General features: G+C 37.0%; 1 protein-coding gene and 1 non-coding gene across 2 annotated transcripts; both read left to right on the top strand.

The window, feature by feature from the left end:
- The first annotated feature begins 7,103 nt into the window (after window positions 1-7,103).
- On the top strand, window positions 7,104-7,208 carry LOC122028352. The gene has a single exon (XR_006124749.1). It is a non-coding gene; the product is annotated as a small nucleolar RNA R71 (small nucleolar RNA).
- A 25,132-nt stretch (window positions 7,209-32,340) lies between these two features.
- Window positions 32,341-66,822, top strand: LOC122026709 (phosphatidyl-N-methylethanolamine N-methyltransferase-like). Its single transcript, XM_042585436.1, has 3 exons — window positions 32,341-32,662; window positions 59,433-59,718; window positions 66,406-66,822. The coding sequence occupies exons 1-3, from the start codon at window positions 32,341-32,343 to the stop codon at window positions 66,653-66,655; spliced, it is 858 nt and encodes a 285-aa protein (XP_042441370.1). The 3' UTR covers window positions 66,656-66,822.
- The last annotated feature ends 5,267 nt before the right edge of the window (window positions 66,823-72,089 follow it).

The following is a 72,089-nucleotide window of genomic DNA, read 5'->3' as shown; positions in this document are numbered from 1 at the left end:
GATTTTTAATAAGATTTTTAAAGTTTTTTAAAAGAGTTTTTAAAATAGTTTTTAAAGTTTTTTAAAAGAGTTTTTAATTTTTTTTTGAAGTTTTTTTCTTTTAAATAATTTTTAAAAGAATTTTTAAAGTTTTTTTAAAGACTTTTTTTAAAAAGATTTTTTTAAATTTAATTTAATTTAATTTAATTTTACTTTAATTTTAATTTATTTTACTTTACTTTAATTTAATTTAATTTAACTTATACTTATAATTTTAATTGAGTCCTTAGTCATCTTACCCGATCTACGTTTTCAATCAAGGAATCCTATAATTTTGTGAGATGAATTAGATTCAATTTTAGGGTTTTGTTTAACTTTGTGTTAGATTTAGGTTTAGTTTTGGGCTCAACAAATAGATATTTTTTGGATAAACTTCTGGGCTATGGTGAGTCACTTGGACATCATTAAAGTAACCATGCCTTCGAGGTTTTCCAAATAGTCCTATCCACTGAACTTAATACAAAACCTTGGTCTAACTGGTTAAGATCCATAGAGGGTAGTTTCGGTCAATTCCACTTAGCCAAATGCACCAGGTCGAAGTCATATCTTCCTAGACATACATAGACTAAGCTTCCCTAACGTACTATCATCCAAAACTTCACCAGTACCATAGGTCAAGTTAAACTTGAACCCTTTCTAATTAGTCCTAATTACCCTGCTGGGTAGATTAATTTGGGTTACCCTGCCGGGTATGTTAGTTTTGGAGGTGCCAGCTATTCTGGAGCCTCCCCTTGATTTATTGGTCTTTAATATTTGGTTCTTGGTTTATGTTTGTTCTTTTTGTAGTTATAATTTACTTGATGATATTCTAAGTCTTGGTGGGTTTTAAAATGTTTAGTTTTTGAATTTGTTGATTTAGATTTGTATTTAGGTATTTGATTTGAATTGTCTTATTTTATATAGTATATTTTTTCTTTAGGTATGTAGTATTGGTTAAGTCCTACTTGCGTGGTTAAACACGCTTTCGAAACCCAAGCTTTATTTATTGGTTTATGTTGGGTTATTAATGATTTAAATATTTTATTTGAACTTGACTTATAGCCAAGTCCGGTTTTGTTGTAAATTATTTTTTGATTTGTAACGACCCGCCTCCTACTAACTAGGCTGCGAGGCCGGACCGTCACATTATGTTGTACTAAACTATAAGGTGCGAAAATCTGAGCTGAATAAAATTTTACTCTACTAGTGACTATTATAGCCTGTAAGATTAGGTTCAAAGACCTTTCCATTGACATACATACACTAGGGAAGGAACCCATACTTTCTATTTGCTCAAAAGACTGAATTGAGACCCTTCTAGTTGAAATCAGACACTCCAATCGATCAGCTGATCGATTGGAGTCATCTGATCGATCCACTGATCGATTCAGCGTGCTACTGTGCATGGACAAGATTCTGGATCGATCGACTGATCGATCCATCCTGACTAATCGATCCATTGATCGATTCAGCGCGCTACTGTGCGCGGGGTAATATTCTGGATCGATCGACTGATCGATCCAGACTTGCCAATCGATCCAGTGATCGATTCAGAGCTCTCTGTTTGCGAGGCTAATTCCCCGGTCGATCCAACGATCGATTCCAGAGCTTACTGTTTGCAGAAATCAGCTCTCAATCGATCAACTAATCGATTGAGGTCCCTCCAATCGATCGGTCGATCGATTGGAGTTTCTGATTTCGCTGCAAAACTCTGATTTCAGAGCTCTATCATACACAACTCAGTATAATAAACCTAAAATGCCTAGAGAACATTGTAATTAGTCTTCACTAACATTGTGCATGATTTACTACTCATCAACAAGCTAGCTAGTGTCCTAGGCATGGTTTCACAGTTCAAAATTCTTAAACATTCTAAAAGCGCATAAACATTGAAAAGGACAAAAGGTTCCAATTCTTTAAGTTTGCTAGTTCCCAAGGGTCTTCATTCGAAGTTCCTGCTCACACACATCTTTGTAGCATTGTCCTGAAGCCTCCGCTAGTCCATCTTTCCTTTACCTTTATCTGCAGTATAAGGAAAAGAAGTATCTGTAAGCTTACGCTTAGTAAGAAACCATCTACCTCACAAAACATGCATACGATGCAATTTATGCTTTTAAAACATGCTATTTGAAATATATGCTGAACATTGCTAAACATGGATTCTAAAACATGGCATAATCACATACAATACATGACATTCAAAACTAAGCAGAGAACTATCATGTGAATCCATAAGAAAACTAAACTGAAATGAAAGCTGAGCTGAACTGATATCAAACTAATGCTAAAGCTGCACTGCATTCACATAACTAATTCGTGAAGTTTGAAAACTATTTATCATAAATAGATGAAAATACATAATCATGCTGCTGATGGGCCCGACAACTGTATTTGTTGTGCGCGCATCCCTAACTAAACCTGGGGTTGCAAATTTCGAATCTAGTAGGGTTTACTAGGTTATCTAAACCTAGGGACGACTATGGGAGCCCAACCCAAATGGACATCTAGTCCAGTACAGTGCCACTGCTGAAAATAAAATACTGGTTATAGCTGAATTTTTCTTATCTTGCTATTTCTAGGTTATCTGAACCTAGAGCTAGGTTGTCTGAACCTAGAGGCGACTGTGGGAGCCCACCCATTGGACCGTAGTCCCATATAAGCTGTAATAAAACTACATATACTGAATAAATGCTTCTATTGCATTTAGCTAAGCTATTAAAATGCCTACTGTAGCATTTTACTGAGCTAAACATTATATCAAGCACTTGATGTGCACTAGAACACACCCTACGTACTGAAAATCTGCATACTACTAAACTAATGCATAAAACACACGAATAGCTACTTATACTGCAGGTGAGGGGTTTCTTATCTCCTACGCTAGTTTTTCTTACAATCCAATAGCTAGGTTTTCCGGAGAAAGGATCTCTTCGACGATCTTCTCGCGTCTATGCGTTCTTCTCGCGGAGAGGAGAATCCTCGTACCTTTGATGTTGCCGGAAGATACTCCTATGGCCCTAGGGATGGAACCCTAGGTTCTTCCTTTGGCTTGGTGCGTCGAGAGAAGAAGAGAAGGGAGAGGGGTCGACGGGTGAGGGTTTGAGGAAGAGAAGAGTAGCGTTAAAACAACTCCCCACTTAATAATTTCCTATTTATACTAAGTGGGTAATTCCGCCCAACTCTAACATAAATACTATTGGTTCCCTCTTCTTTCAGCACGGCCCTGCTGGGTTCACTTGGTTACTAGGGTTATCTATAAGACTTAGAGTCCTATAGGTCTCGGGTTAAATTTCCGCTTAGGCTATTTTTCGTTTCTATTTATTTTTGCTATTTCCGCTATTCCAAAAATTCTATAAAAATACTCTAAAATTCCATAAAAATTATAGAATATTTCTAAAATTGATTTGAGAATTTTCGGGCGTTACATGATTATTTAAGATTAAATCTAAATTTTTAGATCTTGTTGTAAATTTTTCTAACATTTCTTTTAATTTATTAATTTCTATTTTTAGTGATAAATTCTCCTCCTCAAGTGTTAGATCTCGAGTTGGATTATTTTTTGTAATTTGTTCCTTGAGGTTTTGGTTTTCCTCAAGGAGTAATTTGTTTTCATCTTCTACTTTAACTAATTTCCTATTTAAACAAGAAATAATTTTAAAGAACTTTCGATTTAAATTTTGGTATACCTCTTCGGAACCTTCGGAAACGAGTACGGACTCGTGGCTCGATTCGGGTTCAGACCCATCTTCCGATTCGTCCTCTGACTTTGCTTCGCGGGCCATCAGCGCGAGGTGACTCTGGTGCTTATGATCTTCGGCCTCCGATTCGTCCGAGGAAGAGTCGTCCCACGTCGCTTTGAAAGCCTTCTTTTTGGTCGTCTTCTGTTTGTCGTTCTTCAATCTTAGGCACTTGTTCTTGTAGTGGCCCTTCTTGTTGCACCCGAAGCACGTCACATTCCTTGGTTCGATTGGAGAGTTGATCTTCTGCAGGTCCTTCTTATTGAAGCTCTTCTTCCTCCTGGTGAACATTTTCCTTACCAGGTTTATCAGGTACTCTTCGTCTTCAGAATCCTGGTCAGAATCTTCATCGGGTTCAGACTTGTTCTTTGTTCTTTCCTTGGAGGAACATGCAAACAGGGCAATACCTTTCTCGATTTTGGTGTTAGTTTGTTCGTGTAATTCTAACTCGTAAAACAGTTCGTCTAATTTTAATTTAGATAGTTTTTTTTGAAATTTTGTAGGCATCCACGATAGATGCCCACAAATTATTTCATGGAAATGCATTTATCGCATACCTTATCAGATCTCTATTTTCCATCTGGTGGCCTATCACGTGGAGCCTGTTGAGGATGTCCTTGATCCTCGCGTGAAGTTGACTCGCCATTTCTCCTTCCTGCATTTTTATATTAAATATTCTATTTAATAACAAATCAGGTTTCGTTACATTAGCGCCGCCGGTTCCTTCGTACAGCTCGATCAACTTGTCCCAAAGTTATTCGCGTTCTGGTGCGGTCCTACCCGATTTAGCTCTTCCCTTGTCAGTCTGTATTATAGCGTGTTGATTGCCTTGTTCTCCGTCGATGCTTTCTTCTTTATGTCCGAAGTCCACTGTTCCAGATCAAGTAGATTTCCGGAGTTGTCAACTGGTGCTCTATAGGTTTTTGTGATGCTGAGCCATTGGTCGAAGTCCATTTTCAGGTAGACTTCCATCCTTTTCTTTCAGTACGAAAAATCATCCCCGTTGAATAGGGGAGGACGTACCGTGCAGAAGCCTTTAATCTGAGACATGCTGACCCTGCACACAATAAAGCAACGACAAACAAAGTCCCAAGACTTGGTCTTGGATTAGTAGTGCGGGAAGAATTAAGAATAATAAAAAGAGCTAAATTGGTGTTGCACAAATTTAGATTTAATTGCAACGGAAAAATTTCTAAAAAGGTAATAATACCAGTTTGTAATTATGCGAAAAATTGAAAGCCGAAAACGAATAAAAGGAAATTTTCACCCCTTGTCTGATTGGTGGTTGCACCAAATCAGAGTGGTACCTGCTCTGATACCACTTGTTGGATCGTGAGTTTTGCTAGGGGAGGTGAATAGCGATTTAAAAAAATTGAGAGTACGCAGTGAAAAAGATGAAATCAAAATAATGCTAACACAAGAACCTTTTACTTGGTTCGGAGCCTTTGGCGACTCCTACTCCAGGCCCGCACACAAGGATGCTTTCGATAGGCAATTCACTAGCAATTCGGAAGTTATTACAAACTCAGTACAGGAATGCTAATGAAAAAATAAAACAATACCGACAAAGGAAGAAAACTAAAAGAGCAGCGCGTTGTTGGAGCTTCCCAGCATCGCAGGAGCACAGGAGAGCAGATTCTGAGTTGTTGTCCTGACTCCAGCCTTAACCCTCCTTATATATGTGGTTCAGGGGCCTAGAACCTTCAGGGCGCCCTGGTTGTGACGTAGCCGAGCCAATCAATGAACTCCACTCGGTGAAATGATGTTGGGGACATACTTTTGCCTCAGGGGCCCGGGTACCTTCCGAGCGCTCGGACCTTGATTTCCAGCAGCTTCCTTCCTGTAAGAAAACGTTAGTCCAATACACTTATATCTCCTGCAAAATAGATTATTAGCACAGTTCATAGTTTAACAGAAAGAGTATTAATTAGATTCTGTCTCTTCGAGACCGGAATCTAGTCAAGATCTCGACTTAGAGTTTCAAAATGGTTCTAAGTCGGATCAGCGCCTAAGTTCCCTTCCCGGGAACGTGTCCTCACAGTCACTCCCCTCCAGTGATTTACCTTTACTTACCTGCCAGACGTTAGGTCAGCCCTTCGACCCGTTTGGACTTCGTGCCAGCTATCCGGTCAGCCCGTCGACCTAGCTGGACTTCGTGCCAAATGTCCGGTCAGCTCGTCGACCCGTTTGGACTTCATGCCAGCTATCCGGTCGGCCCCTCGACCTAGTTGGGCTTCGTTCCATACATCAGGTCAGCCCGTCAACCTGTCTGGACTTCTTCTGCACACTCGGTCAGAGTGTTAGATAACAACGAAACTAACTTAACCTATTTTGTCATTCATCAAAACCTGGGTTAGACTGTTAGTCCTAACCGCACCAACACCTACACTTCCTTTCATAACATCATCATCAACACAAGCATCAAAAAATAAACCAACATCAATATCCTCAATTGGAGAATCATCTATAGGAGGATCACTAACTTCATTTGTAGTTTTAAGTTGATCTACCACATCACATTCATCATCTGAAAATTCAATTTCATCATAACATCCTGTAAACCCAGAAGGTAAATCTAAAAACTTGTTATCCACTGCATTATCATCACAATCCTCATCTGAAGAGTTCTCATCTTTATATACATTCAGAAATCTACACTCAACCATATTAGTGTCACAGAATTTGCCAAAGTCTTCGTCTTCATTGACCCTCACTAGCCTTTGTGGAAAAGGAACCTTTAGTGAAGGTCTTGGGAAAGGTACTTCCTTTTTCCCATATTCCCTTTGAGCTTGCGGAGGAGGTCCAACTTGCTTATCTAGTGTAGGTGTGATCAATCGTTGAGGGAAATGTACTTGTGGCATTTGGGAACTTCCTGGAGTAATGAAACTGAGTTCTTGATGTCTTCTATTGTTCTTCTCCTCAATTCTAAACAAATCCTTCTTCAGTAGTTCTTCATGATTCTTGCCACTTCTCAACTTAAAATAATTACACTGTTCACTAGACATTGTTTGTGTAGGAGGGGGATCTTGTTTGAACCATTTTGAAATAATGCTATCAATCTTTGCCCCCAAATGTTTGAACTCCTCATCTTGTGACTTGTGGATTTCAAAACTCTTAGATGGTTGAATTGTATTTTGTTTGACAGACTCTCTTGTATATCGGGCTTGTACTTCTTGAATTTTTAAGGGAGATTCCATCCAACTTTTGCTTGACCATTCATGGAGGTTCAATGCTACTTGATCAATCAATGTATATGCTTCATCTACACTCTTGTCCATAAAAGAACCTCTAGCTGATGAATCTAACAAGATTATCTTATAGAATATGTGCAGAGTCAGCCATTTTTCCAAACCATGATGAGGCACTGTCTTTGTAGACTCTTGAATCTGTCTCACACTTCAAATAATGATTCTCCATATGTCTGAGCAAAATTTGTGATGTAATTCCTCATATAAGTTGTTCTACTTGGAGGAAAAAAATGATTCATAAATTGCTTCTCCAATTGTTCCCAACTTATGATGCTTTGAGGATGGAGAGAATATAATCAAGTCCTTCTTTATCCTTGATGCTAAAAGAAAATGCCATCAATCGAATTGCGTCTGCTGACACTCCTTCACAATTCACCATATCACAAAGTTCTAGAAATGTCTCAAGATGTAGATAAGGACTTTCTGATACTCCTCCAAATTTGTGACCTTGTATCATGAAAATCAACTATAGGTCTAGTTGAAAATTTTTTGCTTCAATATGAGACTGCACAATAGGAGACATAAACCTTGCAGAAATAGGTGCCGAGAAATCTCTTACGGTCCTGCTTGACATGTTAGTGCTCAAGAAAAAGAAAATTGAGTAAAAACAAAAATAAAGAATTAAAGATAAGAAATAAAATGCTATATGAAAAAAAAACAAGAAACAAAATGCAGAATTTAAATTGCTAGAAAAAATAAATGTAGAATTTAAAGACAAGAAAGAATATGCAGACACAAGTCTAGATTAACTAAATTGCTAATCTACCAATGTTAATGTGAACAGTCTCTGGCAATGACACTAAAAACTTGTTACGATTCCGCAAGTGCATGGATTCGTCGTCAGTAATATATAAGATTATCGAACCACAGGGACTGTTGATTAAGCACTAGAGATGTTGCAAAGTAAGTTATTTAGACGGTCGAAAGTTGGCTTTGGCGCTTGCAAACTAACGAGAGTGATTGAAGAGAGAAAGAGAAGGATGAGAGAATCAATCTTGGAGGAAATTGAGCTTTGGGAAATGGATTTTAGGATTTCGGTTTCGTTGTGATGGAACCTGATGCATCATGTTCTATCTTTCACGCATTGTCAATCAACATACCTTCACCGGAAGTTAAAGCTACTATCCTTAAGTACTAATCAGAGAAGACCCCTGTGAAATCCTATTACGGTTAACCCATGTCACTAGGGCGCCTCGGTAGATCACAAGAATACAAATCTAATTGGTATAATTGGGGATAGAGATAGGGGTTTGGTTTGTTCTCTTACTTCCTTGTGGAGAAATTGCCTCTCCTTTCAAGGGAATATCCTAGACATCCGTGAATGGGTTACCCTTGTCACTAGAGCCCCTCGGGTATACGATCTAGGATCCTCTCTTTACGAAATTAGCAATTCCTACACAATTAATTAACATGACAAGGCAAAAAGTCTCATGCATATCAAATAGAAACGAAGCAAGAGAAATCATCCAACGAGTAAAGGCACAAACATGAGTCTTACATCAAACCCTATCCAAAACTACTCCCTACATCCATAGAAAAGGAGATCTACTCCATTGTGAGGGAAGAACAACCCCAAAACATAAAGTAAAGCATATTTACAACCCTTGATGTGAGAAGAAGGGGAAGAAGAGATGCTTTCCGAGGTTTCTGATGTCTTGGGGATGCCTCCTTGCTCTGGAGATGGATGGAATGTCAAAGGATGGCGGTGGATGAAGCTCTAGGGTTTCCCCCGAAGGGGAGAACCCTTTTCCGATGAGAGGGACGAAGTCCCGAACCAAAGATCCCCAAGAATAGGGTTCTTGACCCTTTTATAAGCTAGGGCATGGGCGTCGCACGACCCATGCCACGGCCGTGCGAGATCCGCACGACCCACTGCATCCTCCCTTCGGGTTGAGTGGCACGGTCATGCGGGATCGCATGGCCATGTCTTCCTTTTATTCTGGCCACGCTGTACGGTCGTGCCAATTGACACGGCCGTGTGGATCTGGGGCTCTGCCTCTGGGGCATGACCGTGTAGGATTGCACAACCGTGCACTGCTTGGTTGCGGTCGTGGGGGCATGGCTGTGCAGGTTTGCACGACCATGCATGGATCCTCCTCTATTTGGCTGCATAGTCGTGCAAGAGTTGCACGGTCGTGCCATGTCCTTCCTCTGTTTGGCCACACAGCCATGCGAGGTTGCACGACCATGTTCTCTGGCTCATTTCGGTGCATCGACAATTGCTAATTTTGCTCCGAAAGTTGTCTCTGTCAACACAAAATAGAATAAAGAATAGATCTCCGAATAAAAGAGTATTCATGATGAGTATGTGATAGAAGAGATGATCATACAAAGAATATATACGTATAAAGCAGTGAATGTGCGTTAAAGCATGCATAAATGATCATAAGATCTACGCACATCACGTGGTTACTTTAATGATGTTTAGGTGACTCACCGCAGCTTAGAAGTTTATCTAAAGAATGTTTATTTGTTGAACTCAAAACTAAACTAGAATCTAACACAAGTTAAACCAAATCTTGAAATTCAACTTAATTCATCTCACAGAATTATAGGATTTCCTGATTGAAAATATAGATTGGGTGAGATGATTAAAGATTAAAATTAAAATTAAATTCAAAATCAAATTAAAATTAAAATTAAATTCAAAATCAAATTAAAATTAAATTCAAAATCAAATTAAAATTAAATTAAATAGATTAAAATTAAAATTTAAATGTAAATTAACATCAAAATTAAAATCAAAATTAACTCAAACTCAACTTAAAAGCCTTAAAAAAATTATAGAATAAGTGCCACCGAAGGCACCTTTGATACAATCGGAGGCACCCTCGAAAGGGTAGGAAAACATGTCATCCTAACCGACTAAAGGCACCTTTAGTTGGTTGAAGGTGCCCTTCATAGTGCATAGAAGGCGCCTTTCATCAAGCTAAATGCACCTTCAACCCAACTTTTTCACAGTGAACAAAGGCTAGCTCTGTTCGCATTTCTTCCCCTTCAAGGCGCCTTCCAACGACGTTTGAGGCCCCATTCTCCAATTTCTCCTTTCGAACCTTAATAATGCCTCATCGGTACACTCTAACTCAATCTATCTAATTAGTTTTGCTAATTGTTTGTTTTTTTTTTGAATATTTGCATGTATATGTGTAACGACCCATCTTCTACTGACTAGGCTGTGAGGCCGATCACTACATTATGCTGTGCTAAATTACTATTGCAGAAAATCTAGATTGATTAAAATTTTACTAAACTGTTTACTGTAAAATTTTAACTTAATATTCTAGGTGTACCTAGGAGTTGTACACATGCTAGGGAAGATAATCTATGCCTCTCGGATGTCCTGCTAGCTGTAATCAGGCATTTTAATCGATCCATGAATCGATTGGGCTGTCGGATCGATCCAGTGATCGATCCAACTTGATACTGGAATAGAGAAAAGCTCTGGATCGGTCGGCTGACCGATCCAGTGGCTATATGGCTTCTATATGCGGCTGGATCGGTCTACCGACCGATCCAGGAGTACACTGATCGGTCGGTAGACCGATCCAGTGTCTCATTGATCGGTCGGCTGACCGATCAGTGAGCTTCAGTGAGATTCTGTTCGCATCTGGATCGGTCGGCTGACCGATCCATAATAGACGCCAACTCTCTGTTCGCGACTGGATCGGTCAGCTGACCGATCCAGTGGCATATCCTAGTTCTGATCGATCCGTAGATCGATCTGGGTTTCTGATTTAGCACTGAAACTCTTATTTCAGCACTAGTTCGTGCCAAAACCTCACACAACAATTATACAATGCATGGAAAACATTCTAATGTCCACTAACTAGCATTCTAACATGACATAGTGCAAGGTTTATTAATTCATAGCATTTAAACCACTAGAAATGCATAAAAGTGTCTTAAGAAAAGAAACTAAGTTCTTAATTTGCTAAACTTCCTAAGGATCTTCATTCCAGGTTCCTGCCACACACACCATCTCTGCATTGACCTCCAGCTTCCTCTGCTAGTCCATCTTCCCTTTACCTTTATCTGCAGTATAAGGGAAAATAGTATCTGTAAGCTTTAAGCTTAGTAAAAACCAACTACCTCACTAAAACATGCAACGATGCAAACATGTTTTTAAAGAAATGCTATTTAAAAATATGCACTGAATTTGTTAAAGCATGACATACTGAAGTTACATGACATAAATACTGAAACATGGCATGCATAATAAAATCTAAGCATGAAGTTATCTCATGGTATCAACTAGGAGAACTAAACTGAACTGAAACTAAAACTGAGCTAAAACTATATTCACATAACTAGATTACGAGTTTGAAAGCTATTATCATAATAAGTGAAAATAGTAATCATGCTGCTGTTTGGGCCCGGCAACTGTACTTGCTGTGCGCGCATCTCTAGCTAGACCCGAGTTTGCAAGTCCCGCATTTAGTAGGGCTTACTAGGTTATCTAAACCTAGGGACGACTGTGGGAATCCAACCCAATGGACATCTGGTCCAGTACAGTGCCACTGAAAATAAAATACTGAATATAGCTACTAATTATCTATTTTGCTGTTTCTAGGTTATCTGAACCTAGAGCTAGGTTATCTAAACCTAGAGGCGACTGTGGGAGCCCACCCATTGGACCGTAGTCCCATGTAAGCTGAAACTAGACTAATATACTGATTTAAATGCTACTAATGCATTTAACTGAGCTGTTAAAAATATCTGAGGTAGTATTTAGCTACACTAATCATTTTGTCGAACACTTGGTGCGCTCCAACTTTCCCCTCTAATAGGGAGACCACCTCTAGGCACCCGACAACTTCTAGAGCCTCCAACTGAAGGAGAACAACGTGTCTGACCCATCTAGAGGTGCTCAACTAAATCCCTAATCTGCGAGGAGGGTTTAAACACACCCTGGGTGCCGAAAAATATGCATATAGCTAAACTAAAGGCATGCAATCAAACGAAAGCTACTTATACTGCAGGTGAGGGGTTTCTTACCTCGTGCGCTAGTTTTCTTATGAATCTAGTCGCTAGTTTTCCGGTGGGGACGATCTTCTCGACGATCCTCTTGCGTCTACGTATTCTTCTCGCAGAGGGGAACGTCCTTGTGTCGGAGTCATCGCCGGAAGGTGCTCCTAGAGCCCTTAGGGAAGGAACCCTAGGTTGTTCTTGTGGTTGGTGCTGAGAGAAGGAGAGGAGAAGGGGAGTCGGCGGTGAGGGTTGGAGAGGAGGAGAAGTTGCCGAACCAAACAAAATAAACCAAACCCCACTTAAACTTCCTATTTATATTAAGTGGGTACTTTGGCCCAACTCTAATATAAATTAAATCGTTTCCCTTTCCTTTCAGCACGGCCCTGCTGGGTTCATTTGGTTACTAAGGCTAACTAAAAGTTATCGGCTCCGAGAGGTCCCGGGTTCGATTCTCGCCTAAGCTATTTTGCGGTTCTAAATATTTTTGCTACTTTCGCTATTCTAAAAATTCCGGAAAAATATCTAAAAATTCCAGAAAAATCATAGAATATTTCTAAAATAGTTTTGAGAATTTTCGGGTGTTACAATATGCTATTTTAGGAAATGACAAAATGTCATTTCGTCTCAGTCTAGTTTGAGCAGTATCCCCTCTGCCGATGCTAGATTTTCCACTGAGCGACTTAGGCTAGAGTTTTTACAGTATTCATATATTGCATTTAAATCTATTTTGAGTAGGTCATTCTTATCCTGATACTATGCTCCAATCATAGAGGTTATTGACTATTATCAGTTAGATAGACTAGTTTATTGTAGTCATTTGGTAAACTTAGATTTGTGTACCCAGTTTTACAACAACCTAGTTAAGATTGACGACCTGACATACTCCACTAGAGTTGGTGGGAAGGACTTTAGCTTCTCCCCCACTTTATTATATAATAGCTTAGGACTTAGGAGGTCTGCCTATCCATTTTTGTATTACCCTAGTAGGGATTTGCCATTTGGCAAACTCTACTCCCACATTACATTAGACACTATCCACATGTACTTTTTTGGGGAGGAGAGACTACGTACCGTGACTGACTTTAGATCGCTCTCTCTTAGGGTTCAGGACTATGTCTTGTATCAAGTCCTGACCACCTGTACTTTGCCGATCACATCTAGAGATGTTACGATGATGCGACCCTCCCACTCCTTGTATGCACTATGCTAGCGTCTAGACATTGATATTGTATTACACATGTTTTAAAATGTCGTTCATGTATCCAGTCTTGTCACTAGGCGACATGTTCATATGCCCTATTATCACATTTTGATGAACATATTTTTGACCATAGGGGTAGATATGACCCAGGGTATGCCCACTTCCCTTAGCGTGCATGACGAGATTGGTCAGTATCATCTTGCATTAGTGCATATAGACATCACCACTCAGGGGGGCCTGGCTTGGAGTGTGGGACCGTAGCCAGATGTTCCAGATGAGGTCGAGGATGATTTTCCACTCATTATTTTAGTTAAGGGGGAGGAGTTGTCGACATTTATGGTTGAGGAGCTCTTTGGACCTCTTTCAACCTAGCCCTCGACCTCAACCCAGCCCTCGACTTCGCTATCCGTCAAGGATCGACTTACTCGACTTGAGGAGTCTTTCGTACAGATCCGACAATTAGTCTCGGATGAATTCAGTGCTATTTGGGGAGAGATGACCACTAGATTCTCCTCTCTCTGAGAGGAGATGACCATCAGATTTCAGTAGATTATTCGGGCTTTGCGAGTACCTGGGCAACCCCCACCTCCACCTGCTGACTAGACCTAATTATTTTTAGTACACTATTATATATTGTATATCTGGTTGACTTGATCTATACAGTTATCTACTATTTGCCTCTTTATTTGGATAATCTAGGGAAATCCTTTTTAGACTAGGATTGCTATTTTCAAAATAATTTTTCAAATGATTTGTAAATTCTAAGGAAAATTCTTTACTTATATTTTCTAAAATTCTCATTTTTAGTATATTAAATTAATTTTGGCCTTATTCTAAATCAAATCCACAAAAAGCATATTCCTATAGATCTAGATATTGAGCATCTCACAAATACACTAGGTATACCTTGATTGTATTAAAAAACTTAGAACAGCATGAGATGTATAAGCCTATTGCTTGGACTTCAGATGCTTATATCAATTCATCAACACAAGTATGGATAAAAAAATACTAAAAGTACAGAGATCGTGTTAAGTAATCCATTTTAGTCAAACACTAACTGAATACATTACTTAATTTGACTAACCAAATGAACACTATTATTTTTTGATAGTTAGTTAGTAACTAACCATCAGACATTTAAGGCCGAATTTTTAGATGAATATTTTTCTAAATATATTAGGTTCGGGGGGAGGATAATTGAAAATAATTTTTAAATTAATTTAAATCCTTTCCTAATACTTGTTACAAAAATCACTTTCAAAATTACCTTCAAAATTATTTTTGCAAAAGATATTCAAAAATACTTTTAGGATACTTGCTTTACAAAAATTCTTATACTTTTTCAAACTATCTATTTTGAAAAATAAAATGCAAGTGTTTTAAAATTATATTTTGAAAGATATTTTTGAAAAATATTTTGAAAAATATTTGAAAGTTTTATTCAAAAGTTATTTTTTCACTTTGAAAAATATCTTTGAAAAATCTTTAAATATTTTTATTTGAAAACTAGATTGTAAATATTTCTAAAATTATTTTTGGAGAAATTCTTTGAAACCACTTTCACTTTTATTTTAAAACAATAAGTTGCAAAGTAATTTTAATTTTTATCTTAAAAATAGTTTGCAAAATTTAGTTTTACAAATGATTTATATTACAAAATCAATTTTTAAAAAGTTAAAAATCTTTTGAATAGTAAAAAAATTTCTATTAAAATACTTTTTCAAAATTTTACTAACTCTTTCTTCCAATCAACTTGCAAGTTTTTTTTTCTTTATACAAATTATTACTTGTTTATTTGCAATTTGCCTTGCCTATCTACATTGTATTTTTGATAAATGTCAAGGGGGGGAATGATCAAGACAATAAATTAAAATTTACTTGATTTTGAGTTCTCTTGAATCATGTTTATTTCATTCTTGCATATCTTTTTCTAATTTTAACTCAAGTTGTCATTACATCAAAAAAGGAGAGATTGTTGCTACAATTTGTACTAACGGTCTAACTCATGTTTTGATGAATGAAAAGTGAGTTAAGTTAGGTGTTATAGTAATCTAACCTTATTACCGAGTGTGCAGAGTTAACTAACTTGATGGGTCAGGAGGACCTAACACGAGGTAGGAAGTCTAGTCGGGATGTTCGATTCCCGAGTGGCGAAGTCTGGATGTGTGATTCCAAAAACTGATCAGGATGTGCAATTCCCGAGTGGCGAAGTCCGGATGTGTGATTCCAGCAAGAAGATCTAGTAGGTCAGATTGACATCAAGGAAGTAACTTGACACATGGTAAGTAAAGATAAGTCACTGGAGGAGAGTGACTAAGTGAGGATGCGTCCCGGTTGAGAGGACAATAGACGTTGGTTCAATTTAAGCATATTTCGAAAATCTAAATTGTGACCCTAACTAGATTCTAGTATGGAAAATAGGTCTAAATCATAAATTAATCTTATTATTAATGTGCTAATGTCATTTTGCATGTTAGATATTGTCATGTTGGACTAACCTAACTTGCAGGGCAAAAGGAGCAAAAAGGCATGGGTGAACAGTACCTGAGGCGCCTTTAAGCACTGAAAGGTGTCTTCGTACTATTCATGGAAGGTACCTTCAGTGCTATGAAAGACACCTTCCAAGGGATAAAATTTAGACTTCGTCGCAAATAAGGAGCAACGAGTTTAGGATTAGATTTGACACGTTGGAGGTGACTTCAAGGCTATAGAAGGTGCTTTCCACACTCTTTATAAGGGTGTCTCGAGGAGCCTTCAAAGTACAACTTCCATACGAGCTTCTATGCGTCCGATCGGCTTTCCGACTGCTTCGGCTTCTTGCTACTGCCCTGCTATGACTCTACTATGCCCGACTGCTATTGAGAAGCCGTCTAAATATCGAGCTCGAGCCGACCATCTACAAAAATATTTAGTTACACAATTTAATTCCTGTACGTAATTTTTGTAAATAGAAAGTGTAGCTTGTTACACTCTTCCAATTCTTATGTATTAAATCCCCTCTTCGGGTGGGTTTGGAAGAGATTTTTAGTGGATTACCTGTCGATAGGTCCATGGGACCAAAATGGTACTAAAATGTACCTAACAGAGTCCACCACCGGGGGTTTGCCGGCAGGCACGACCTATGTCCAAAATGGCCATTTTCTAGAGCCTAACATGGGCACCCGTGCCAACCGACACAGGATCGTGTCAGCCTTGAATTGCACTACAGACTAAATTTCGAATGGTCATAACTTTTGGCTTGGTTTGAGCTACAGGTTGTACCACTTTTGGAAATGTAGATAATTTTTAAGATTTACAACTTTGATTCAGGGTCCAACTCGAGAAATCTGGGTTTAAGGGTTGAAAAATCCATTTTGATGGGAGCTATTTAAATCTATAGATATGGACAAGGAAGTATAAAAGGGTTAAGGAAACCCTTTCTTGAATCATCTTGAACCAGATGACTTCATTCCCTTCTTGGGAAGAGGGGTTTCCCCTCTTGGGGAGCAACCATCTTCATCCATTTTGACGATTCGTCCATCTCCGGAGTAAGGAATCATTCCAAAGACATTGGGAATCTTCTCCCTAAGCATTTCTTTATCTTTATTCTCTAATTTAGATTGTATGAATGCTTCTCTTAGTGTCTTTAGTTTGTAATTCCCTTGTTATGGAGTAGTTCTCTTGATTCTAGGAGTAGAGATTAACCCCTTTGATGTGTAAATACTATTCTGTCTAATCTATTGAGTTCGCATGTACTTGTTCGATGAAATATGTATTTATGGTCCGGCCCTACTATGTATACACGATCTCAATGCAAAAACATGAGATTTGTATCTGGCGTGGACAAATCGCAAGTGCATGGTTATGTCGTTAAGTAATAAAGATTGAATCGACAGTGACTGATGATTGAATACTAGCTTACTAAATAGATTTAATTATCCAAACCAAATCATAAAATGAGTGTGTCACGAACTCAGATATCAATGGATAAAATGGAAATAGAAAAGAGAGAGAAAGACATATAGATCAGTAAGACAGTGAAGCAGTAGTGGTCTAACTAGAAAGGACCCTCTCAAACAGTAGTAATGCAACAGAGAAATAGTAACAAGGCAGAAAGGCATGCAGTCAATCAGAGAGAAAGTGATTCTAAAACTTCGGTTTTACTTTTATGCAAGTAAATACTTGATCTAAGTTTGAATCCCTATTGTCAATGTTGATTTGTGTAGGTAAACTATCCTATGTAATCGGTGCAAACTTTTGGAACTACATTGATGTATTAATGTCAATGATCAACTACTTTTGGAGTGAACCAAGTTAGGGGTCGTAACCTAAGTAGGGCCCCATCATGAGACCCCATGACCTCTAAATGCTTATTCTCTTATTATGTGAAGACGAATTAAGATTAATTCATTAAGTTCTGTGATAATCTAGGGATTTCTCATGGCTTACCAATCTACTTTCGTAGCTGACTCCCCACACCTCAATTTCTATGGGTCAGAGGGTCGGATTCTTCTTTTGGTTCATCTCTGAATCCCTCGTAGGATATGAATCTCATACTTTTGGTATTGAGATCGTGATAACATACTAGATCCGGAACACAAATCACATATCATGGAATAAGAACATACAAACATGCTTGGATAAAAAGAGATAGCATTTACATTGCAAGAGCTACTCCCTAATCCTAGAATCTAGAGTTTACCTCATAAACGTGGGGTCACAATCCCAACCATGATTACAATCCAGAAACCAAATTACAATCTTAGCAAAATAGAGAAAAGAGAGAAGAAGCTTAGGCTTGATCAAAGATTCTGCTTCCTTGATGCTCTTGTCCTTCCTCCACCCAGATGGCATGGTTCTCCCTTGGATCTCCTCCACAAGCCTCCTTGGAATCCTCAGACGATTCCTAGATCGAATCGTATTCAAAATCGATGTGAGGAGCTTAAATAGGCAAGGAGGTGGAAGCCCGACATGGGTCGTGCTGCTGGGCATTGGCGCCCGTGTCAGGCGCTGCTTCTTCAAGGTGTGGTTGAGCATGACCCGTGCGACTGAGCACGGGCATCCATGCTCGCTATTGGTGGTTGAGCATGGCTCATGCCACTGGCCACAAACACTCTGGTTTGGTAGCAGAGAAGAACATGGGTCCTGCTGCTGGGCACGGTCGCCTATGTTTCTCCAACAAAAAGGAACACAAGTCATGACACTGGGCACAACTGCCCGAGTTTCTCCAACAAAAAGAAACACGGGTCGTGCTATTGGGCACGACCGCCAGTGTTTAACCTTGTGATCTTCCTTCCTTGATCTTCAATCCTACTTTTCGCTCCGTTTCATGCCCTAACATAGGAAATATACAAGAGCAGTACCATGAACTAGAAATAAATCGAAATGAAGCATTATGATATGAAATCATGAGTTAATTCCATGAAAAATTGGTCAAGAAATGTATCAAAGCTAATCAGAAATCTCTATATAAAATAGACGTATTAGTCTCCCATAAGGATTCAAGGATGAGCCGAAAGGAGAACACAATCCTCCGACCTGTAGAAACTCGAGACGTGGAAAGTCAATTATGAAAGTAGATCGATACACCACAAGGAGCAATAGGTTGTCATACATCTTAATGGATCAATCCCAATTCATCATCACATGGTAGGAGAAGGGTTATTTGGGGTTTGTGAGATTTCATGATAGGGTCTTCTTGGGAAAGCGATCCCTAATTTCAACCGCTTTGAAATTAGGTGACAAATTTGAATTGATATGCTGGTGTAGTTTCAAAAGTCTACATCAGATACCATAGGATAATTGATAAAATCATTTTTGTCGTGATACGATATCAAAAGAATTAAGTACGAAATCTATCTATGCTAGTATAGCATAGGGTCAACTCGAGTCGTCTCCTAACGAATGTAATGATAGGATGGTAAATTTGGATTGCTTGTTATTTATGTTTTGGGGATTTTTAATATGGAAATGGGGGTTGTTTGGTTTTTGATTCTAAATTTAACAAATGAAAAAGCAAAACAAGTAAGAAACTAATCTAATGCTTAAATGAAATCTAACTAAATGCCAACAATTAATCCACAACGTATTGTCACTCTACGCTATGTGTTTCACCATCAACTCAATTAATCTAAGGAATGAAATAATAAAACATTAAATGAAACTTAATCTAGTAAATGAAAGACAATGCAAGTAATAAGAACTAAATCTAACCTAACTACAATTATAGAAAATAAAAAGAAACATGAAGTAAAGCATCAATGAAACTAAGCATAGAACGAAACCTAGAGCATTAAAGAAATTTAATCTAACATAATTGCATTCAAATGAAAAACAAACATCATAGAAACATAAAACATCTAACTAACAAAGCATTGCAAGAAGTAATCTAAAGAAATTGCATCAATTAAATTCTATCCACTGGAAGAGACAATTCATCAAACAGATTGTTGGCATAAATTGAGTAAATCAAGTGTGTGCAAAGTGAACATGGGAGATCATCAATTACAAGCATTCATCAATGCTAAACAAACATCAACAATCAATTCAAACAAAACAACCATGCCAAAGAGGGCTGCTATCGAAATCTGATGAAGAGGAAGTGTTGCTGATGAAGAGGAAATGGGGATGGTCGGAGACACTTCTGACGGATGGGCTCTCTTCTTCTAACTCGAAGAAGAAAGGTGCAAGGAACATAGATGGAGCCTCTTCGTAACCCGGTTGAGGATGGTGGCTTGTGGGATGATGGCCGACGGTGGAAGGATGAACCCACTCCTTCTAACCCGAAGGAGAGATGTGGATGTGCCGATGAGGTGCGGATCAGTTGACGAGAAGCAACTCCGGTTGGTGATGGTGTGAGGAGGAAGGAGCAGTAGCTTTGGTTGTAGCGGATAGGGAAGGAAATCGAGGATGATGGAGGAAAGACAAGCTCCGGTCGGCGACGATGGATGAACAGAGGTGGCCGTCGACTATTGGTGAAGGAGGAAGAAGAAGTGGTGGCGGTAGGTAATGGTGTGCGGAGAAGCTGCATGCAATCTCCCCTCCTCTGTCCGTCCATGTGAGAAGAAGAGGAAGGGTTTTTCTTCCTCCGATCTAGGTCGTCCATTCAATAGGAGTGGATGTGAGGTTCAGATTTGATGATAGAGATGATTGGTGGCTTGATCTCCTTCTTGATGAAGCAAAGGTCCACATTGTTTCAGATCTGGATCAAGGATAGGATGCTTAGATTTGAATGAAGGAACAAGATCTCTCTAGATCTAGATCAACGTTCATATTGATTCAGCTTGATCTCCTTCATTTGACCTCCAAATCAAGTTAAATTCGATCCGACTCAACCCTAATCCATGGCTCTTTGGATTTCCTACAAAACCACATTAAAAACATGAGATTTAACTACATAATTATAGAAAATTTATAATTATGTCCAAAATATGTTTTTACTTTCAATACATAATATAAACACAAAATTAAGCATACGAGAAGGTAAAAATACTAAGTATAAGAGCTCAGATAATGAATAAAAATGCTAGTTATCAATAGTTTACCTACATGAATTACTATTGAGGATAGGAAACTAAATATAAATTAGGTGTTTACAATTATTTAGGTGAAATCAAAGTCCTAGAATTGCTTTCTCCTTCACTCACTTCCTTAACTCAGCTCTCTTCTCTGCCTCTCTCTTAATTCTCTTTTGCTTGCATCTCTCTCAACTCTCTCTCGTTCTCCCTAGCTTGTCTGTGACTTCAACTACCCATGATTCGATAGATAACCATGTTTTCTCATGGGATCGATATGTTTTTATTACTTGACAACATTCTATGCGCTTACGAAAATATCACATTAATTGGGTCTGATTTCCTTCGGGTTACATTTGACTCACTTTGACTTTGATTGACAACTCAACATAACTTTTGACCACATGAGATAGGTGGGGGCTACAAGATTTTTCCATATCACAAGCCTCCCCCTTAAATCTAGTCAAAGGAGGCATGGTCCGACTAACTAGACTGTGCTGAGTTGTTATCTGCTTACCAAGCTTGCCTTTTCTAAATGATGAACTAAGGTGTCGACATTTCAGTAGGATAACTGGTTGAGTCCTGGTTGTTAGGGAGATAAGGCACCACATTTAATGAACACGATATGCAAGATTGCGTATCATCTTTATGATTGGCATTGTTGGTTGGTCCTAGGAAGATCGTACCGGTTCCACTGTACAAAAATTTTGTACAAGTGTCGAACCTTTCCTAAACAACCTATTGTGTTCTTTAGAAATTAAATTAGGAATCGAAAATGGAACTTAACATTTTTGATTCCAAATTTAACTTATCTGTTCTTAACGGTTTAGATTTGGATCGCAAGCAGAACTTAACACTATTGATCTAAATCAACCTATGTTACAAATTCAATTAAATATCTATTTCGAAAATCGATTTCCAGGACAAACATGGCGAGGCACATGACCTTCTTGGGTATGGGAGCATCCACCACTGCCTCAACAAAACCTCTTAACGAAATTAAATATTTAATTTCCTAAAATAACATTAGGTTTAACCAAAGAGAAAAATCGAATCACAAATTCAAAAAAACAAAAAAAACACAAACTCGAATCACAAATTAGAAACTCTAGAATCATATGCCTCTCGTGTTTGGAATTCATACAAAGAAGAACTAGCATGATGCAAAAAATAATTACTAGTTATACCTCTTCTTTGTATGCTAATAACCTCGAGATCTTCTGCCGTATTCCTCGCCTCCTCTTGGACGTCATGTGGGCGACGATCCTCCAAGATGAACACCACCCAAAAGCTCCTCCTCCTTCTCTAGTATTCGGCCACCACCACCACCAAGGAACAAAAGAGAGCAAGGGGAAAGGAAAGAGAGAGGACCGACCACAAGAGAGAGCTCCAACAAGAGAATAAGAATTGATGCAATCCCTACTTCTCCTCTTCTTCTCCTTCTCTTTGTATCCGGCCACACAAAGTATCCACAAGAGGTGGCTGGCCCTAGCATAAAGAGAAGTAAGGGTCGGCCCTTAGGAGAAGAATAGAGAGAAGAGAGAAAAGAATAGAATTATTCATGAGGTCTCTCCTCCCCTTCTTTTATAATACTTGCCCAAGGCAAATAAGGAAAGATTTTTACAAAAATTAAAATCTTCCTCTTATTTTTCCTTTTCCCCTTTTATTTTTCCTTTTCTCCTTTAATTGATTGATTGGCCGGCCCCTTGCTTGGGCACCAAGCAAGGGTGGCCAGCCCTTAAAAGAAGGAAAATAATCTTTGTAAAAATTTTATAAACAAAGAAGGAAAGCTCTTATAAAATTTTACAAGCTCTCTTTTAATTTCCTAATGTGGATGTTAAAAAAGGAAAGTTCTAAAAATTGAAACCAAGTTTTAAAATTTAAAATATCTCTTCTAAATTTCCTTTTTTAACATGGTTACAAAAATAGAAAGTTTCAAATTTAAAACTCCCTTCCCTTTTTTTTCAAAACCATGAGGATGGTTAAAAAAGGAAAAGTTTTAAAACTTTTAAACATTCTTTTAAACCATGTGACCTAATTCAAATAAGGAAAGTTTTATAAATTTAAAATCCTTCTTTTAAAACTTGTAGTTATCTACAAAGAGAAGATTTTAAAAATTCAAAACACCCCTCCTTATTTGGATTATGGTGGTCGACCCCTCCTTGCTTGGGTACCAAGCAAAGGGCCAGCCCTCTTTGAGAAGATAGTGGCCGGCCCTTGGCTTGGTCACCAAGCCTTGGGCTAGCCCCCTTCTTGGACATCAAGATGTGCTTTAGATGGATGAATTTGAGGCTTCATTGAGGCTACGATAGGGACCTAGAGGAGAAATTGATTTTGGCCTCCCGACAAGCTCAAATATTCTGTGTTCGCCCCGAACACACAACTCAAGTTCATCAATAATAATTCATTCCACTAGAGAGTTATTATTGCACTACCACACCAATCCCAAATTACATTATGGGCTCCTACTTATCATGAGTGTGTTAGTCTCCTTGTGTTTAAGATATCAAATGTTCATTAATTTAATTAAGTTACTGACAACTCACTTTATTTAATGTCTTAGTCCAAGAGTAGTACCACTCAACCTTATTATCATATCGGACTAAGTCCACCTGCAGGGTTTAACATGTCAATCCTTATGAGCTCCTCTTGGGGACATTCTCAACCTAGATTACTAGGACACAATTTCCTTCTATAATCAACAACACACACTATAAGTAATATCATTTCCCAACTTATCGGGCATATTGATTTATCGAACTAAATCTCACCCTTTGATAAGTTAAAGAAATAAATACTAAATATATGTGCTTGTTATTATATTAGGATTAAGAGTACACACTTCCATAATAACTAAGGTCTTGTTTTTTTATTAAGTCAGTATAAAAAGAACTTACCTTAAATGGTTCTACTCAATACACTCAGAGTGTACTAGTGTAATTTATTAGTCAAGATAAACTAATACTTAATTACACTACGACTATTCCAACGGATTGTTCCTTTCCATCTTAGTTATGAGCAACTGTTTATAATTTATAAAGAACTGATAACATGATCTTCTGTGTGTGACACCACACACCATGTTATCTACAATATAAATCATTTGAACAACTATACTTAGCATATAAATGTAGATATTGACCAATGTGATTCTTTTATTTTAAATATAATTATTTACAAAAAGCTAGGCTTTTAGTATACACTCTAACAATCTCCCATTTATACTAAAAGACTAAGCTGCCATATCTGCTGTCATACATCTGATTCCCAACCCTTCAACATGCCCATCAAAATCTCTTGCCTTAAGGGCCTTAGTGAAAGGATCTCTCAGGCTATCATCTGATGCAATCTTGGTGGCAACAACTTTTCCTCGTTATACAATGTCTCGTATTGGGTGGTACTTGTGCTCTATTGTGTTTACTTGCCTTATGGACTTATGGTTTCTTCGAGTTTGCTACTGCACCACTATTATCAAAAAAATTGTAATTATATTTGGACAAACCAAAAATCATGTCTAAGTCCATCATAAAGTCCCTGAGCCATATAACTTCTATGGTTGCCTCAGAGGTTGCCACATACTTAGCTTCTATGATGGAGTCCGGAAAAGCACCTATGCTTAGCACTCCTCCATGGTTATGGCTTCACCTCCTAAAGTAAACACAAAACCCCGAGGTCGTCTTACTATTGTCCCTATCTGATTAGAAGTCAAAATCCGTGTAACCCACAGGGATCAAATCATCTGCCTTGTAAACTAGCATATATTCTCTAGTCCCTCTAAGGTACTTCAATATATGCTTTACAGCAGTTTAATGTCCTGTCCTGGATTACATTGATATTTGCTCGTCATGCCCACGGCAAAGCAGATATCCGGTCTCGTTCACGACATAGCATACATTAGGCTTCCGACAGCCAAAGCATAAGGAACTGCCTTTATGTCCTTTATCTCCTTTGATGTCTTCGGAGACATCTCTTTAGATAAAGCTACTCCATGTTTAAAAAGTTTAAAACCTTTCTTGGTGTCTTGCATGCTAAAACAAGCTCATTATATGAAGCTTGGGATAAGCACAATATTCTTTTCTTGCAATCCCTTATTACTTTGATCCCAAGAATATGTGTGCATTCTCCCAAGTCCTTCATATCGAATTGCTTGGACAACCATACCCTTACTTCTGACAACACTTTGATATTGTTTCCAACTATCAAAAATGTTATCTACGTATAGTATAAGAAATACCACCACACTTCCATCACACTTCTTATATACACAAGACTCATCCGGACACTGAATAAATCCATACGACTAGATTTTTTCATTAAATCGGATGTTCCAAGACCTTGAAGCTTTGCTTTAGTCCATAGACTGATTGAGCTTGCATACAAGATGCGCTTTGCTCTTTGCAATGAACCCTTCTGATTACTTTATATGGATGTTTTCTTCAAGACTTCCATTAAGAAAAACTGTCTTGACATCCACTTGCCAAATCTCATAGTTCATATGAGCAGCAATAGATAAAAGAATCCGGATAGACTTAAGCATGGCTACCGGTGAAAAAGTTTCTTTTTTCAACAAGCCTTGCTTTGAAAGTTTCCACCTTCCCGTCTATCCCTCTTTTCCTATTGTAGACCTATTTTCACCCAATGTCTTTTACTCCATTTGGTGATTCTACAAGCTCCCAGACTTTATTAGAATACATATATTCTAATTCTGTATTCATTGCTATTTGCCTAGATGCTGCATCTTTATCTTGGAGTGCTTCGTCATATGTCCGGGGATCAGGTTCATGTTCATTTGGAACCAAGTCCAAAAAACTCTCCCAAAACATGAATCGTTTAGGTTACCTAACAACTCTCCCACTATGACGAGACACTATCTGTAATTGTGTATCATTTGTGATACATGTTGCAGTTTCTTGTGATATTTCATCTTGTACAGTTGTTACTAGATTAGACGTGTCCTTTATTATTTCCTTAAGAATAAATTTACTTATGGGTTTGTGGTTCATTACATAGTCCTCTTCTAAAAATCGGGCATTGGTGCTAACAATGACCTTCTGATTTTTAGGACTATAAACTTCCTTTCGTTCCTCTAGGATAACCCATAAACAAGTGAACTCCTATCCAACTTTTCAGTGTCTCCCTTCAGCACATGTGCTGGCCTACCCCAACTCCGAATATGCTTCAAATTAGGTTTATGCCTATTCTGCAATTCTATGGGAGTAGAGAGTTCTGACTTAGAAGGTACTATGTTCACTTTCGTTTCCAGAGTATATCCTTAGAACGAATTTGGTAATTTTCTTAATAACTCATCATCGATCTAGTCATTTCCATAAGAGTCCTATACTTTCTTTCTTTTACACCATTTTGTTGGGGTGAATCAGGTGCAGTTAGTTGGGATTGAATCCCGACTTCTGATAAGTGACTCCTAAACTCTCCTAAGAGGTGCTCGCCACTACGATCTCACCGTAGTATCTTGATACTTTTACCTTGACGTTATTCCACCTCAACCTAGTACTCTTTGAACTTATCAAAGCACTTAGACTTGCGGCGCATCAAGTAAATGTACCTGTATCTTGAATAGTCGTCTATAAAATAGACGAAATATTCGAAACCACCTCATGCCTGGATAGACATAGGACCACATAAATAAGAATGAACCAATTCCAACACATCTTTGGCTCTATACTCCTTAGACTTAAAAAGCTTCTTGGTCATTTTTCCTTCCAAGTAAGACTCGCAGGTTGGAAAGTTTTCTACCACCAATGAACCCAAAAGTTCATCTGCTATTATCCTTTGAATCCTAGCCAAAGATATGATTGGTTCATTTCCAAAGGTTGCTTTCTCTTATTAGAGTTAGAAGATGTGTTATTAATTTCTATTTGTTGCATTGTGGAATTTATTGGATTTATATAAATTGCCAACTAACGTACCAGAATAGATAACTTCCCTCTTTTTCTTTATAACAACTTTGTTATTAAAAGAGGAAGAATATCAAGTTCTTTGAATAGTTTAGAAACTAAAATCTAGTTCTTTCTAAACTTGGTACGTAAAGGTAATTTTTCAAAATCCATGTTTTATTCCTATCAGAGGATAAACATCTCCCACTGCAACAGTTGCTACTTTTGCAGCAGTGCCCATATATATGGTGATTTACCTTTATATAGTTGTCGGGTTTCCTAGAACCTCTATAATGAATTGCATACATTATCAGTGGCTCCCGTATCTACACACCAGGTATTGGTAGATAACACCACTAAACATGTAACAACTAATGAATAAAATACACCTTTATTGTTCCTAGTTCTGAGAGGAAAGTCCACCTTAATGTCCAAGTTTTGTTTTCAATCATTTAATTGGGACTACTAAGTCTATTCTATAGTATAACAGCTAGGGGATTGATAAACATTTGAAATCCTAAGAATCACAAAAAATATTTGGTCAAGACCATCACCTTAAAAAATCCCCGTGAATTTTGTATGCCACGTTAGTGTGGACGTATACAAATTCAAACTTTAATAGGAGATTTTATCCATTAATTTTATTATCTTGTCAACCTATCTTTATGACAAATAAAATTAATAGTTGGTCTTACTTTGATCAAATATTTGGTCAAAACTTTGAATTTAAAATAACATTGATTCCTCAAATAATATTATTTAAATTCACCAATACCTCAAACACCGAGAATTATACATGCTACGTTAGTGTGGACATATACAAATTCAAACATTCGTAAGAGGAGGGTCTTACCCATTAATTATCTTGTCAACCTTAAATTACCTCAAACACCATGAATTCTGTATGCCACGTTAGTGTGGACGTATACAAATTCAATTGTTTGTAAGAGGAGGTATTACTCATTATAAAATTATCTCAAACGCCATGAATTTTGTATGCCACGTTAGTGTGGACGTATACAAATTCAGACATTTGTAAGAGGGGGGGTTTTACCTAGCTTTATGACAAATTAATAATTGGTATTCCTTTGGTCATGCAAAACAATAACAGTGACTCCGTTGGGGAGGATACTATTGAATGCGTCTAAGTGTATACCATTACTTGATACTTAGTCCATTAAATAGGATTGTGCCCCTTCAGTTGGAGAAGATCACACGCTCCTAAATAATTTCTTATAACCATCCATAAAGGAAGTTTGATCTAGTGATCCGCAACAAACCCATCCAATGTGGAGGGAGGCACTCAGAGCCAACACGCAAGCTTGTTGCATCACTTTCAAGCCAATAATGGAGACCGGGGGATTTATTTAAAAATCTCTCTCCCACTTAGTTATTTAAGGTGAGGAATTTTAACTATGCTAGCATTCATCACATACACACACACACATCACAGTAAATAAAAGCAATAAATATGGAAAATATTTTTTCAACTATTATGACTTCTTCCATCACTGTCCTTTGCGTGCTGCCAACCCTAGGGATCATGCCGTCGGGTCCATCGAGCTTCCTTTTCCGCTGCACCTCTGGTCCTCCAATAGCACCACACCTCGCAAGGATACGATCAGCGATAAAAATAGAATTTTGCATATATCGATCCTATATTCCATAAAGGAATGTACATGTAATCTAGATCGAAACAAAATTGTAAAATCCTAATAACTAATACAGCTCCTGCTGTATTTAATATTACAATCATGCACACATAATAAAATGCCCTTGACATGTCCAAGGGTCCAATCACACACAATATATATATGCCATAATAGTTAGAGCCTGCAACCACAAAGTTAGCACATCCTACTATTATCCTACCTAAATTATGAATGACATGTGCATAATCTATCTGAAAACCAAACACACAGAGGCAAACCCTAGCTCTGATACCAATTGTTGGTTGGTCCTAAGAAGATCGTACCGGTTCCACTATACAAAAATTTTGTACAAGTGTCGAACCTTTCCTAAACAACCTATTGTGTTCTTTAGAAATTAAATTAGGAATCGCAAACGGAACTTAACATTATTGATTGCAAATTTAACTTATCTGCTCTTAATGGTTTAGATTTGGATCGCAAGCAGAACTTAACACTATTGACCCAAATCAACCTATGTTACAAATTCAATTAAATATCTATTTCGAAAATCAATTCCCAGGACAAACATGGCGAGGCACATGACCTTCTTGGGTATGGGAGCATCCACCACTGCCTCGATAAAACCTCTTAACGAAATTAAATATTTAATTTCCTAAAATAACATTAGATTTAACCAAAGAGAACAATCGAATCACAAATTCGAAAAACAAAAAAAAAACACAAACTCGAATAATAAATTTGAAACTCTAGAATCATATGCCTCTTGTGTTTGGAATTCATACAAAGAAGAACTAGCATGATGCAGAAAGTAATTACTAGTTATACCTCTTCTTTGTATGCTAATAACCTCGAGATCTTCTGCCGTATTCCTCGCCTCCTCTTGGACGTCGTGTGGGCGACGATCTTCCAAGATGAACACCACCCAAAAGCTCCTCCTCCTTCTCTAGTATGCGGCCACCACCACCACCAAGGAACAAAAGAGAGCAAGGGGAAAGGAAAGAGAGAGGACCGGCCACAAGAGAGAGCTCCAACAAGAGAATAAGAATTGATGCAATCCCTACTTCTCCTCTTCTTCTCCTTCTCTTTGTATCCGGCCACACAAAGTATCCACAAGAGGTGGCCGACCCTAGCATAAAGAGAAGCAAGGGTCGGCCCTTAGGAGAAGAATAGAGAGAAGAGAGAAAAGAATAGAATTATTCATGAGGTCTCTCCTCCCCTTCTTTTATAATACTTGCCCAAGGCAAATAAGGAAAGATTTTTACAAAAATTAAAATCTTCCTCTTATTTTTCCTTTTCCCCTTTTATTTTTCCTTTTCTCCTTTAATTGATTGATTGGCCAGCCCCTTGCTTGGGCACCAAGCAAGGGTGGCCGACCCTTAAAAGAAGGAAAATAATCTTTGTAAAAATTTTATAAGCAAAGAAAGAAAGCTCTTATAAAATTTTACAAGCTCTCTTTTAATTTCCTAATGTGGATGTTAAAAAAGGAAAGTTCTAAAAATTAAAACCAAGTTTTAAAATTTAAAACATCTCTTCTAAAATTTCCTTTTTTAATATGGTTACAAAAATAGAAAGTTTCAAATTTAAAACTCCCTTCCCTTTTTTTCAAAACCATGAGGATGGTTAAAAAAGGAAAATTTTAAAACTTTAAAACTTTCTTTTAAACCATGTGACCTAATTCAAATAAGGAAAATTTTGTAAATTTAAAATCCTTCTTTTGAAACTTGTAGTTATCTACAAAGAGAAGATTTTAAAAATTCAAAACACCCCTCCTTATTTGGATTATGGTGGCCGGCCCCTCCTTGCTTGGGCACCAAGCAAAGGGTTGGCCCTCTTTGAGAAGATAGTGGCCGACCCTTGGCTTGGTCACCAAGCCTTGGGCCAGCCTCCTTCTTGGACACCAATATGGGCTTTAGATGGATGGATTTGAGGCTTCATTGAGGCTACGACAGGGACCTAGAGGAGAAATTTGTTTTGGCCTCCCGACGAGCTCAAGTATCCCGTGTTCGTCCTGAAGACACAACTCAAGTTCATCAATAATAACTCATTCCACTAGAGAGTTATTATTGCACTACCACACCAATCCCAAATTACATTATGGGCTCCTACTTATCATGAGTGTGTCAGTCTCCCTATGTTTAAGATATCGAATGCCCATTAATTTAATTGAGTTACTGACAACTCACTTTAATTAATGTGTTAGTCCAAGAGTAGTACCACTCAACCTTATTATCATGTCGGACTAAGTCCATCTGCAGGATTTAACATGGCAATCCTTATGAGCTCATCTTTGGGACATTCTCAACCAAGATTACTAGGACACAATTTCCTTCTATAATCAACAACACACACTATAAGTAATATCATTTCCCAACTTATCGGGCCTATTGATTTATCGAGCTAAATCTCATCCTTTGATAAGTTAAAGAAATAAATACTAAATATATGTTCTTGTTATTATATTAGGATTAAAAGCACACACTTCCATAATAATTAAGGTCTTGTTCTTTTATTAAGTCAGTATAAAAAAAATTTACCTTAAATGGTCCCACTGAATACACTCAGAGTGTACTAGTGTAATTTATTAGTCAAGATAAACTAATACTTAATTACACTACAACTATTCCAACGGTTTGTTCTTTTCCATCTTAGTCGTGAGCAACTATTTATAATTTATAAAGAACTGATAACATGATCTTCTGTGTGTGACACCCCACACCATGTTATCTACAATATAAATCAATTGAGCAACTACACTTAGCATATAAATGTAGATATTAACCAATGTCATTCTTTTATTTCAAATATAATTGTTTACAAAAAGCTAGGCTTTTAGTATACACTCTAACAGGTATGTCGTACCGTCTCCTTAATGATCGACGTGCAATATCTGTCTCGAATTATGAGGGCACCTTTCATCATTAATTGTGAAGGCATGCGGTGGTGTCGCCGCTAACGCAACCTAGATCCGATGGTGGCGATGCATTGTCGCTTATTTGGTCTCAGTATTTGATGGTTATTTTTAAACCATCATGGAGATCGATATGTCACTTCGAAACTTGTCATTGCTGCACTTTTAACGAAGAGATATTATGTCATGATCATGACTGTTCGGCTGAGCGACCTGACGGCTGTGATGAGATGCCACCATCTCTTTCTCGCCATCCAATGGCTCGACAGGCCAACGTGACAACCATATTGTGTCATCGCCAAGGTATATTAATGACACCTTCACTCGCGTTCATCTATTTCTGTGCCTTTGTCTTTCTGCAAACCTCCGGCTTCCAATGATATCATAAGTTTGTTGTCCTTGCTTCTCCTATTCTTGACTCCTTGACACTCACCCCTCCTTTTCATCTTTGATTCCATGGGCACTGATGACTCATAAGATCTTTGGTATGAGGCCCAATGAACCATATATATGAGGGTTGCAAAACCGTAGCTCCGGCTACAATTCGGCATCCCTACCGATCACAAGATCTACATCCTGACACTGGAGCATAGGCCATACAAACCGCCAATAGATTATATCACTTGTTTCCAGGGCCAACTATCTAGCGGCCTAAGGTTTTCTATTCCCCCTTCATTCAAGACCTTGCCTTCTACTTCTAGATGCCTTTGTCCCAATTAGCTTCCCAATTGTTACCATTTGGTCTGTGGTGCCTTCATTATCTGTTGGCTATACCAAGTTCTTCTCGATTCCATGCTTTTCCATTCTTTCTTTTGCCCGAGACGTGTAGAGCATGGAGTCTTCTATTTTATGGTTAATCCTGAGTGTAATTTCTTCAATGAATACCCATCCTCACACAAGGGGTAGAAGGTTTGCTTTATTTTTATCAAGGCCCCATAGTCGTATACTTGGTCGAGCAATATAAACCAGAGTGGGCATATCTAGAAGCGACTGAGATCTTGACAGGGCTAAAATTCAATGTCAATCAATTAGTGGAGAATGAGACCCTACTCTATTGGGTCGGGCTGAGTAAGAATGTTGTTGAACTAGAAGAACCACTGAATAAGACACTGCTTTTGTTAAACTTCCTTATTATTGACTATATTTTCTTATTACTATAGATCAAATTATGTTGAATGCCTCCACGAATAAGAAGCTAAAGTGGGAACTGACGTAGGCATGTGGGTCTCTATGGATGTGACCAAGAGATCATCTAAACTTCCGCCACCTCACCCTTCAATTGTGGGTGAATCATCTGGGACTATTGTTGAGACCTTGTGGGTTGTGGTCGAGACCAAGGTGCTTGCTCCCAAGACCCCTGACTCTATTGCACCGACCCTGTGGTGGTTGAGATGCCAGTTCCTATTTTTTGAGCTGGAGGAGTCCCTCAATATCGCTAAGCTTAAAGCTGAGCCCAAAGCCAAAATTGAGATCCGACCATGGAAGAGTGATCGGACTCCCACGCAAACATCATCTCCTAGTCCAAACCAAATGACTCAAGGTAAAAGCCAAAAGTTAATAACCGAGGTGAGACCATGAAGAAGCGGAAGTTAATCTGGCTTTCGAGGGAGGATGTTTTGGCACCTCGATCGATAAGGAGCTACCTTGCCGAAGCGCACACCAAGGAAAAATCTGAGGCATCCAAAGCTTTGCCACCTGTTGCTACTCCAACCTCTGAGTGGGCATAGTCGATTGCTAGTAGAACGACTCGCCATCGTATGTCTTTATCTTCTGAACCGTCTCGACTGAGCTACGACTCTGTACTGTCACCTCAGACTCATCGGAGTGTAGAGAGGCCAAGGGGACATAGCCCCTCTCTCACTCAACAACTCCGAGCTTATGAGATGGGCATCCTGCCTCGCTTGAATCTCTTAGACCTGAGTAAGAATTTGTTGGGCTCCATTCTAAAGGTATGCTATACTATTGATATTAAATTCGAAGAGTATGTACTGACTGTGTCCTGGTGTTACAGTCTGAAATGGAGTATAAGGGACTGCACTCCCACCTTCTCAACTTGGTGAAGTAGTATAAATGATGGACGGTTGGATAGCTGAGTTGGAAAGCCAGCGAATTCGGCCAGTCATATCACAAGGCCCAACTAAGGAGGCTTTGTAAGCGACGGACAAAGCCAAGGTAGAGGAGACCATGACTCAATTAGCCAGGGAGAAGATTGAGGCTAAGATGGAAAAACAATAATAAAAAAAAGGGTTAAGGGTCATTCTGACCGGGTTCACGTTGCTTTCGTTGGACATGTAAGGAACTAGAGCGCTAAACACGTTTATGCATAGCGGAAATCATCTAGTTTCTCAAGGAGATCAATGCGAAGGGAAAGAAAAATATACTAAGTTTTCTAAAAGAGCATAAAAGGGTTATACCTTTGGTGCGTGTACACGGACTCCAGACAGCTTAGATCACAGCACGATCACACGTTCGCACCTCTATGGTATCCACACGAAAAAGTCTTGCCTTCGTTTGTCTCACAAACTCACAAGTAGGAGAAGGAAACCACCTAAGATTATGCTAGCAACCTAGATAAGGGTTTCGACCAAAAGGAGAGGAGAGGAAGGAAAGAATGAAGATCTTCCCAAAAATGAAGAGAAATATGCTTAAGTATTTTCATCCAATGAAAACACTTAATGAGCATTAATTCAATTAATGAGCCTTAATGAGTATTTACACTCCATTAAGGACCACACTTAAACTCCTCATTTTAAATTCAATTTTGAAAATTGAATGACATGATTCATTGAACATCAAAATTCAATGAATATCTCCATTAATCCTCACTTGAGTCTAACTCAAGTCTAATTCACTTGAGTCTAACTCAAGTCTAATTCAATCGAGTCTTACTCAATTAATCTCATGTAATTTCAAATTTAATGAATCACATTTCATTAATTTGAATTGACTCCTTAAGTCTAGTTTGAATTAGACTTAATCCAATAATTAGATCCAATTGAGTCTAACTCAATAAGTCCAAATCGGATTAGACTTAATCCAATGTTTCATCATAGGAACCCATATCCAAATCCACTTGTTCTTTGTGTGTAACCCAATAGGTTCTCGTAACATTGACAATGAACTCAAATCAAAATTTAGATACATAAGCAATGAGTGATATCTAGCAAGGCAACATTGCTTCCCAAGTGACGAGAAAGTCGAGATCCGACCTAACCTGTCCGTGGCTATTATCTTGTATGACTTGATCCCTCTATCCTTGATATCTAGATTGATCAATGAGGCATAAATTGTGTCATCCTCTTATCAACCTTTGTGTTTCTTGATCTCTAAGTAGACACACTCAATCAAATAAGCTCAATATCTCATATTGACTTATTTGAGCATAGTCATGCTTTCTTGTGTCCTACTAATCAAGGGACCTATAGATATCGCTTCTATTATATGGAAGGATAGATCTCATCTACATCACTCACATCCCTCCGCATAATTCATTGCATACCCATTGATCGACTTTATTGTCCACCTTGTTACAGGTGACATTTGTCGATACCAAAGTACACAACTCCTTATGTAGGGAACCGTAGTGACTTCAGGTCTAAGGACTATTCATACCAATAGTCACATGAGAATGTTTATGACACTCATATAACGATCCATGAAATATTCTCATGGCGGGTCATTCAGTATATATTCTCTAATATATACCCATGTGTCAACCTGATATCTCATATCCATGACTTGTGAGATTAAGTCATCCGTTGACCTACATGCTAGTCTCAATGCATTAATATTGTCCTTGTATATTAATGCTTGACTAGGAATAGTTAAGAGTAGTGTTCTATGTATATCTACAATATCTCACATCAATTCAACTAATTGATATGCTATAGATATAAACCTACTACCCAAGGACATTATTATACTTATTCAATCGACACTGATCTGAAATAAATATAATAACCAACTTTGCCTTTTTATTAATAATGAAATATAATACAAAAATGAGCTCTTTACAATCATCTCATAATTGGTACTAGAACTAATACTAACAGGATAATTCATTAATAATTGAATCGTACAGAATGAGGAGGATAGTAATTAGAACGCTATCTTCATACAAATAAAATGCAAGCTATATATAAAGTATACTGACAAAGGAAGAATAGAGATGAAGCTTTTGTTGTCGGTGAGCCTTCCGGCGTTGTAGTAGTAGGAGATTGAATGAAAATTGAATGAAAATTGAATGATCAAATAATGGAATCAGTGTTGTCTCAGATCAAATTTTGAGATCTTTATATAGGCATCGTTTTGTCGACTGAACGATTGTTCAGTCGACTGAAATTTTCGATCAATTAAACCAAGCATCCATCGACTAAACCTTAAATAGGCCTTTCCTTCTTTGCTCAGATTTGATCCGTCCAATCTCATAAATTATGTAGTTTTGTCGACTGATCTTGATGATCCATCAACTGAAGTTGAATTTCCTTTTCTGTATTGATTTGATTTGATATTTACCGTTGCTAAATTGGATCGGTCGACTGATCAAGGGTTTCCATTGACTGATAACACTGTGTTTCTAAGTTTATAGAACTTGCTTGTGTCTGTGCCATGTTGGCCGAATCGATCGACTGAACTGCATGTTTAGTTGACCGAACCCTCAATCAACTCAAATTTTGTTCAATCTTTAAAATAAAGTTAGCACAATAATAATATAATAATGGCCCTGTAAAATAGAGTTAGATAGATATGAATATGCACGAGTAGTATGATAGTTAGGACTATCTTGATCTTAACTTAGAAATCTTTAGGTTTTTTCAGTTGGATCAACTCCTAAGATTTGTCTCTATCGTGGCATGACCTCACTACACTCTCTCCAAGAGTTTACCTCAACTCACCTACCAAATATTGGGTCATCTAAACTTGTTTAAACTTTAACAGCTCAACATCAGATCAGCCTGCCAGGGCTTCCATTTGATTCTATATAATTTGACCCATTTGGACTTCCTACCTAGTTCCATGACTTACTGAGACTTTGCTTAGTATCGGGTCCAACTGACCTATTAAGACTTTCCAAGTTGAGCATCTTATATACTTGATCAGTTCATCAGATAACAATAAGACTTAACTTGAATCTTTGATAACATCAAAACATAGGTTCAGTTATAGTGCTTCCTGCACCAATAATCTCCCATTTTTTATGTTTACCAATTCTTACACAAAGTTAAGTTAAATATTTCAAAATTAAGTTTTAAGTGAACTCCCTCTCAAATTAAACTCTCCCCTTGAATACAATATCTCTCCTCTTTCAACATACATAAAAAAGTAGGGTCATAGCAACATACTATGTTTCCAAATATTCTAAGTATTCTGCAAAATACAAAATTTCACATATTAACTAAATTTCAAAAATTTTGAAAAAATTGAGAATTTTGAAAATAATTTTTAAATATTTTCAAAAAAATTTGAACTCCGTCCATGACGAACTAGTCATGGACGATCCTAAGCTCGGGTAAAGGAGAAGGGTTGCATTAGATTGTCAACTAGTATTAAAACTATGACAAATATTTAACGAATATATCTATTCAATTATTATACTAATGCTAAGTTGTTTCCAAAAGGAATGTATTGCACCGACTGTACCGTCTCGCAAAGGACCGCTACATCTCCAGAACTTGGGTATAATGCTAAATATACAAGAGTTCGCATTGCAGGGTCTGATTGTAATGTATCGGCAATGACCACTACATCTCCATGATAACTTAGGTGTATTGTTAAATAGGTAAGAGTTCTCACATCATAGGTTGGATAAGAACAAATATGATAGGAAAACTAATAATCTAAGATTTGGAATATGGAACATAGAACATAGAAATCCTCACTAGTAAATCAATGGAGGTAGTAGATACGATGATTAGAAAAATAATTAGTATTTTATGTATACAAGAGATAAAAAGGGTAGGTGAGAAGGCAAAGATGATAGAGAATTTAGATTTTAATTTATGGTACACAGAAAAGAGTAAAGCAAAAAATGAAGTGAGTATTATTGTAGATAGTTCGTTAAATGATGAAGTTGTAGGAGTAGTTAGAAAAGGGGATAGTGTAGTGTAAAAAATATCGGTTCACTTAAATGAACCAAGAGTTATGAGTTAAGTAATTAATATGTAAATAGATTAATGAACCTGACCCAGATGGCTAGCAAACCCAACCCAACTTACTATATATATGCCCTAATGATTTCTAAGTATTTTCATCATCCCCCTTCCCTCCCCCCTTTGAAGCTAGTGGACCACCACCACCACCCGCACTCATCTGAAATCTTCCCCTTAACAAGTTATCGCCGCCCCTTTCCCCCTCAAATCCAAACCCCTAGCCAACTTGGAGGTGGAGGAAGAGCCTTGTCGGGGCGCCTAAGGTTGTTTCCTTATGAAAAACTTCAAGGCAAGGATGTTTTTTTTTTTTTGCATTAACTGCATCGTAGGGATCATAGTATGTTATTTTGAAGAAGTTGCAAAGTTTCTTTCATTTTGTTTTTTTGCACTAGATGGTTAGTAATATACGGATTTGATGTTATGAGCTTGTTTTCTCGAGGTCATGCTTTCTTTGATTCCTACGATGAAATAAAGAAGTTTTAATGTTCTCTGTTTGCTTTTGCACCAAAATTTCTCCTACTAGATGGTTGAGGGAGACATTGTTGTTCTACTTGGAATATATTGGGGGTTGTTCAGGTGAGGGAGGAAGGAGGAGGTTGCGGTTTTTATGTGCTATTCGGGTGAGGGAAGTAAGTTGAGATTTTGGGAAGATTCCACTAATGATCAGGGCTGATTTGGATGAGGGAAGAGGGTTGGAAAACTGTAACGACCCACCTCCTACTGATACTAGGCTACGAGACCGGATCGTCACATTATGCTGTGCTAAACTATAAGGTGCGAAAAACTGTATTAATTAAAATCTTACTCTGTTCATGACTATTACAGTCTATAACTTAGTTTCAAGACCTTTTCATTGTCATACATAAGCTAGGGAAGGAGACCTAGACTCCTTACTTGATCAGAAATTGAAATTAAACACTTCTAGCTAAAGTTAGGCATCCCAATCGATCGGTTGATCGATTGGAGTTGTCTGATCGATCCACTGATCGATTCAGCGTGCTACTGTGTACGGATGAATTTCTAGATCGATCGGCTGATCAATCCAGGCTGACCAATCGATCCAATGATCGATTCAGAAGCTCTCTGTTCGTGAGAGCGATTTTTCGATCGATCCACCGATCGATCCAGCTTGGCCAATCGATCCAGTGATCGATCCAGAGGCTCTCTGTTCACGGAAATTAAATTCCCGATCGATCGGCTAATCGATCCATGGCTGATTGATCAACTAATCGACTCACCAGCTCTCTGTACGTGGCAGGTCATCTCCCAATCGATCGGCTGATCGATTGGGAACCCTCCAATCGATCAGTGGATCGATTGGAGCTTTGGATTTCTGCTATGTTTCAGAATCTGGTGTTCAATATAGATGTATCAACTAATAAAACACTAACTCTTACTGACAGGTCATGAATCATAACTTACCGACTATCATCAAGGTAACTAGAAATCTAAACATAACTTAGTGCACACAATTTATAACTCCTGACACTTGATATGCTAAAGGTGCAGAAATGTGATAACATAAGTAAATGCTAAGTTTTAACAGTTGTTAGTTTCTCCAAGGATCTTTATTTCATGTTCCTCTTCCACACACATCTTGGTTGCATTGACCTCCAGCCTCCGCTAATCCATCTTTCCTTTACCTTTATCTGCAGTATAAGGAAAAGAAGTATCTGTAAGCTTGAGAGCTTAGTAAGAAACCATCTACCTCACAAAAATATGCACACGATGAAAACATGTTTTTTCAAGAATGCTATTTAAAACATATGCTGAACATGTTAAAGCATGGCATACTGGAATTACTAACATGAATACTAAAACATGTCATCAAAACTAATCATGGGATATCATTAAGAAAGAGCTAAACTGGAACATAAACTGAGCTGAACTGAACTAAGCTAATACTGAATTTAAATCATGTTCACATAACTGATTGTGAGTTTTTGAAAGCTAGTTATCATAAATAGATGAAAATACTAATCATGCTGCTGATGGGCCCGACATCTGTACTTGCTATGCACGCATCCCTAACTAGACCCGGGGTTGCAAGACCCGAATTTAGTAGGGTTTACTAGGTTATCTAAACCTAGGGACGACTGCGGGAGCCTAACCCAAGGACATCTAGTTCAGTACAGTGCCACTGATAAAAGTAAAATACTGGATCATAAGCTAATTAATTTATCTTGCCTTTACTAGGTTATCTGAACCTAGAGCTAGGTTATCTAAACCTAGAGGCGACTATGGGAGCCCACCCATTGGACCGTAGTCCCATATAAGCTGAAGCAAGACTAAATATGTTATTTTAAACGCTTCTACTGCATTTACTGAGCTATTAAAATGCCTACTGTAGCATTTTACTGAGCTAAACATTTTATCAAACACTTGGTGTGCTCTAGAACACACCCTACGTACTGAAAATCTGCATACGACTAAACTAATGCATAAAACATCCGAATAACTCCTTATACTGCAGGTGAGGGGTTTCTTACCTCCTGCGCTAGTTTCCTTAAGATTCTAGTCGCTAGTTTCCCGATGAAGAAGATCTTTTCAACGATCTCCTTGCGTCAACGTGTTCCTCTCACGGAGAAGAGCATCCTCGTGCCGGAGTTGTTGTCAGGAGGTGTTCCTATGACCCTAGGGATAGAACCCTAGGTCTCTTGAACTTGGGCGCCGAGAGGATAAGGAGGAGAAGAGTTTCGGCGGTGAGGGTTGAGGGAAAAGAAGAATTGTCGTTCAAGAAAATAGCAATCCTCACTTAAGTCTCCTATTTATATTAAGTGATAATTTCACCCCAACTCCATCATAAATATAATTGTTCCTCTCTTCTTTCAGCACACCCCTGCTGGGGCTTCCTGGTTACTAAGTCACCCTATAAGGCATAGAGTTCGCTAGGTCTCGGGTTTAATTCCCGCTTAGACTATTTCACGTTTTTATTTGTTTTTGCTACTTCCGCTACTCTAAAAATTCCATAAAAATATTCTAAAATTCCATAAAAATAGTAGAATATTTATAAAATTAATTTGAGAATTTTCGGGCATTACAAAAACTGTGTTGTTCGAGTGAGGGAAGTAAGCTGAGATTTTGGGCAGATTCAACTGACAATTAAGGCGGAGTTGGATCAGGGAAGAGGGCTGGAAATCTGTGTTGTTCAAGTGAGGGAGGAAGACCATTACTAGTTGTATACTAGTTTTTTTTCCATTATTATACGAGTAAACTTTATATACTTTTAGCAATAACTTTCCATACATGAAAAGTGAAAATGTACCATTTATTAATATGACCTACATGAATTTATGCGATGGGTTAGGGAATTTGGCTTAAGAAGGGTTCGGTCAACCTTACCAAAACAGAGGGATTAGGGAATCCAGCTTAAATAGAGTCTGGTGAACCTTACCAAATCAAAGGGGTTAAGAAATCCTACATAAAAGGGGTCAAGTGAATCTTACCAACCTAGTACTAGGGTAAAAGTTTGGTCAAACGATCAGAGGTTGAGGTAAAAGAGGTCTCATTCAATGATATAAACTCACTTAAATATTTTGATGTTGAAAGTTAATGTTTGATGTTATTTTATTAAAGTTGAAGGCCTATAGGACTAAATATCAGCAAGGTTTTGTTAGTTAGAGCCCTAGAGCCAATCATATGATGATTGTTGTATGGACTCGATGTATCATATTCCTATATACTTATAAAATAATTTCTTTATGGTTATTATACTTACTTGTATTGGTGCCAAATAACTAAGTGTAATAGTTTCTTTGAGTAGAAGGTTCTTATCTATATCAATCGATTGGTTGAATTGATAGTGAGATGATATAAAGAACACTACTCTTAATCATTCCTATTCAAGTATTAACATTTAGGGGCAATGTTAATGCGCTGAGACTAGCATGCAGGTCAACTCGATAACTTGATCTCACAAGTCATGGATATAGAGATATCAAGTTGACACATGGGTATGCATTGGAGAATATATACTGAATGACCCGCCATGAGAAAGTATCATGGATCGTTATATGAGTGTCATATACTTTCTCATGTGACTATTAGTATGACTATCAGTCCTTGGACCTGAAGTCACCATGGTTCCCTGTTAGGATCGATGGATTGCGGCTAGAGAGGGGGGGGGTGTGAATAGCCGACCTCAAATTCTTTCGTTTCTTCCTACGATTAGGGTTAGTGCAGCGGAAATAACAAATAGAAACGAAAAAGGAGAAGCAAACCTCAACACGAAGATGTAACGAGGTTCGGAGATGATACTCCTACTCCTCGGCGTGTCCGTAAGGTGGACGAAGCCTATCAATCCGTCGGTGGATGAGTCCCCGGAAAATCGGCTAATATAAACTCCTTATGGGTGGAGAAACCTCGCCACAAAAACTTACAACAGCAAGAAGGAGTACAAGTACAGCAAGAAGCAAAATACAATACAACTGTAAAACCTTCGCTTACTTGCCTTCTCTTCGACTGGATGAAGCAGCAGCTTCAAGCGACGCCTACAACAGCAGGAACCCAGCCGAAAGGAAGCTCACGCGAAGCTTAGACGAGAGCTCAGCAAAGCTCGCAGAAGAACTTGCAGCAGCAAGAAGAAGAGGCAGGAACAAGAAGAAGCAGAAGCTTCGGAGAAGAAGAAGAAGAAGTCCTGTAGAAGCCCTCGATCTCCTTTTATAGCCTGCACTCCCTGCGAAGAAGAGGCCAGAAGACAGCAGAAGAATCTAGCCGTTGTCTCTCAACGGCTAGGGCCAGACCGATCGGGCATCACCCTGATCGGTCGTGGGGACCGATCAGAGAGTTGCCCAACTCTCTGTGCGTACCCTGATCGGTCCCCAGACCGATCAGTAAGCTCACAGAGGCACACTGATCGCTTTCTGATCGGTCTCCAGACCGATCCAAGTCTTGGTTTTTGCCCAAACCAAGTCCAAACCAATATCCGGTCAACCTTGACCTCTTGGTACATCATGCTTAGCATCCGGTCACTCCCTTGACCTGCTAAGACTCCCCACCAAGTGTCCGGTCAATCCCTTTGACCCACTTGGACTTTTCTCTTCGTGTCAAGTATCCGGTCACTCCCTTGACCTACTTGACCTTCTCAACACCAGATGTCCGATCACCCTTGATCCATCTGGATTTTCCCTTGCCCGGCTTCACTCACCAGGACTTTCACCTAGCTTCACTCACTAGGGTTTTCACCTGGCTTCACTCACCAGGTCTAACCTTGACCTCTCAGGATTTCCCTTGCCTGGCTTCACTCACCAGGACTTTCCCACTGCCTGGCTTCACTCACCAGGACTTTCACCTGTCTTCACTCACCAGGACTTTCCAACTGCCTGGCTTCACTCACCAGGACTTTCCCACTGCCTGGCTTCACTCCCCAGGACTTATCCGTCTGCCTGGCTTCACTCACCAGGACTTTCCACATCCGGTCCAGAGAACGAGCTACCGAGCCCTCTCTGACCACAGTTCGGAGAACGAGCTACCGAGCCTTCTCCGACTTCCATCCGGTCCAGAGAACGAGCTCCCGAGCCCTCTCTGACCACAGTCCGGAGAACGAGCTACCGAGCCCTCTCCGACTTCCATCCGGTCCAGAGAACGAGCTCCCGAGCCCTCTCTGACTTCCCATGTGCCAAGCTTCCATACTTGGACTTCTCCGTGCCAAGTCTCCATACTTGGACTTTTCCCGTGCCAAGCTCCCTGCTTGGACTTTTCACCATGCCAAACTCCCTGCTTGGACTTTTCCCATGCCAAGCTCCCTGCTTGGACTTTTCCGAGTCAGGTCAACTCACCTCGGGTCAACCAGGTCAACCTTGACCACGGGTTGCACCCACAATCTCCCAAGCTTGTATCCTTGTAAAACATCAAGGTACAACTTTTCTATTCACGTCAAACATTGTCAAACATAACTCGTCAAACATCAAAACACAACTCGAGTCAAGTCAACTCGAGTCTGGTCAACCAGGTCAACCTTGACCTAAGGTTGCACCAACATTCCCTACATAAGGAGTTAAAACTTTGGCTTCGTCAAACGTCACCCGTAATTGGGTGGGACTATAAAGGCGATTACTGGGTATGTAACAAATTATGCGGAGGGATATGAGTGATGTAGATGAGATATATCCCTCCTATATGACGGGAGTGACATCATGATTCTTGATAGAGTGAGACCACTAAGTGCATGGTCATGCCCAAATGAGTCAATATGAGATATTGAACTCATTTGATTAGAGTGAGTCTACTTGGAGTTCGAGATATTAATTGATTAGAGGATGACACGGTCTATGCCTCAGTTGATCAATTTAGATGTCTAGGATAGAAGGGCATTATCATATATTGTGAGAGTCACAATTAGTAGTCACAAAGGTGATGTTGGATCTCAACATTCTTGTAACTTGGATAGTAATGATGTGTTACTAGATACCGCTCATTACTTATGTTTCTAAATGAGTTTAGGAGCATTGCCAACGTTACAAGAACCTATAGGATTACACACAAAGGGCAATTAGATGGAGATTAGGTTCATATGATGGACCAAGTGGATTAGGTTCATATGATGAACCAAATTGGATTAAGAGTAATCCAAATTAGACTAATTGAGTTGGACTCAATTTGATTCATGTGTTGAATGAGTCTAATTTAGATTATGACTCATTGAATCAATTTAATTCAATGAATAGATATTCATTAAATCAAATTGACTTGAATCAATAGTTAGATTTGATCAACCATGGGAGATAAATGGGTCAAGTTTGACTTGACTTGAGAGGGAAGATGAAGGGTCAAGTTTGACTTGACCAAATGCCACCTCATTGTGACTTGACATGGGGCCGGCCAATGATGGTGTTCCACATCATCATGGCCACATAATTGTGTGCCACCTCATGAGGGAGACCAAGAGCCATGACTCTTGGTATTACATGGAGGCATAAAACCTTTAGAAAAGTGGTCAGCCACTTTATGTGAAGCAATCAAGTGCTCATTCAAGATATCATCTTCTTCCTCCTCTCTTCTCATCTCTCCCTCTCCTCCATTGCCAAGCCACCCAAGAATGCTAGCACACTCTAAGTGGTTTTTCTCCACCTTTTGTCCGTGTGGATACTTGTAGAGGAGTGTTCACTTGACACTCTTCGAGATCCGACACCTTTTGGACGAGCGGGATAAGCGAAGGGCTTCACTACAAAGGTATAATCTCTACCATGTAGATCTAGTGTAGATCTAGGAGAAAACTATGTATATGTTAATTTTTATCTTCGCACGGATCCGTGGCAAGAACTTTGGGGTTTCCGCAACACAAAAAGCGGTTTTTGCGGCTCGAAAGTTCCTACAGGTTTAACTTTCAAAAATTTAAGGTATACTCTTAAAATATATATATATTGAAAGGCATGTGAATGTATATTTATTTCTTGCTTAAAATATTTGAATTTGTTAAGTCTTTAGACTCACTAGATCCCTATGGTGTTGGTATTAAGGAGATAGAGGGACTTAATGGATGAGCTCGCTCGTACTTGGCAGTGCACACCTAATGACACTCTTCTAGAAGACTTGATTCACTATGCATTAGGGCATTGGTTTGCTTTAATCCGAGTTGTTTATTTTTTTGGTTAAGGAAGACCATTTAGGTTCTTTCCGTTGTCCCGAGTCCATGTACTAACTTGTTTTATATTTGAGTTGTTTCCTTTACATTGGAGTGCCTTTTTTCCTTGATCTACTACTATGATGTATGTTTAGTTTGGTTGGAGTCCGAGCTGAACTCAATTTTGACGCATGTTTTGACTAGATGGTTATGAATGGTATAAGTTTTAGGATGTTTTAGATAGAATTATAACCCTTAAGATAATAGTGACAAAAGAAACTATGAACATAATTAGCGTATATGCACCGCAAGTAGAATTATATGAAGCTACCAAATCAATATTTTGGAATGACTTAGATGAAGTATTATAAAACATTCTGCCAAATGAAATTATTTTAATAGGAGGTGATCTAAATGAGCATGTTGGAGTGAAAAATGAGGAATATGAGAGGGTACATGAGAGTTATGGGTTTAGAACAAGAAATGAGGAAGGGAAAACTATATTAGATTTTGCGATAGTATATGACTTTATATTAGCTAATATATTTTTTTTTAAGAAAAAAGCGCACTTAGTCACATTCAAAAGTGGGAATAATAAATCACAAATTGACTTTCTTATGGTTAGGATGAAGGATAGAAAGATTTGTAAAGATTACAATGTCATCTCTGGAAAAAACTTAACTACCTAACATAAGTTAGTAGTGTTCGGTATACACCTCAAACATAGTATCAATAGAAAGAAAATATATACAACTTTTAAAATTAAGTGGTGGAAGTTAAAGGATGGAAAGTAAAATATATTTAAGGAGAAAGTAGGAGTATAAAAATTAGATGAAATATACGATAACTCTAATATGACATGAGATAAGATGATATCAAAGTTAAAAATAATATCTAAGAGTGTACTCGGTGAGTAAAAGGGACATGTACTACTAAGTAAGGAATCTTGGTGGTGGAATGAGAAAGTACAAGAGAAAGTGAAGGAAAAATAAATAGCTTACAAGGAATTATATATTTATAAGAATGAGAAAAACTTAAAAAAATATATACAATAGTTAAGAAAGTAGTGAATAAAACAAAGAATGAAAATTTTGAACGATTATATTAAAAATTGGATATAAAAGAAGGGCAACGAGACATTTATAGAATATCTAAAGTGAGAGAAAGAAAGACAAGATATCTTATCTAAATAAAATGTATTAAAGATGAATGTAATATGGTACTAGTTAACGATGGAGAAATAAAAGAGCGATGGAAGAAGTATTTTCATCAACTTTTTAATGAACATTTAGGCGACCAACTTAACTTAGGCAATTTAAGTAGGTCAAATGAGTATAGAAATTTAAATTTTTATTATAGAATTCAAACTTGAAAAGTTGGACAAACCTAAAATGGGATGCACAATGGAAAAGCTATTGAACTAGATGATATTCTGATGGAGGTATGGAAGTGCATAGGGAAACAAGATATTGAATGACTTATAAAATTATTTAACATGATATTGAAAATAAAAAAATATTTAATCAATGGAGGATAAGTGCTCTAATTCTTTTATATAAGAACAAGGGAGACATATAAAATTGTATAAACTATAGATGTATTAAACTAATGAGTCATACCATGAAGCTTTGGAAAAATGTAATAGAAAAAGGAAGGAGACTACAGTGACCGAAAATTAATTTGGGTTCATGCTTGGAAGGTCGATAATAGAAGTTATACATATTCTTAGACAATTAATTGAAAAATATCAGGAGTAAAAATAAGATTTACACATGGTATTCATTGATTTAGAAAAATCTTACGATAGAGTTCTAAGATAAATTATATGGAGAATTCTAGAAAAGATAAGTGTTAGAATGATATATATTGAACTAATTAAGGATATGTATGAAGATGTAACAACCAGAGTAAAGACTTCAATTAGAGTAACTAAAGAATTTCCAATAAAGATAGAGTTACATCAAGGATTAGCTCTAAGTCCCTATCTTTTTACACTAATTATAGACGAACTCACTGTCACTGCACACATTCAAGACGTAGTACCGTAGTATATGTTGTTTACAGATGATATTATTTTGGTAGATTGAAACATGTGAAAGAGTAAATGCTAAACTAGAATCTTGGTAGGAAACACTAGAAGAGAAAGGTTTTAGGTTTAATAGAATAAAAACAGAATATATAGAATTTAAATTTAGTAATATTAGACGTAATAAGGTAATTGTTAAGATAGGAGATAATGAGTTACCCGGAACCGAGAGCTTTAAATATATAGGATGAATTTTGTAAAATGATGGAGGGATTAAAAGAGATGTCTTTGTTGGTGCAGAAGCATCTGACGATCGAACCTTAGTTTTGATAATGGAAAAAGATTCAAAGTTAAGTTAGTGTGTGATCTAACATGTTTGAATGAGGATTTCAGGAAAGTCCTAGCTGCGGTTAGGCAGGTGGAAAACCCTAGGGGGTGGTAACCCTAGGTCATAGGGGGTGGTAACCCTATGCGGAAAGTCTTGGCAGGTCGATGGATTCAGGCAAAAATCCTAGGGGGTGGTAACCCTAGGTGGAAAGTCCTGGTGTCGCGAACCAGGTGAAAGACTGGACTAGCCGGGAAGCGGATGTCCAGCAGGAAGTCCGGAAGCGTCGAGTGCTAAGCAAAAGTCCAGTCAATCTGGAGGATCGACTAGCAACAGGTAAATCTCCTGAGTGGAGTAGGTGAGGACGCGTTCCCCGTAGAGGGAACAGTAGGCGTCGGGTCGACCTAGGATTTCCGGTTGGAAATCCGAAGTCAGACTCGGACAGTCCGAAGACTGACAATTCTTCTTTACAATGTTTTATCTTATTCTAACACTGTCTTGCAGGGGATTTTGCTCGGACTAACCTTTGTTTGCAGGTGAGGAACCTGCTGGAAAAAGGCTGTCCGGGTACCCGGGACCAAACTTTATCCCTGCCGCGACTTCGCCACGTGGAGCATCCTGGTTGGTTGGCCACGTCACACTCCAGGCGCCCGGAAGGGATCCAGGCACCCGAAACTTCATATAAAAGAAGGGTCGAGGTGTAGCTTCAGAATAACAATCTTCTAAGCAATCTCTCTGCGACAAGCTGCTAACGACTCGATCCAGAAAGTGCTGCAACGACACCCCGACAACCCGGAGCTTCAGATTTAGTTTTTGTTGTCGGTATAATCTGTTTACTGCTTTGAATTGTAATTAGTCTGTAATATTTTTATCGTGCTTATAGTTGTTGCCCACGGAAAGCGATCAAGGATCGCGGGCCTTCGAGTAGGAGTCGCCTTAGGCTCCGAACGAAGTAAATCTCCTTGTCTCTCTGTGTTTGTTATCTCTTCATTCCGCTGCGCTTTTACTCATTTGTTTTACGAATCGAAAGAAATAGCCACGAACGCTATTCACCCCCCCCTCTAGCGTGGTCTCGATCCAACAATTGGTATCAGAGCGGGGTCGTTTTGAGTTGGTGCAACCACCTTTCAAAATAAATTTTTCGTGGTATTTTATATTTTTCGGAGTCAATTAGAATCTAGCCTTATAGCTTTATTCTAATTCTTTTATCGAATCGGCTTTTGCTCGAAGTTGGTACAACACCACTCGAGCTCGTTATTATTACTATTCTTTATTCCCGCACTACTAATCCAAGACTTAGTCTTGGAACATATATTTTTGTTGTTCTTGTTGCATATTACAAATGGCTCAACAAGAGGGGTTCAGTACTGTTCGTCCCCCACTATTCTCCGGAGATGATTTCGGTTACTGGAAGGGAAGAATGGAGACGTATCTGAAGATCCAGTTCGAAACATGGATGATCATTAAGACGGGACTTCAGCTACCTTCCGATGACGACGGCAAACCAACTCCCTGCGAGAAGTGGGACGCCCCTCTAATCAAAAAGGTGGAAGCCGACGCCAAAGCTACCTACACCCTCCAGTGCGGCCTTTCCAAAGAAGAACTCAACAGGGTCGGCCCGTTCTCTTCCGCAAAGGAGCTCTGGGAAAAGCTAGTCGAACTCCACGAAGGCACTAACGACGCCAAGGTAAGTAAAAGAGATCTTTTACTTAATAAATTATATAATCTAAAGATGCAGGAAGGCGAGATGGCGAATTCCCTACATGCGAGAATCCAAGACATCCTCAATTCTCTTCACGGAATCGGGCAGAAGATAGAGAATCGGGACGTCATAAGGTATGCTTTAAACTCATTTCTAAGGAATACATTGTGGGCATCAATGGTAGATGCCTACAAAGTTTCCAAGGACTTGTCTTTATTAAAATTAGACGAACTATTTTGTGAATTTGAACTTCATGAGCAAACTAATGCACAGCCAACCGAGAAAGGTATTGCGTTGGTTGCAGGTACAAGTCGAACACGGGAACCGAGATCACGATGAAGAACGGAACCGGAGTCGGAAGATGAACCAGACTCAAAGATGAAGTTTGAAGTTACATGCTACGGGTGCAACCAAAAAGGGCATATCAAATCCAACTGCCCTAACCTGAAGGAGGTCAAAAAGGAAAGAAAGAAAAAGGTCCTTAAGGCAACATGGGACGAATCTTCATCGGAGGACGACGACGACAAGCTCGAACAGACGGGTCTACTCGCATTAATGGCCCGGGACCAAATTGTCGAATCCGGAAGCGAGAGCGAGTCTGAGGCGGAGTCCGAGCAAAGCCACGGATCCGTATCCGTTTCCGAAGGACCAGACCCCGCTGTAAGCATCTCCCGGTTAAACATTTTAGTTAGTTATTTATTGCGCAAATTAGCTAAGTCAAACCTGAAAGTTAAGTCACTTCTAAAGGAAATAACTGTCCTTAAAGAAGTGGCTGACACTAAACCCTTACCTGACCAGAGTCAGACTGAATTTCCAACTCAAGTTCAAAAAACTTGAGGAAGAAAATTCAAGTCTAAAAAATCAGGTTAAAGATTTAAAAACTACCTTAGAACGGTTTTCTTTGGGCTCCAAGAACTTGGACTTAATTCTTGGGACACAAAGGGCCATTTACAATAGAACTGGGCTGGGATATAAAAGTAAATATAAATCTTACTTATCCTTAATATACAAACAAAGTAGTAACTCAGTCCAAGCATGGGTCCCCAAGTCCAAATTGATCAATCAAGTTGGACTTGGTCAATACTGGGTCCCGAAGGATCAAATACATTACCTCGATAGACCATATCGAGGCCATGATCCAGGGGGAGCAAAAAGAAAAACGATATTAAAAAATTTAAATTAAAAAAAAAATATTCAAAATTAACCTATAAAATTCAAAATTCGAAGTTAAATAATAAATTCAAAAATTCAAAATTCGAAGTTAAATAATAAATTCAAAAATTCGAAATTCGAAATTAAATTCAGAAATTCAAAATATCGAAATTAAATTAATTAAAATGCAAATTAAATTAAATCAAATTAAAATCAAGTTAAATTCGAATTTAATCAAATTAAAATCCAAAGGAAGGCTCCAGATTATCTGGCACCTCCGAACTTAATCCACCCGATAAGGGTAACCAAGAGTAGACTACCCGGCAGGGTAATTAAGGTTAGATAAAATGGGCTAGGTTTAACTTGACCCACGGTACTGGTGAAGTTTTTGGATGATAGTACGTTAGGGAAGCTTGGACATCGCATGTCTAGGAAGATATGGCTTCGACCTGGTGGAACTGACCGAAGCTACCCTTAAATGAATCCTAACTAGTTAGACCAAGGTTTAGTATTAAGCTCAATGGGTAGGCCTATTGGGAAACCTCGAAGGCATGGTTACTTTAATGAGTACCTTGTGACTCACCATAGCCCAGAAGTTTATCCAAAGAATGCTTACTTGTTGAACCCAAAGCTAAACTTGAATCTAACACAAAGTTAAACCTGACCCTTAAAATCAACCATAATTCATCTCACAACAATTATAGGGTTCCCTGATTGAAAATTTAGATCGGGTGAGATGACTAGGAAATTAAAATTAAAATTGACTTAAATCAAGTTAATTCAACTAAACAATTTCAAAATTATTTAAAAATCATTATTTCAAAATTATTTAAAAATCTTTTAAACTCAATTTCAAAATTATTTCAAAATTATTTAAAAATCATTATTTCAAAATTATTTTAAAAATCTTTTAAACTCAATTTCAAAATTATTTTAAAAATCTTTTAAACTCAATTTCAAAATTATTTCAAAATTATTTAAAAATCTTTTAAACTCAATTTCAAAATTATTTCAAAATTATTTCAAAATCTTTATTTCAAAATTATTTCAAAATTTTTTTAAAAATCTTTTAAACTCAATTTCAAAATTATTTCAAAATTCCTTTAAAAATTATTTGAAAAATCTTTTCAAAATATTTAAAACTTAATTTCAAAATTCTTTTAAAATTTATTTGAGAAATTTTTTCAAAATCATTTCAAAATCTTTAAAACTTAATTTCAAAATTCTTTTAAAATTTATTTGAGAAATCTTTTTAAAATCATTTCAAAATCTTTAAAACTTAATTTCAAAATTCTTTTAAAATTTATTTGAGAAATCTTTTCAGAATCATTTCAAATCTTTAAAACTTAATTTCAAAATTCTTTTGAGAAATCTTTTCAAAATCATTTCAAATCATTTGAAAAATCCCCTGAAAAATTAATTTCAAAACCCTTTTTCAGAAGATTATTAAATTCTTTGAAATTCTAAACTCAATTAATTTTTAAATCTTCAAAATAATGGTCACCTATTTGGAATTCTAACTGATATTTTCAATGTTGTAAATTAAAGTAAACTCCATCTCACACTCACTCATATGCTAAACATGCTTGTTAATCTAGAATGAGTGAGATGGAAAATTAGGAAAATAATTTTTTAACCTCTCATGCTTGAACTCCTGAACTCAAAAATTTATTAAGGCATTAATTAAGGGGGAGTGATTTTGAGTCGGTTTTAAAATTAGTTTTTTCTTTAAAAAAAAAAAATTTGACTTGACCTCAAAATTAAAAACTAGTTTTGGCATATCTTCGAAAATTCAAGCTATTTTTTAGCTTTAAAATTAAAATTATTTATGACCTGACCTTCAAATTATAACTCCTCTATAAGCTAGATATTTTCAAAGCTAAGTACTTAATTAAGTTTTCTCTAACTAAACTTGGTTAAATTATTTTCTAAACTTAGCTAATTGGCAAGATGTTCTCTAGAGGCAATATTAAAGTTTAAGCATGCTTGTACTTAAGGGCTCTGATACCTGATCCAAACCAAATCTTTACTCATGCTTGGACTTTAGGGCTCTGATACCTTACTAAAACAAAATGGCAAGCTATTAAACATTAAGGTTATCGCTTCTCCTTTGCCTTAAGTATTCTTGAAATTCATTTCAAAGCAGCTTTCTCAAAAACCTTCTCCAAATTTAAAACTTTCAAGTGTCCTCTATTCTGAAAATCCTTTTTAAATCTTGTTAGAAAGTTAGTTAAGCTGAAATCTTTTCGAAAATTCGTTAAGTTAAAATTTTTTTTAGAAAATTATTTAAAGCCTTGAAAATTTTTTAAGGTGAAAACCTTCCTTGAAAATTTTCTTTAAAAACCTGAATATTTTTTTCCAGAAAATTTCTGAAGCTGAAATTTTGCTTGAAAATTTCTGAAGTTAAACTTTTGTTTGAAAATTTTTTTTAAACTCCCAAAACACACTAAGTTAAAAAGAGTTCCTCTTGGCAAATCACTTCAAACAAAATCAATTGACAAAATTTTGAAAAATATTGTTATTCTAAAGTATTGACTTTCACTTGCTCCTTGCCTAAGATAAAACGTTTTCTGCTAATTTCTGTCTTGAAAAATTAAGTTTTTTCAAAACTAGCTTATTTTTGATATATGGCAAAGGGAAATAAAAATTAGAGTAGAGAAATTATTTTAAAGGGAGCTTGTATTAAGGGGGAGCTATGTTTATGCTTATCTTGCTATCACGCCTATCTTGTTTCTTGTGCTTATATATAACTGCATATTTTTTACTTAACATTGAATTTCGGTTGCCATTATCAAAAAGGGGGAGATTGTTGGTGCAGAAGCATCCGACGATCGAACCTTAGTTTTGATAATGGCAAAGGATTCAAAGTTAAGTTAGTGTGTGATCTAACATGTTTGAATGAGGATTTCAGGAAAGTCCTAGCTGCGGTTAGGCAGGTGGAAAACCCTAGGGGGTGGTAACCCTAGGTCATAGGGGGTGGTAACCCTATGCGGAAAGTCTTGGCAGGGTCGATGGCTTCAGGCAAAATCCTAGGGGGGTAACCTAGGTGGAAGTCCCGGTGTCGCGAACTGGTGAAAGACCGAACTAGCCGGAAGCGGATGTCCAGCAGAAGTCCGGAAGCGTCGAGTGCTAAGCAAATGTCGGTCAATCGGAGGATCGAGCAATAAATCTCCGAGTGGAGTAGGTGAGGACGCGTTCCCGTAGAGGGAATGTCGAGTCGACCTAGGATTTCCGGTTGAAAATTCGAAGTCAGAAGACCATCAATTCTTCTTTACAATGTTTTATCTTATTCTAACATTGTAGGGGATTTTTCTCGGACTAACCTTTGTTTGCGGTGAGGAACCTGAGGTGGTCCGGGCGCCGGGATGGATCCGGGCGCCCGGAACAGTCCGGCGCCCGGACCAAACTTTATCCCTACCGCGACTTCGCCACGTGGAGCATCCCGGTTAGTTGGCCACGTCACACTCCAAGCGCCCGGAACTTCATATAAAAGAAGGGTCGAGGTGCGCTGAATAACAATCTTCTAAGCAATCTCTCTGCGACAAGCTGCTAACGAGCTGCAACGACACCCCGACAACCCGGAGCTTCAGATTTAGTTTTTGTTGTCGGTATAATCTGTTTACTGCTTTGAATTGTAATTAGTCTGTAATATTTTTATCGTGCTTATAGTTGTTGCCCACGGAAAGCGATCAAGGATCGCGGGCCTTCGAGTAGGAGTCGCCTTAGGCTCCGAACGAAGTAAATCTCCTTGTCTCTCTGTGTTTGTTATCTCTTCATTCCGCTGCGCTTTTACTCATTTGTTTTACGAATCGAAAGAAATAGCCACGAACGCTATTCATCCCCCCCTCTAGCGTGGTCTCGATCCAACAGTCTTACATAGAATACAGGCAGAATGGTTGAAATAGAGGAGAGTGTCAGGTGTTTTATGTGACCATAAAATACTCCTTAAACTTAAAGAAAAGTTCTACAAAATCACAGTTAGACTTACTATATTATATGGAGCTAAATGTTGGACTATGACTCGAGTACATGAGCAAAAGATGAGAGTTGTATAGATGAAGATATTAAAGTGGATGTGTGGGCATACAAGGATGGATAGAATAAGAAATGAGAGTATTAGAGAGAAAATCGGAGTTGCATCTATTGAGTGAAAACTTCGAGAGACACGTTTAAGATGGTACGAGCATGTACTTAGATGACTAATAAATGTTCTGATTAGGTGATGTAAAACTATGACAAACACGCATATCAAAAGAAGAAGAGTAAGAAAAAAAAATTGGTTAGCAATAATAAAATAAAATAAAATTTATTTAAGTATAGATGATGATATAGTAGGAGATAGAACTTAATGACGTAAAAGGATCCATATAGTCGACCTCACCTAATGGGATAAGGCCGGGTTGTTGTTGTTATTAGTTTCAAAAATTGTTGAAAATAACTTTAATTTTTTAGAATATAATTTATAAAATTTTGAAAACAAAATTTATAAATAATTTTGAAAAATATCAAACTAATTTAAAATTTTTGTAAGGAATTTTTTTTAAAAAAATTAGAAAATAATTTTTAAAATTTTGAGAATAACTTTAACATTTTGTAAGTAATTTTTTAATTAATTAAAAAAATGAAAATAATTTAGAAAGATTAACTTTTGGAACAAAATATCTTGAACATAAATGTTGCTCCCCCTTAAGTTGGCAATCCTATTCAAAGAAAACTTTTGAATGCAGATATGATATGCATAGGTTTTGCAAAGATTTAAAAGATAAAAACATTTAATAAATTATCCTTAAAAAATATTTAACTTTAATTTTTAGCTGTTTATCATAAGATTTTAGCTTTTGACTAATATTAGTCAAGTTGAGTGTTGGGTTCCAGCTAGTTTTACTAAGAATGATCACTCAAATTGATCAATGTTTTGTTTAAAGCCCATTTTTATATCAATGTATAGATATAAGCATCTAAGCATCTCACCCCATTGTAAGTTTAACAATATATAAGCATGGTATCCTAATGTGCTTGTGAGATGCTAGTTGCCTAAAATTATAGGTTCATGTTGTCCATAGTGTAAGTAGCTCGGGTTGATTTTGATGTGATAAATCGAGTAAAGTTAGGTCCTATATTTTTGATGCCTTGTGTCTGAGTGTGTAAGAACTTAGGAACACAAGAAGTCGAGTAGAAGGTTTAATGAGTGAGAAGGATGACACGGGAAGCGAGTTGATGGGCTCGGTCCATCCAAGGGATGAGGAGCTACGGAAGAGTACACCAGCAGACAAAAATGACATGTTAGTATAAGCCTAAGAGCCAATCATGAGTTAATTAACTTAGTACATATTGTATCATATTGATTAATAAAAGACAATATATTGATTATTATATTTATTTCATTTTTGTGCTAGCTGAATAAATATAATAATACATTAAAATAGTAGGTTCTAATATATAACATATCAATTATTGAATTAATTGTGGGAGGCGGTTGGCAGATATAAAGAACACTATTCTAAATTATTCCTAATCAAATATTAATATACAATGGCAATATTAATACACTAACACTAGCATGTATGTTAATTGATGACTTATTCTTACAAGTTATAGATATAAGATATCAAGTTGACACATGGGTATATATTAGAGAATCTATATTAAATTGACCTGCCATAAGAAGTTTCATGGATCATTATATGAGTGTTATTAATATTCTTATAGTGACTATTAGTATAAGAACTTGTGTACTTTGGTATCGATAAACGTCGCTTATAACAAGGTCGACTATAAAGTCGTTCACTGTGTATGCAATAAGCTATGTAGAGGGATGTGAGTGATGTAGATGAGATTTGCCCCTCTATATAATGGAAGAGATATATGTGAGCCCCTTGATTGAGTAGGACTACTGAAATGTATGATCATGCTAAAATAAGCCAATATGAGATATTAAACTTATTTGGTTAAGTGAGTCTACTTAGAGATCAAGAAATACATAGATTGATTAGAGGATGATATAGTTTATACCTCATGAATCAATCTTATTAGTATTAGCCCTAGTATCAATTATGAGATGATTGTAAAGGACTCCTTTTGTATCATATTTCATTATTAATAAAAGGTAAATTTGGTTATTATATTTACTTCAATTCAGTGTCGAATGAATAAGTATAATAATGTTCTAGAGTAGGAGATTCTAATCTACAACATATCAATTAGTTGAATTGATAGAGAGATATTGTAGATATATATAGAACACTCCTCTTAACTATTTCTAGTCAAACATTAATATGCAAGAACAATATTAATGTGTTGAGACTAGCTTGTAGATCAACGGATGACTTAATCTCACAAGTCATGGATATAAGATATCAGGTTGACACATGAGTATATATTAGAGAATATATACTGAATGACTCGCCATGAGAATATTTCATAGATCGTTATATGAGTGTCATAAATATTCTCATGTGACTATTGGTATGAATAGTCTTTAGACCTGAAGTCACTACGGTTCCCTACATAAGGTGTTGTATACTTTGATATCGGCAAACGTTATCTATAACATGATGGACTATAAAGTCGATTACTGGGTATGCAATAACTTATGCGGAGGGATATGAGTGATGTAGATGAGATCTATCCCTTCCATATGACGGAAGTGATATCTGTGGACCCCTTGATTTTAGTAGGACATAAGAAATCATGGTCATGCTCAAATGAGTCAATATGAGATATTGAGATTATTTGATTGAGCATTGATCAATCTAGATATCAAGGATAGAAGGATTGAGTCATACAAGATAATAACCATGAAAAAGTTAAGTCGGATCTCGACATTCTCGTCACTTAGGTAGCAATGATGTCTTACTAAATACCACTCATTGTTTTGTATCTAAAATATTGATTTGGATACATTGCCAACGTTACGAGAACCTATTGGGTTACATACAAATAACAAGTTGATTTGGAGATGAGTTCATATCATGGATCATTGGATTAAATCTAATTCAAATTAGACTCATTGAGTTAGACTCAATTGGATCCAATTATTGGATTGAGTATAATTCGAATTAGATTCATAGAGTCAATTGGGATTGATGTTCATGGAGTCAATTGGATTGATAAGGTTCAATGAGTTAGACTCATTGGGAGAACTCAAGTTCATCAAGGAAGATGAATGACTAATTTTGAACCATTGGATTGAATGGTCAATTTTGAACCATTAGATTGAAGAGAGGAAGACCAATATATATACGACCGGCTTGAATTACCGATCGAAACATGCTTAACAAAAGATATTCTCAATATATATACGACCGACTTGAATGACCGGCCAAAACATACTTAATAGAAAATATATATATATATATATATATATATATATATATGCGGTTGGCTTGAATGACTGGCTGAAACATGCTTAACAGAAGGTATTCTCAGTATATATGTGGCCAGTTTGATTGACCGGCTGAGACATGCTTAACAGAAGTACATAAGTATGACAGTCTGGTGAATTTGGCGGGAAATATCTTCTAGAAACTTCTTCAGTTGTAATGACGTGTTCTTATGCATACTTTATCATGAATATGAGTCATAAACGACAAAAAAGGTACATCTGTGATTAAAAAAAGATTCTTTAAAGGATTATTACACGAAGTCTAGAGGATGACTTCATCTTCTAACAAACTCTAACAAACTGAGGACCACCTCATGACTACGGAGATTATATGAGGTAGTATAAAAAGGGATATTCTCTCCGTTAGCAAGGTAAACAAGTTCTAAAATCCAAAACTCTGTTTCCAAGTACTTGAGTTACTGTACTTCTTCTTCTTCTTCCACCTTTAAGAGAGGAACTGACTTGAGCGTCGGAGGGCCTAACCAAGGATCCCCACCCCGGTCCTACATAACTAACGCTTTGTTAACTCGTTTCACTGTGCATAGGACCGTTGAGGAGCTCTTCCGGATATTTAGGAATTCATCTTCATCAGAAATCACAGTTCATCGGGGCCAATACACCACCTCGTAGATTTCAGACAGGATCAATAAACATTAAAGAATTAAATACATATATTCAAACTTATTTATTTAATTTAACAAATTATTCAATCTTATTCATTTAATAGAATATATATATATATATATATTAAACGTATATAATCAAACTTTTATCAACATCAAACTTTTATATAAACGTTTCATTTACAACACAACCAATACTATCTTATTTTATAATTTAAAATAATTTAAAAAATATGAAGATCAAGAAAACTGTTTTTTCCATAAAAGTTATATTAAACGTATATAATCAAACTTTTATCAACATCAAATTTTTATATAAACGTTTCATTTACAACCCAACCAATACTATCTTATTTTATAATTTAAAATAATTTAAAAAATACGAAGATCAAGAAAACTGTTTTTTCCATAAAAGTTACATTTGCTTTTGTTTGTTGAAGGTAAAATTTATTATTATTTTTATTTTTTGACAAATGAGATATTCCGAGGCTAATATTTTGAGCCAATTATACCTTGGAATAAACCATAAACAATGATAAATATTTGAACCAATAATGATAAATTATGATATTTCAAGAGACCAATAATGATTTAACAAATCTAGAGCGGTAAATAAACTAAATATTCGTAAATAAATATAATATTTAGGTTGGTAAAAATTTATTTTATGTTTGTTCAATACCCATAATATTGATTAAATAAATAAGCTTGAATAATTCATAAAACTAAACAAATAAATTAAACATAGATATGTTCAAGTCGTAAATATTCGTGAATAATGTTTATGAATAATATTTGTGAAAAATGTTTATGAACCATGTTTATGAATCATATTCATTAATAAAACTCTTACCAACATGCTAAGTAACAAATAAATTTTTTTTAAAATAAATAAATAAATTTGAATTATCGAGCTCAATAACTAATCAAACAAATAAAAGTTTGAAACAATCAAATAAGTTTGAATTGAAAGTTCAATAAGATCTAAACTAATCAAACTCAAGTCAAGTTTAAACTGAAAGTTCAATAACATCTAAACGAATGAAACTGAAATCAAGCTTAAGTCAATCTAAAGCCAAGCTTAGACTCATCAAAAAAAAACTAAATTAAGTTTGAACAACTATTTTAAATGTTTGATTCATTTTAAACTCGTTTAGTTATCTTATTAAATAAATTTGAATACTTTAAAATTTTACTCCAGTTGACTTGTTTATCACCTTAAACTATATATATATATAATCAATATGTTGTAATTTAGAAAGGAAAGAAAAGGAGATAATTTAAATGCCAAATTTTTTAATTTTTTTCACCAAAAGCTTCGCCCGGACGGTCCAGGTCCGCATTAAATTGGTGCCTACCAGCCGGTCTCTTCAGAGGCCTATAAATAGTCTGCAAAGGGCGAACCGTTTGGATCGGGAGGAAGCCATCAGCCATGAACTCGGCGGCGGTGCTCGGGGTGCTGCTCCCTTTCCCCTTCTACTACATCTTGTGGAACTACCCGCAGGCGTGGGTTGACCTGTGTGGGAAGGGGGTCGATCCCTCTCACCGGATGGCTCAGATCTCCCACGTTCTCAAAGCTATTCAGTTCGTCTCCCTCTTTTCGGTCGCAAGCTTCTCCCGGCCGCCCTGGTACTGTCTCCTCCTCTTCCTGGTCGGCCAGTTCCTCAACTTCAAGTGAGTTGTTTCTCTTTCCGACCCTCATTCTTCTTGTTTGAGTCCTTTTGTACGATCTTGAATTCTTTTATTGATTAATGACACGGGGAACGGAGAAACATTGGAGCTTGGGGTGATTGCCTAAAGAACGGAGAAAGATCCACGTGATATTTTCCTATTTTAATTCGACAGCGTAGATCATGTGGCTTGCTTAGGATTTTCACAATTATTATATTTTCCTATTTTAATATAAGCAATTACATATTATTTCCACTAGATATTTTCATTATCGATTATATTCTTTCAAGGGATTATCTTAAGTGTTCCATCTCTTTTAAATTGTTTCACTTATTAGTTGGTTTTGTTATTCAACAACAATCACAGGTGTAGAAAATGATATAGTTAATGAATAAATGAAATAGTGGTTAACAAGAATATCATATAGGAATAACCAACTTAAAGTTAGGTATCAATTGGTAAATAGAATATTTTTAAATGGTACTTGTTGGTGCAATTGATCTCTAAGTCTAGGTAGCTTGTGTTAAGGATTGATCTCTAGGTAGCTTGTGTTAAGGGGAGACTGTTGATCCAATCATATCTGAGTTGGGTTGGTTTTGATGTGGTCGACACCATTGACATAATGTGTCAATGTTTAATTTAGATAATATTCATATTTTATATTAGACCAAATTGATATTTTATGATATTCTTGTTGAGATTGTTGTGCATCTAGAATGTGGATGAATAAACATAATATGTAATTTCAAATTCTCTTGTTGCTCTTGCAAATGCAAGGGCTTAGTAGCAATATGATAGTAGTTCAACTATTAGAAGTAATGCAACGGAAAAATTAACAATAAATAATGTTAACACATATTTTTATCTGGTTTAGAAATTCCTAGGCTTCTATTCTATGACCTATAACTTGTTTGGTGAGTCGCTCCTTGAATCCACTAATGAAATATACTTTCTCCTTTTAAGAGGCGGAGAAAGCTCTGACAAATATTGTTTTAATTTTACAAATAAACAATATAGTATAAGGTAAACTATAATAAAAATAACATGACCAAAGAACTTTATTGATTTAGAGTGTAGAACATCAGAATAAAAATAAATGAGTGCACAAATGAAGCAGTAGACGTGATCTAGATCCTGAATAAGTTGTGAATAATCTCTAGTTTGAAGTACCTTTGCTTGATATTTATAAAGTGAATTTGATGATAAATAGTCAACTGAATGGCCCAACCAATCGGCTGGTCCACTGGTCTAAGAACCCTATCCGCAAAAATTGTTACTCAACCAGACGATTCAAACTTGCTATCAATTGCAACTGCCATAACACCCTCCATGCCTTCTAGACTTCCTTGCCTAGCATCCATTCTTCATGACTCAAAAACATAGGACAACAAACATAATCTCAATGGTTAAATTGACAAGAGGGAAGTTCTTAGTGGTGGCATAAGAAATAGAGCATAGTTGACAATATTGTTGATTTGGTTATCCAATTGAAGTGGGATTTGGTTATCCAACTGAATGGCCCAACCAATCGGCTGGTCCACTGGTCTAAGAACCCTATCCGCAAAAATTGTTACTCAACCAGACGATTCAAACTTGCTATCAATTGCAACTGCCATAACACCCTCCATGCCTTCTAGACTTCCTTGCCTAGCATCCATTCTTCATGACTCAAAAACATAGGACAACAAACATAATCTCAATGGTTAAATTGACAAGAGGGAAGTTCTTAGTGGTGGCATAAGAAATAGAGCATAGTTGACAATATTGTTGATTTGGTTATCCAATTGAAGTGGGATGTTCTCAATGCATTCTTGAATGATAGTTCAGTTGAGAAAGTACACATGCCACAATTTGAAGGATTTTGAGAACTTGAAAGGGAGCATTTAATTTATCAGTTAATGAATTCCATTTAGAGTGTAGCAGACATCTAAGGTGATATTTAAAGCTTGATATATATTATTAATGAATTTGATCGAATAAAATATCAATGTATAAAAGCTAAATGAGAAAAAAAATTTATTTCCCCTTTTTTCATTGGTTTTGAAGAACAATAAAATGGATCAATATTAATAAATAATCTAAATCAGAGCAAATTATTTTTCTTTTGTTGTATGTTAATTATATTTTACTTGCAAGCAATGGCATGAGTCTCTTCATGATCACAGTGTTTCTAATAAAAAAACACTTAGACTTGAAACATTTTAGTTAAACCTCCTTTGTTTTGGGAATTCAAATTCCTAGAGATAGATATCCTAGGAGTTCAGGTCTAAATCCTACACTAAGTTAATTCTCAAAATAAAGACTATAGAAATTTGTTGGTTTCGATACGATGACCGACAAGAGGGGGGGGGGGGGGGGGGGGTGGATTGCCTTGAAAATAAATTAACACTTTCTTTTGCTTTCCGATTTTAACAAAGACAAACACATTAGTTAGTTAGAAGTAAAAACATAAAAGAAAGGTAAGAGACACAAGCAATTTATTTGGTTACAATCGGGGAGATTGTTAGTCCAAGACTTTGAAAGCTCCACTAAGAAATCTCCTTTTGGTGGAGTAGCTTTTTACAACAATTAAGTACAGAAAATTAGAAAGCAGTAAACAATTGAAACAAGTGTTGTAAACCAGTGTTGTACTGAACTCCTAGGACTAGGGCTCTATTTATATCCCACTGATCGAAATAGCCATTTTGATGACATGACACTCTCGGGCGCTTGGACCCGATTCGGGCGTCGCCAGTTGTACACTTTCTGCTCACAGCGGCTACACAACGGTTCGAGGATAAAATTTTATCCTTGCTCGTCGAGGCGCCCTTGTTGTGCCAGTGGGTCCGGGTGCCTGGACCACCTGGTCATGGTCCAAGCACCTAGACAAGTCAACTCCACGTTGACTTGTCCAGCTTTTGCTCCGGCCGCTTGGGTGATTCTCCGGTCATCCAGAGTTGAGCTCACTCAAACCCAACTTCGGCATTCTCTCCTTGAGTAGACTTTCACTCCGACTTCTCGTCTCTTGGAAGCACCACACGCATTCTTCTTGCCCGTCGATATACTCTTCCGCAAGGTTTCGTCCCTTGGATGCATTGAGCCCATCAACTCGCTTCCCATGCCATCCTTCTCGCTAGCTGCGTCTTTCGCTCTACTTCCTGTATTCCTAAGTCTCTGCACACTTAGACACAAGACATTAGAAACGTAGAGCCTAATTTACCCCGGTTGATCGTATCAAAACTTACCCGGGATACTTATAATCTTTCTTTTTCGATATGCATCAATTCAACTTAAGTTAGGGTAAAAAACAAAAATAAATTAAGTAAAAGTAAAATATTGTAATTAAGTACTAGTAAAATATTGTAATTAATTAACTCTTCCTTAACTGCCTAAATTTCTTTCCCCCTTTCATCACATTAAAAAAAATTAGGGGTAATACAGAAAAAATTTAAAATTTTTTCTATGGGTTATTGAAATACTGATCAAGCTAAAAAATTTACAAGAATTATTTTTTCAATATTTGAATTTCTAAAATTTAAAAACCAGATTTGTCAAAAAAAAAATAATTTAAAAATTATTTTAAGGTGTTAAAAAATCTTGAAAGTTTCTGTCACATATAATCAAAATAATTTGAGAACATGATAAAAATTTCAAGAATAGAATATTTTGTATTTTAACCATAGAAAATATTTTAAATAGATAAGGTTGCTTTCAAAACTAAATATTTAAAAATAGTTTTTGAATCTTAAAATTTTGGCTAATTTTTCTAGATATTCAAAATACAATGACAGTTAGCCGAAAAATCAAGTTTTTAAATAATCCATCTCTAAAAAGTTTTAAACTTTAAATTATATTTTTTTTAATAAAAATTCATAAAAAATTATATATTCATCAAAAAATCCCAATTTTTTTATACTAATAGATTTTTCATTTGTGAAATAGAAGAGAAATTTAACAAAAAAATATAAATGTGTCTTAACGGATATAACTTGATTAATACATAGACATGTATTTTAAAAAAATAAATATTAAAAAAATCGATTTTGACTTCTAAAAATTTTCTTAATTTTTCTGAGTGTGTAAAATAAAATATATATGAGCAGAAAAATTCAATTTTTGAAAATGTAAATTTCTAGAATTTTTAATATTCAAAATTATTTTTTTTGGTAATTAATTTATAAAAAATTATTTATCAATCACAAAATTCTGAAAATATTTCTGCTAACAGAAAGCCTACAGTTTTATCACATTAATAATTTTGAGAATAAAATTCGAACAGTAAGTTTGTATAAAAATAACATATCACATAAGTTAAATAAAAATCCTCATGTAACAAATTTATTAATTTGAAGGAGATCTAGATTAGGAATGCTTTTGGAACCCAAAATAAGTTCTTACCCACTGGATTTATCAGAGGTTGTGGTATATAATTTCTAGGAATTTTTTTGATTTGATCCTTGTGAAATATAAAATACCAATTTAGCTCTCCATTGTATTCAACTTGAGAAATATTCAAATTTAAACATGCCAAGTTCCTTTTCAATAGTTTTAATTTATTTTTTATTTTTTCATTTTCATCCGTGAGTTTGTTAAATTTTCAACTAGGCCTTCTTGATCATCCTTTGATTTTAGATATCTAGATATAGTTTGCACAAAGATCTACTTAGCATTTTAATACACTTATACAGTTGATTTGGAGGAAGCTTACTTACCTGACTTACTATGTCGTACTCGTCGGTAGACGCTCCCCCTTTATCAGTGCTCTCCTCGGAAGTGGCTTCGTCTTCGGGTAGGTATTCAACTATTAGTGTTGTGTCAGTGATCTCCTCGGTCTCCGATGCCTCTAATGATGAAGTGATGTCCATCGAAGAGTCAGATGGCAAAGCGATGTCCATCGAAGAGTTGGATTCTTCTTTTCTTGATTCTTCGTGGAGTTCTAAGAATTTTTCCCAAAGTTCTTTTTCATATTTGTAGGCACCGATTCTTTCGAGTTCTTGACCAGGTAGCACACTCAGAAGATGAAATTCGGCCTTACTATTTACCATAAATTTTTCCTGTTGCTTGTTAGTGCAATAATGTTCCTTAAGTTCTTTTCCATCTTTACTTTTGGACATTTCAAAATCAAATTTAATTGTTAATAAAATATTGAAGTCAAATTTGAAAAATGCCTCCATGCGTCTCTTCCAAAACGCAAACCCTCCCTCGAATGTTGGTGGATAGATGCTAGATCCAACCATCTTTATTTTACTTTAGCTGACGGTTAGTCCTTCTAAAGTGAACCTAGTTCTGATACCAATCGTTGGTCTCGGTACGGCTGACAAGAAGGAGGTGAATTGTCCTGGAAATAAAATTAACATTTACTTTTGCTTTCCAATTTTAACAAAGACAAACACATTAGTTAGTCAGAAGTAGAAACATAAAAGGAAGGTAATAGACACAAGTAATTTATATGGTTACAACCAGGGAAGTTGTTAGTCCAATACTTTGAAAACTCCACTAAGAAATTTCCTTTTAATAGAGTAGCCACTTACATCAATTAAGTACAGAAAACTGGAAAGCTGTAAACAATTGAAACGCGTGTTGTAAACCGGTGTTGTATTGAACTTCTAGGACCAGGGCTCTATTTATAACTCACTAGTCGAAATAACTTTATTTTGATGATGTGGCACTCCCAGATGCTTGGACCCGATCCGACACCTCAAGTTGTGCACTTTATCTGCTCGCAAGGCTACGCAATGGTCTGAGGATAAAATTTTATCCTTGTCCGGGTGCTTGGATCGGTCCGGGCGCCCGGACTGTTGCTGACGTGGACTTCGACATCATCATTGCAGCAACGGCTCGCCGAGGCACCCTGTTATGCTCGGGGGGTCCGGGCGCCTGGATATTGACTTGTCCGGCTTCTACTCCGGTCGCTTAGGTGATTCTCTGACCATCCAGAGTTGAGTTCACTTGAACCCAACTCCGGCCTTCTCTCCTCAAGTAGACATCTGCTCCGGTTTCTCGTCCCTTGGAAGCGCCACACGCATCCTTCTCGTCCGCTGATACATTCTTTTGCAGTACTTCGTTCCTCAGATGCACCAAGCCCGTTGACACGCTTCCCGTGACATCCTTCTCGCTAGCTACGTCTTTCGCTTAACTTCATGTATTCCTAAGTCCCTGCACACTTAGATACAATGAATCAGAAACGCAGAACCTAATTTAACCCAGTTGATTACATCAAAATTTATCTAGGATACTTACAAAATCTACAAAAAACTGTGATTTTAAACTCGCCATAAAAATGGTAGAACATTTAGAGGTGCTAGAATAGTCCATTTTATACTCGTTATAAAAGGGTATATCCATTTTTACTTGTTACAGTCTCAAACAAATGCATTCAAGGTATTTAGTTGGTTGGCTTCACTTTGGATATTGCTAAGATATAATAGTCCATGTGATTCTCGCACTCTGGTCTAGTGGTGATCTTATGATTTATCCCTTCTTTTACCGGTGGGGAAAATAAAGCAAGTAGATTAGTGTCGAGATTGAGTTAGAGACTACAGAAAGACATCAGAAATTGAATTACATCTATATGTTTTGGATCAACTAAGTTAGAACTTAAAAACTCATAAGGTTTCTTTGGCAATAAATGAATGCCCCTGTGGATCTAACCTGAGTTTATTCAAATGATACTCTTGATTGTTGGACTTGATGCTATCTTTGATTTTTCAGGGTGTATCAGTTGCTTGGTGAGGCAGGCACTTACTATGGTGTGCGTTTCGGCAAGAACTTGCCTTGGGTGACAGAATTTCCTTTCGGATACATAAAGGACCCTCAATACGTGGGAAGCATCCTCAGTTTGGTTGCATGTCTCTGCTGGGTTCCTTTGGCCTACATTGTTCTTTGGATTGTAGGGTATCTCCTGATGATGCAGGTAGAAGCGAGTGAAGACTCAGCAACTAGAGCCAAGCCTCTTCACTGATTTGCAAACCCAAATCCAGTGCGCAAAATTTTGGTCGGTACGTTTGAACGATGTCTCTCCTATGATTTTTCGTATTCCTTATAACTGGAAAATAACTCTATTTATTGACAAATCTTCATAAAGAATAATCTATCACCTTTGCTTGATGTAGAAATCAGTTCAATTAATTTGTTGTTTTCAATCAATCTTTATAAATTCATATATGCTAATGTAAAATCATCATTATTGTCACAAAAAAGCCATGTGATGAAATTTCTCGTCTATTTTATAAACACATGTGGGTCGATTAGGTCGAATACAAAATGAGTCGACATGTGTTGCATCAGATAGGGCATGAGATGGTTTATAATGGCGGTATTGGGCACGCCCCATGATATCAATATATGTTTCTCAACATGAGCTTGTATTAGACTCGAATGAACACTAGCACAGCTAAAACTTCAGGAAATATACATTGTGCTTGGACTTCCACAAATAGAAGTATAAAAACCTATAACGTTATACCATATGGTGTATGGATTTGATGCTTCCTATTCGGTCGTGAGTGACATCTGACATGGGCGATTTGACATGACCAAAACTTAATTTTTTTTAATCTTTTTCTTATTTATATGTAATTATTTTGCTCTCTTTCCTCTTAAATTAAAATAAAATTCTTTCTTCTTTCTTATGATGGTAAGTAATAATTATTATGGTGTTAATTTTTAAATATGAGGTAGCTACTATAACATAACAGTTATTACAACGTTGTAACAGTTACTATGTAATTGCTACACGTTGTAGCAGTTAGTACATATAAGTTGCTGCAATTTAGCAGTTAGTATAACGTTATAGTAGTTATTGTACCGTTGTAACAACTATTGTATCGTTGTAGCAATTGCTGTACCGATGAGAGAGAGGGATTAAAAAAATTGAGTTTTTGACCGTGTCATATAGTCATATTATTTCTATAAATATAATACAATTTTTAGTTTTTTTTTTAATATTGGGTTATAATATTACAAAAACCAACATATTTAATCCTTGATTTTAAAATAATAAATGTACAGGCACTTTCAAGGGCATTTGAATAAACTTTTTTTTGTATAACTTAATAAATGATCTTTGGGTTGTATGGTTTTGGTTCTTTTCTTTCGCAAACCTCGAATTTTGAGTTATTAAAATGTTTACCTCATTTGATTTTGAATAGGCATCTATGACGATGCATAGATACATGCAATAGCATATTAGAAATTTATAAACGTATATATTGTATTATTTAGCTTTAACTAGTTTTGTATTGGTTACTTCTTATATTATTAATAGAGGGTATTATCTGATTTAGCAGACAATTATACCCTTAGGGCATAATAAGGAAAATCCAAACATGGCAAGGGAAAAGTTTAAATAGTAAAAATGGAACTCAGGTATGATCAATTGAGTCAGAAGTTTTAGATGACTGAAATAAGAGTTTTGATTGACTTAATATTTTGGTCGACCCAACCAAATAGTTCGACTGACTTATGCACAAGTATATCAATTATTTTGGTCGACCCAACTAAATATTCAGATTAAGCGATCGGGATTTAGGTTCGGACGATAGAAAGTCATGTGAAAGCTAATCCAGTTGCTTAGATCCAATGTAAGCGATATCGATCAATGAGAGCATATGATCAGGTAACTGGATGACACGTGGCAGCGATCCAAACTGATTGGATTCAGTTTGGTTGGGTTAAATAAAGAAAGTCAGTTTTTTATTTTAATTTAGGGTTGAAAGTTGGAAAGATTTTTTTTTTTTAAATTAAATGTGTATTTTGAGAAAAATGAAATTATGATGCAAATTTCAAAACTTTGAGTGCAGTAAAATGTGGATGCAAGATATAGGAAAAAAGAAAGAAGCATAGGATTTAAACTTATCATTGACTAATTCAGACCATGGCTCCAATTCTTTTGGTGTCAACTACCAATGGCACATGAAACAAGTTTCTTTCTTACAAGCATGAAATTCTTGTATGGGCAAATCAAAACCCTTTTAAAGATGGAGATGGCTCCAAGAAGTTAACAATTAATATAAAACGACAGAAACTTGGTGACCAGTAGTAAGCCCTACACTTGTGGTTATCCCAAGTCATTGATAAGGACAAGAGGATGAGTCACATTATTACATTAGAATTATGTAGAATTAGGAGGATGTCAAAGTCAAGTGAAGTGAACCAACAAGAGATGTATATCTTCTTCATAAATCTACATCCACAGTGGAACACCATTATTTTCATGTATATATTTTAATATTTTCCCAACTATTAGGAAGATGTCAAAGTCAAGTGAAGTGAACCAACAAGAGATGTATATCTTCTTCATAATTCTACATCCACAGTGGAACACCATTATTTTCATGTATATATTTTAATATTTTCCCAACTATTAGGAAGATGTCAAAGTCAAGTGAAGTGAACCAACAAGAGATGTACATCTTCTTCATAATTCTACATCCACAGTGGAACACCATTATTTTCATGTATATATTTTAATATTTTCCCAACTACTACATAATTCTACAATAACGTGTACAACTCTTCCTCTTTACGGATTGAAGTCTTAACTTTGTGATACATAAAATGGGCTTTAGTTGTGTGCAACTCCAGTGGGAGCGAGACCACTAAAATTTACGACCTCATCACACCACAATAATAAATACTATTGTCATGGCACCTGTTCGTTAGTGTTGGAAGACCTACGGCTAATGACAATATGTCCTCTGACTTCATGATCTAAAAACTCTAATAATGGACATTTTTTTTATTTTATTTTCTAGAAAGAATTATGTTTGTATATTATATGGTTTATTATAAACTTTTCATTGACTACATGCTGTCAGACCCGGCCCTAGAGGAGGGTAAACCTGGGCGATGACCCTGGGCCTCGATTTTGAAGGGGCCCGAAATTTTTATTTTTTTAATATTATGTTTAATAGTGGAGGAATGAAAATTAGGGCAAAACTTACCTATGGAAAAGTCGTAGGCCTGCAGCGCTCGTCGCGACGCCGTCACGCCGCCTCCCGCCTGCACCTGCGCCTACGACCTACCGCCTACGAGAAGGACTCAAGATGTCTTCTCCTCCATGTCGCATCTCTTCTTCTTGCTCACGGCTCCGCTCTTCAACGGTTAGCTCTGTCTTCTCCTCCCTGTCGGCTGTCGCATCTCTTCTCTTCTTCTTCTACTTTCGCATTTCTCATCTCTGTCACTTCTCATGAATTTCTTACCGTTACTTTTGTATCCACATAGATGAGAGATGATAAATACAGCCCATGGAAATTGGAATAGAATTAGAAGTTTCATTGTGATTTGTGAATTTGAGCTTTGGTTGTCTATTGATCACTGTGCTTCCTCCGTTCCTTGCCGGCGTCACCGTCGGAAAACGCTCGTCCACATCCTCGAATGCTCGCTTCCCTCTGAAACATCTGGTGTTTCAATTTATAGTTTAGGTATGCTAAATTGCTAACTTGCCCTAGTTTCACTTTCAATGGTTTCTAATTTCTGTTGGCATTGGCGTGTGGTTTGATGATATCTTCCCATAAAACCCCTCAAGACCTGCTTCCACCAAATGATTCTCATCTATAGTAACTTGAAGAACTAACAGTTTATTTTAGTGCCATAAGTATAGTCCCTTCATCTTGAACTTTTTCTTTCACGTTTGGAATCAATAACTTGTTTGCTACATAACATGTGCTAATAGGTTACTAATAGGGGGCTACTACTATTACTAATCTGAAAAAAAAAATTAATCCACCATAACTTGGAGTGATACGCCTGTGCTCAATGCTACATTTTTTGCTACATGATATGTACTAATAGGTTTTTAATAGGAGCTACTAATGATCTCAATACAATTGACCTCCACCATAGCTTGGAGTAGTACAACTTAGCTAGCCTTAAATCAGTTCCCACGTTTTGAGTTGATTCTAAGACACAGATTTGGTAGCTTATTCATTAAACTCTTAGCTTTTGGGAATTGCTTAGTGATTTCTGCGAATGTGTCATTGGCCATCATCTTGTGCAAAGGGAGAAAGATGTTAGCTGCTTTTTGCAATGAGTTGTTGGCACATGCTTGCTGAGCCCTTCCTCAATTATTTGTCTCCAAACTTGTCATTTCTATTGATTTTGTCTTTTTAGTAGTTCCATTTCTGACATTCAGCTATGAAAAATAATTAAATCATGATTTTTTTTTATTTATGTGCAATATAGAAATGCCCACTCGCCTTTCATCCACTGAAGTATAATTAATATTGTTGTTTCTTTAAGTATCATAATTTCACTAATTAGTTTTAATTTGATAATGATTTAATTTTCTTTTAACAGGTGTTGTCTGATGAGGTGCTTAACTTAACGACCTAGGACATTTCTAATAATATTGAAAACTATCATATTTCAGGTGCTATTATTCCTTTACTAGTGAAATAATTTGAATTATCTGTTTTTTTTTGTAATTGTTGTGGTTTTATACATTATAATATGTTACCTAAAAAACATCTTTCTTGATGTGAGAAAAGGAAAAAAAGAAAAAAACTAGAACAATTGACTGAATCACAAAGAGGTGCTATTAATAAATTCTTTATTAAAAGTTCTCATGGAAATCCACAAAATTCAACTATGACTGTGAATGATGTAGATGAGTGTCATGAGATTCACGATGTTAACGAAGAAAGGGAAAATTTGAGTGAGCATGAAAATGTTTTAAATAGGGTAGATAATGAGAATATTAACATTGATGAACAATTTATTTCTTCACTTGATATATATGATCCAAGAAATTAGGATAATCTTGATAACAATGCACGTGATATTTTAGTTGAAAAAGGACCTATGAGAGAAATGAATATTGTATATGTTGGTGCGGTTAGCACTAACGGTCTAACTCAGGTTTTGATGAATGACAAATCAGGTTAAGTTAGGTTTGTTGTTGTCTGACACTTTTATCAAGTGTGTAGGAAAAGTCCAGCTAGGTCGACGGGCTGACCGGATAGCTGGCGAGAAGTCCAAGCGGGTCGACGGGCTGACCGGACGCTTGGCGAGAAGTCCATCTAGGTCGACGGGCTGACCGGATAGCTGGCGAGAAGTCCAAGCGGGTCGACGGGCTGACCGGACGCTTGGCGAGAAGTCCAGCTAGGTCGACGGCCGGATAGTGGCGAGAAGTCCAGCGGGTCGACGGCCGCCGGACTTGGCGAGAAGTCCGGATGGGTCGACGGCTGCCGGACGTCTGCGGTAAGTGAGGTAAGTCACCTGGAGGGAGTGATCGCTGAGGACGCGTTCCCGGGAAGGAACATTAGGCGTCGATCCGCTTAGATCCATTTCGGATATCTAAGTCGAGATCGTGACTAGATTCGGCCGGAAAGACGGAATCTAAGTCATACTTTGCTCATCTATAAACCTATAACACTCTTCTTTGCAGGTACATT

Source organism: Zingiber officinale, chromosome 10A (assembly GCF_018446385.1).
Source record: "Zingiber officinale cultivar Zhangliang chromosome 10A, Zo_v1.1, whole genome shotgun sequence".
In the NCBI taxonomy this organism is placed as follows: domain Eukaryota; kingdom Viridiplantae; phylum Streptophyta; class Magnoliopsida; order Zingiberales; family Zingiberaceae; genus Zingiber; species Zingiber officinale.
The sequence above is the reverse complement of the archived record's forward strand: the minus strand, read 5'-3'. Positions and strand labels throughout refer to the sequence as shown.

Coding starts and splice junctions, on each gene's coding strand:
- LOC122026709 (XM_042585436.1), top strand. CDS start 32,341: ATGTGGGTCTCTATGGATGTGACCAAGAGATCATCTAAACTTCCGCCA. Junction 32,663..59,432: donor TCCAAACCAAATGACTCAAG/GTAAAAGCCAAA, acceptor GCCTATAAATAG/TCTGCAAAGGGCGAACCGTT. Junction 59,719..66,405: donor GGCCAGTTCCTCAACTTCAA/GTGAGTTGTTTC, acceptor TTGATTTTTCAG/GGTGTATCAGTTGCTTGGTG.